The sequence below is a fragment of the Schistosoma haematobium genome, chromosome 3 (genome assembly GCF_000699445.3).
Source record: "Schistosoma haematobium chromosome 3, whole genome shotgun sequence".
Lineage (NCBI taxonomy): Eukaryota > Metazoa > Platyhelminthes > Trematoda > Strigeidida > Schistosomatidae > Schistosoma > Schistosoma haematobium.
The window spans coordinates 41,667,007-41,739,095 of record NC_067198.1 but is presented as its reverse complement, the minus strand read 5'-3'; the positions used below and the strand labels follow the sequence as shown (position 1 = coordinate 41,739,095).

Below are 72,089 nucleotides of genomic sequence, written 5' to 3'. Positions count from 1 at the left end.
AGCTAAGTGGATAACGCCATGTCGTTTGAGGCGGATTGTACTGGATTCAAGTGCCAAAGTGAAAATCAACTCTGAGATGCAGGTACATCCAACTGACGAGTCCCATATAGGACGAAACGCACTACCTGGATTCCACTGCTAGTCACTATCCATCTTTGCTTTTAATACTTGTGAATGAAAGCAATATCGAGGCAATCCTCACAGTATGCACATATGCCAATAACAAACTGATTAACTGCAGTCCTAAACATCAATGGGAAGATTCAAATAAACAATACTATATGAAAATAGAAACAAATTCTGCGAAACATTATACCAAATAAAAATGAGGTCACAGTAAATTAATAGGCTACACTAACATTTTCTGCACATAGAGATTGGATTCATTGATGATGTGTGTATCTATGTATATGGTGATGTATAAAAGACGAATTCTGGAAGTATGAAGAAAGTTCAATAGAATTCTAAGGATATCATGGGAAGTGACATTTATATCGACATATTTTAAAGCGAGAACGACAAGCATTTTAAGATGGAGTTAATTCATTTCATTTTGAAACTTTCTTATATTTGTGTCAATGTGTGTATTTTGGCATGGTGATAGATGAGATTGATCTACATTATTTGCAAATCTGTCCAATATTTACCCTTTTTTCAGATGTTAATCTAACTGTACAAAATTCAAACATATAAAAGATTACTGAATGTAGTTTAGCTTTTTTTGTTTTTGGTTGCGATACCTGACAGCTCTTTCATGATCTTAGCAATATAAATAAATCTATTTTATTGAAATGATAAGAAAAATTAATCATTTCTCTTTTACCATTTCAATATATTGTAAGCCGACAAAGGTTGATATGAATAATATGAAAAGGCTACAATTTATGTTAGATCTGATAGGATCAATTGTAGAATATATATTCAGATGATAACATCTAAGCTATGGCTACTTAGATATTATACTCTAATAATATAATTAAAATTCATTATTTGGAAATAATTAGTTAGAAGTGATCTATATTTCAGAATTCTTTAGTTTTATGGTAGATATTATGGTGAGATTCTAATTTATAGATGAACCAATCAGAATCGTTTAAGAGATTTCAAAGTCACAGCACCAACTTCAGTATTTAATGCTTACGTACGATGGGTTCACAGGGGATTTTGTACAAAATATGAATATTGAGCGGCTATAACAAATAAAACGGTGAGACTATCATTCGTGGACGAATCAATCAGGTATAAGTTAACAGATCATGGATTTTGGCGCGAAAGTCTTTCATCAATTTGGCTAAATACAGTTTTGGCAGTTCGTGATGAAAACTCGATATATAATTCCTAACTAAGACAAATTATGACAAATATTGCGAACTGGATAATAAAAGCATCAGTAACACTGGCTGCAGCCAGGTACTACAATATATACGGATGATTGGAGAGTGCACAGACTCCTACATAGGCTTGGTTTTGTGCATCATGTCATTATCCACAAGTGGCATTTTGTATACTCAACAACTGGAGTACACACAAACAATATTGAAGCTATGTGGTCGAGGCTGAAAGTGTTTCTACGATCTTATCATGGCTCGAGAGGTCGACTATTCTGTAGCCATATAAATGATTTCCTCTACTTTATGCATTCCGACTTTAGAACCTCTGATTCTCTTTCTAACCTTGGCAAGTTTTTGAACCATGTAAAAGAAGTTTGTCCACTTTAATTCTTTGGTATTGTATAATATATATTTACTCTATACTGACTGTTTGCTGATTGGCCAATATTTCTCATAGTCAGTTAAGACTCGTTCAAAGGTCGTCCATAAATTATAGTCTCGGCGATTTTATCATTACCAATTATTGTTTAAATGTACTAAATAATTGTTTACGTAAATATTTTATTCAAACTGGTCAACTTAGTTAGTAATAGAATGTTTCAGTCTCTGCGTGAGGTATCGTGGATTCGCACTGCTGAGAAATCTTATATTAGGATGAAACAGCCGTTTCCAGATTTTCATTGGTGGTTTAGCCTAAATCGACATGTGAGTTTAACTGTGAAAATACCACAATTTACCCGAATCCCCATACTTACTTGCTTACTTGCTTAGGCCTGTTATCCCTCATGGAGGAGCATAGACCAACCACCAGCACACTCCGTCCACCTTTATCCTGCATCCTCTTTTCCAGCGGTTTCCAATTGCTATTCATCCTTGTCATATTTTTTTATAATTCTCCACGTATTGTTCTTTTGCCTTCTTCTTTTTTATTTCCCTTCAAGATTCCAAGTTACAGCTTACCTCGTGATGCAGTTTGATGATTTCCTCAATATGTGACCTGTCCACTTTCAACATCTTTTTCCAATTTCCTCTTCAGATGAAAGTTAATTTGTTCTCTCCCATAACAGAATGTTACTGACGGTATCCTGCTAACGAACATTGAGTATCTTGTGTAAATACTTGTATCTTTTTGATAATGGTTGTAGTAGATCTCCACGTTTCACCTCCATATAGTGGAACTGACTGTCTTGACGTTCATATTTAATATTTTGACTTTGGTATTACTTACTTACTTAAGTACTTACGCCTGTTACTCATAATGGAGCATAGACCACCGATCAGCATTCTCCAACCCACTCAGCCATGGGCCTTCTTTTCTAGTTCCATCCAATTCTTGTTCATTTTTCTCATGTCTATCTCCATTTGTCGGCGTAATGTGTCGTTTGGTCTTCCTCTTCACCTCCTTTGGCCTTGAGGATTCCATGTGAGGACTTGTCTTGTGACGCAGTTGGGTGCATTCCTCAATGTGTATCCCATCCACTTCCAGCACTTCTTCCTGATTTCTTCCTCCGCTGGGATCTGGTTTGTTCTTCCGCACAGTTGGTTGTTGCTAATAGTGTCCGGCCAACGGATCCGAAGTATTTTGTGGTTACAGCTTTTTAGCGAGTTAGTTTTCTACGGGATGTGGTCGCTAACCCCATGCTCAACCCTCCTCCTTTATTCGGGCTTGGGACCGGCAGTAGCCTCCGGAGGGACTTTGGTATTAGTTGACAGATATTTGTTTTATGTTCCATATATTCATCAACTATAAGAATGTTATCCTATACTCATAAATTTTATTTAAATCCTACAGTAAAGTAATATAAATGACCATTATATATTGGTAAATAATAATTCACTATTACATAATTATTATCAAATATATCATCATTACACTTGACAAGAAAATTAATATGGATACAGAAATAAAATTGCAGATGTTTGTGATAAACAATGTTGTTTTCTTTTTCTAGCTTCAATTTTGATGTTTTCATTTCAATAATGATGATAAGTATTCTGTTTCATTGATTGTACTCTGAAGAATTAATAAATTGTGATGTATTATCATTATAATCCTTACATTAAATACAAGGTTTTCAAACAAATCATTATCATCATACTTACCGTCCATATGTTGACCTACTTTTAAGAATCAATTCAATCTTCCTATAAATTATCACTGATCTCTATAGTTATCTGACTATTAAAGTATTTTTTAATGGGTAAAGTACATCATCACTAAAAAAACGAATAAACAAATAATTATGTAATTTATTGGTTGAATTCATGAGTCAATTGAAGCTAAATCCTAGTATGGGACTTCTCAACAGTGCGCATCTATGATCCCATCTTACGGGATTCGAACCTAGTACATATCAGTTTCTCGCGTGAATGCTTAACCTCTAAACCATTGAGCAGGCATTCAGTGGTATTAATGTCTAACTTCAACCATTTACGTTTTTTTATATCAAGTCAATGGAAACAATATTCAGTTCAATAGTATATTTAATGATAGATATAAAGAATAAAAAATTTAAAATTATTATGTATGTGTAACATGTAGTGAAGTGTGGAGCATTTTTCTCTTCGTGACCAGAGTACAGCAGCATCTCTCACTTATCTAGCCTTTGCTTTCCAGATTAGATCCAATCGGTTTCGCTGATTTCAAGTACTACCAACTTGTATCTCCTCATTTCAACACCTATTTGATTGGTCATCCAGGTCTCACACATTCTACAGAAGTTCCATCTACCTACAAAAATTGTTGCTCTGGTTGTTAGGAGGAGAATCGATCTCGTGAATTACGAAGAAGAATTTCAGATTCCATCCTAAGGCGTCATAAGTCTTCCTTCAACTCCCACGGTAGAGTTTGAATTGTTTAATTTGTCCAATCTGGTTGGAGTTTTTTGGCAAGATTTTTTCCATGGGATGTGGTTGCCGACCTCATGCTCAACCCTCATTCTTCACCCTAGTATGTGACTGGCAGTAACTCTAGAAGAGTTACAGGCATGGAATCTTTCACATACTTGGGAAGCATGATTGATGAACGAGGAGGATCTGATGCATTTGTGAGTCGGAGGATTGGGAAAGCAATGGTCGTATTCCTACAATTGAAGAAAATATGGAACTCAAAACAACTGTCTGTCATTTAATATCGAAGTCATAATCTTCAATACTAACGTCAACACAGTGAGTTTTACTGTACGGAGCTGAAACGTGGAGAACTATTACAACCATCGTCGAGAGGGTACAAGTATTCATGAATAGTTTTTTACTCAAGATACTTAACATCCATTGATCGTATACGATCAATAACAGCCTTCTGTGGGAGACGATAAACCAACTTCCATCTGAAGAGGAAATTTAGAAACGACGTTGGAATTGGATAGGGCATATATTAGAGAATTTGCAAAACTAACGAATGAAGCTAAAATGATTGAGCAACATTATATTCACTCCTTTCTAGTAAGATTACATGTTGAAACATTTGAAAATTTCAAGTATCGAAAGATAATCAAATTGTGTCGTAGAGATTAAAAAGAAATGATGAGATTCAAACAAGCTTATGAGAGATAATTGTCTACTCGAAAGACAAAGACGAAAAAAAAGAAAACACTATGAGGTTCCAACGAAAAAAAACGTCTAAAGAGGGATAATACAAGATACTTAAGTATAGAAAAGGAAAATTTAAATCAGATTATTAACAGTCAGCTAACCGATTATATAATGGACATTTATGCATGAAACAATAAATTTCATTTTATTGTTTCATCTTTATTACTCAATTGGTACAAAATCTACTTTGGATATGCTAGGTTTGAAGCGAACGGAACAAATACTCAGTGACCAAAGACTAATAAGCCAGCTATTCGATGCGTTCCAGCCCCGCTAACTAGAGGAAGAAGTCCAAGCATGAAATAGCGAAGTATATTCCGCAAAATGCCAGAAGCACGAGAGATAACAAGAGACACAAATCAAAACGTATATATACAGCACAAAACCGTCCTTAGGGAGAGTTACAAAATAGCATACTAAAAGACACAACGGACCAATAGCATTTAAGATTCTCCTAAGTGGGAAATATGACATGAAAGTGAAAATGAGCACCTTTGGTGCAAAAGCAAAAGCATTTCTACTTTAGAATACTTATCACAAGTCATCGAATAATTTACTGAACTCCATCAAAGTCATAGACGATTATTGCGAACTCATCAATCAATAATATGATTTAAGTAATGTGTAGAAGTATAGTATCAGTTTCTTTGTCTGAGATCCTACCTACTTACTTTATACTCCTAATGTTGAAATCAAACCTTTAAGTGATAAGATTTTTTCCATCGTTTAAATGTCCCAAAATGGGGGACCAATTGCTGACCAACAAGGAATTGTCCAGGCTAGGAATAAGTTTATGTAAGTTAGGCCGTCATATCGTCTCAATTTACTTCTTGCATATTGATATCTATAGTTTTCTTCACTTTTAATAGAATAAGATAAAGGTTACAAATGTTATTTTCACATGTTTTGGTCAGAATATACATGAAATGACCTACCATGATCTTCGAAGACAACATGCGGGTAGCCGTCAGAAACTTCGTTAAAGAATATGGGCTATTTTAGTTTGAAATGTATCGAAGAAGGATTATAAATCATCCAGGGATAATGAAAAATCGAAAATACCATAGATTTCCTGTTATGATCTAATGTGTTTTTGAAAGACTTACATTTTAAATAACTGATGCTAAGCTGAATTCGGGAAATTGAATGCTGTAGTAAGACGACATATAGATGTCAAAATGTAAAACGAATGGTTAGATAAAAGGATAACTTCTAATAAGTTCTACAAAAGAGACTAGTGTGATAAGAAAAATTGGAAGTATTTTGAAGAACATTAGTCTATATGCTTTACCTTTTATGGCAAAAGAATTTCTGATATTAGTTCAAATACCCAGTAAATAGACATTAAATACAGTAGTTACTGGCTACATGAAAACTATTAATTAACATCTTAGATAAGCTTCGATGAAATTCGATCATGAATTTTGTAAAATTACACTTTTGTGTATCACTGTATTGACTTACTTAGTTAGAATAATGTTGGAGACGTTAGATCCCGAGAACTCACTTGGGAAAGGACCTAATTTTGTAATTTTATTTAGAAAATTTGAATTTCTTTGTTTTCGCGCCAAAGGCGCTCTTGTCACCTTCATGTCGTATTTCCCACTGGAAAATATCTTAAATGCTATTGGTCCGTTGCGCCTTTTAATATGCTATTTTGTAACGGTTTTGCACTGTATATAAACGTTTTGAATTGTGTTTGTTGTTATCGCCCGTTTCTGGCTGTTTTGCAGAATATACTTCCCATCCCAAACTTGGACTTCTCCCTCTAGTTAGCGGGGCTGGGACGCATCAAATAACTGGCTTAGTGGTCTTTGATCACTGAGTCTTTGTTCTCGTTCGCAGATTAAGTGAACTCATGATTGCTTCAAACCTAACAAATAATGATTACATTACGGTTTGATAATGTATTGAAAATAATATGACCATTAGAAGATCAATGTTCAAGGCTTTCACAGATGACAACATGATAGTATGTCGTTATATCTACGTAGTTCAACTATTGGTAACATTAAAGACTTTAAAGATAGAAGGACTAAACTAGTAAACAACAGCAGTATATAAAATATTAAATTTAACATAAATGACTGAAAAGGTAGACCTCTATATAAAAATAATTAAACATGAACAGTTTTTTAGCACCTATTTTACCAGTATAGTATTGTGAAGATTGTTGAGTTTAAATTGATATCATAAATAAATCAATGTTAGACAACCATTTAGTCAGCGGCCTATACTCCACTGAGAGTAACAGGTGTAAGTAAGTAAGTAAGTTAATAGACAGCCGTTTAAAACCTGGAAGTACAGGACGACCATTTCGTCCCGTTATAGGACTCCTCAGCCGTGTACATCCATAACAAACAATTTAACTAACTTTATAAATCTTGATATTTATCACAATTTGATTTTTTTTTAAAAAAGAAGTTAACAAGTCAATAATCCTGAAAAACAGAAAGAACAAAAAAAATATTGATTTTTAATGATGGTTAATTTTAATCTATCCATGTATGAAAAGTATGTTTTGTTTTCATCAAAAACCAGCTGACTATTTCTTTTTGTTTACTGTTGTTTTATTCCTTTCAACGTTGTTTGAATCCAAGTAGAATAGATCAATGTAAATAGAGTTTTATGAGCAATTACTAATAAGCTGATGAGTTTCATTCATTCATTCACTCATTCATTACGCTCAACATCCATTGGACAGATACCGTCAGCAACAGCCTTCTCTGGGAGAGAACAAACCAGATTCCAACTGAAGACGAAATTAGGAAAAGACGATGGAAATGGATATGACATACATTACGGAAATCGTCAAACTGCATCACGAAGCAAGCCCTAACTTGGCATCGTTAAGGGAAGCGGAAAAGCGGAAGGCCAAAGAACACATTACGTCGGGAAACAGAAGCAGATATGAAAAAGATGAATAGAAACTGGAAGGAGCTGGAAAGGATTGCCCAGTATACGGTTGGATGAAGAATGCTGGTGGTTGGTCTATGCTCCTTCACGAGGTGTAACAGGCCTAAGTAAGTAAGTAAGTCATTCATTATGATTGGAATGTAAGAAAACACTTTCTTTATTCCAAAAAGAAAAGATAATAATATTTCATGTTGTTTCTTTTTGTTTTGTTGTAATTAAACTATCTGAACATGATAGTAATGAAAATGAAATGGTTGACAAAATTATATTTTAAATTAAAGTGAAATTTTATATTGGGACGAAACAACCATCCAATGCTTCCAGCTTTTTCATGGTGGTGTTATATCCCGATGAGAATTATGAATGGTAACTGTTAGAATCTATTTCTGAACCAATACTGTACATATATTTTTACTGTATAATTATTGAGTAGCTAAACTATGCATATCTATGTTCCTCTTATTATAACTTTTATTTTGACCTATGAACTATTATTATACGATTTACCATTCTTCAATTATTATCAGTCTGTTAATTACAGTCTCCTACACTCACAGCTACTTTTGGTTAGATCTTGTATAAATGTTATTTTCTATTTTATGATGTGATGTGGTCTGTTTCGTTTGTATATAAACCCAGTATGTTTGAAATACATGATTCATATCATGAAGGCTGAGATTGGTGTTATAGACTTCGCAGGCAGGGCTAAGCAGGAAGAAGAACCGATAAAGACTCCAGACTGTTCGTATGGGTTTTATGTGTTATTGGTTCGGTCGATAACTTACTGTTCTCTAATTGGCGGTATCATTACATTATACATTAATAGGGCACAAGGCCAAAAGTCATAACAGATTAACTAACTTCAAATGATTCATGGTTTCAACCATTAAAATTACTATAATGTCCACAAAACCTCTCTCTGATTATAATAATCATATGCTCACTAGTGACTGACTTCAAGAGACACTCCTGGAGTTCTAGTGAGAAACAGTGACCAGTGGAGTTCAACCAGGTCTGTTATGAGATAGTAACTCACTGATAACAATCGTAGACGGTGGTGCAATTTCGTGGATTGGTTAAAGTTAGACATTAACAGCAATGGATGCCGGACGGCTTAGTGGTCTAGAGGTAAAGCGTCCGCGCGTGAGACCGGTAGGTCCTTGGTTCAAACCTCTTGAGGCGGAATCGTGGATGCGCGCTGTTGAGGAGTCCAGCAATAAGACGAAACTATCGTCCAGTGCTTCCAGGTTTTCTATGGTGATTTAGTTTCAATTATTAAAAACAAATAATCAAAGTTAGGAGATAATTTGAAAAAAATTCTTTGGACTCGAGTTGATATCATTTTAGGTACAAGTTTAATGGATTAAATAATTTGTAGGAGCATTCAGCTAATGAACATCTATCAGTATAATGTTTATCTAGTTCATTAACTTAACCCGGAGATGAAAAAATATATTCAACTAATCAGCCGGGATGACGTAGCAAAGAGCGCTACTGTTGAATATATTATGTTTGAACACAATCAAACATTTTATGCTGTAAGCAGCAAAATTACATCAATCTAATGTTTCTTTTATTTTCAAAGTCCCTATTTAAGAAGTGTTTATGTAGTAAATTTCGACTTCCTACTAGATTAAAACGTTTTATTTTTGATAGTGTTTCGTTCTTTAAGCTGAGTAGTCTGTTCATAGAGCTTTCATCGTCATTCTAAACAACGACATTAGCACAAACGTTGAATGGAAAAATGAATGTTTTAGAAATAAAATACTCAGCTTAGAAAACTAGATCAAAATCAACCATTTGAGCTGACATAAATTGTATTCTAATAATTATGTTCCAGTAAAGTGCTTCTAAACAGTAATAATGGAGATTAAACAAACTTGAACACAGATATTCTAGAGCTTGTTTAGTGTTGGAACTGTATTATTTAATTATAATTAACTGAAATATGTAATTCATAGATAAGGGACTCTCATTTCTTATATTTAGAAAACACGCTAGTTGTACATAGCAAGACGTGTTGTATTTATTATTTTGGAATCAAATAGTAAGTGAGTAATTTGTTATTATAGAAAAATTCGGCTTATTGCTAGAAACAGGCAGAACAAAATTTATGATTGAGATCATGAACCAATTGATGTTAAACCACCGATGGAAACCTGGAAGCACTGAACCGCCGTTTTGTTATATTGTGGGACTCCTCAGCAGTGCGCATCCACGATCCCGCTCGATGTTCATGATCTCAATCAAAAACTTAATAATCTTGAAAAGAGCAAGAACAAAGAATTCATTTTATTTCGTAGGTTCTCGTCAGCTGCTTACAACCTGTGATATTTAAAAATCATAATTACATAATGGGTTTAAATTACTAACTGAATATTGTAAATATATATCTAATGTGAAAGAATATTCTACAAGATTAATTGTGGGAACAGTTCAAAAGTGGGTTAGAAACAATTAATTACATAATGAATAACATTGAAGGAATGTAGTGAGTAGAGTTCAGTTGAAAGATTATTAATTTGAAAGACGGTTGAAAAAATAAAATAGAGTCAATGATGTAATAAATGCAAAAGAAAAAAGAAAGAAGAAAAAAATTTTATGGTGCAGTGAAGGAATATTTGTCACCAGGGCAAGGAAAGATTAACCACCGTCTCCTTTTGAATACATAGGTCAGGTTTTTGACGCCTGATGGCAATGGCTTCAGCAAACTTCAGAAGACTGGAGTTTGGCTGCTTACTAATCACCCTAAAGGATTGTAAGGTATCTACCTGATGTCCTGTATCAAGGAGATGTTTGGTGATTGCACTGTTCAGAGTCTTCCTTTCCCTTGTTCTAAGACTTTTTGGAACATGTTCAAAGAATCTAAGATATGCTCTCCTTTCAGTTCGACCGATGTAGCTGCTTTGGCAGGTACACGTAAATTTATAAATACAGTTGGCGGTAACCTGAAAGGGTTGCTTGTCGATCTTTGATTGAGTTATTGAACATGTTGTTTTATAGAGAATTAAAAGTTTAGCAGCCGGATAATGTTATAGAATATTCTTTCACATTAGATATATATTTACAATATTCAGTTAGTAATTTAAACCCATTATGTAATTATGATTTTTAAATATCACAGGTTGTAAGCAGCTGACGAGAACCTACGAAATAAAATGAATTCATGCTATTCTGCTAGAATCTTTGTTCTTGCTCTTTTCAAAATGATAAAGGGAACTATGTGTATGAAACTTAATAATCTCCACAACCCCTAAACTGGTAATTAACATGTGATCACTAGTGACTAGCTTCGTGAGTGAATTCACGGAGTTCTAGTGAGAAGCCGTGACCAGTGGAGCTAATCCACTGTCCGGTAGAGACAGGTATCTCCCTCAGTACAATGTAAGATGGTCGCGCAATTTCGTGGATCGGTTGAAGTTAGACATTAACACCAATGGACACCTGCTCTGTGGTCTAGTTGGTTAAGCGCCTGACGTGAGACTGATAGGTCCTGGCTTCAAATCTCGCGGGGTGCGGGATCGTGGATGCGTATTGCTGAGGAGTCCCATAATAGGACGAAACGGCCATCCAGTGCTTTCAGGTTCTAAATAGTGGTCTAACATCAATCGGTTCATGATCTCAATCAAAAACCTAATAATCTCCACAACCCCCATACTAGAACAACATTTAGTTGAACTTGTGAATGTATATTGTTGTGACGGACGATGTCCAAAATCTAATATTGATATACGGTGTGTTGCGTGTTAACCGCCTTTCTTGAGTGAGAACACAATGAAATGTACTTGTTTTTTGGGTCATTTCTGATTGTTGTCGATTGACCTTCTCATTAACGCATTTCTGATTAGCTCTCTATATCATACTATCTTTTAAAATTTAAACCTGAATTATATTTCACACCACTATAGTAGAAACCGGAATTTAAAGGATTTGTATTATCTACAAATGCCAATATAAAATTGATCAATTGTAGTACTAAATAACAATGGGGAGATAAAAGTAAAACAGCACCAAGTGAATTTAATGTTATAAGTCATTTAAAATCTGATATAACTGTTGTTTTCCTATAAATTTATATGCATATGATTATTCAGCTACCAACTTACTTATTCTATTATTCAACTCTCTTACAATCGTTTTCTTATACATACAATTTATCACATCCCTTGAACATAAATTCAGATTAAAAACACTTTGAAAAATACCTAATGTTTAAATGCTTAATACAATAAGTGGGTTTCTAGTGTCGGTTATTATGTCAAACCCATATAACTTATTATGGCTTTCGCTGAAATTTTTCGTCGAAAGTATAGAGTGCAGAAGTTTCTTCATTGATGTAGCTTGCTGCGTTGAGTTCGTCGTCTGAGCGATCGCCACGTTGTCATTTAGATTGGACGATGTCGTGGACGGGCCCTCCATTTTAGTGGCCCGAGTTCTGACTCCAAGTAGATCGTATGAATGTTTGTTATCGCCTATCATCGTATATAATCATCGACTTAAATCGCGTTAGTCAATAACGGAATTAAATAAGTCAAATAACGAGAATGGACTTTTGAAAACATGTATTTGTATATGAAGCGAATGCAATAGAGAGAAGCGAAACAACGCGCAGTAGTGGAGGATAAGCCAACTTCATTTAGTCAAGTGTTAATTATTATTTATAGGCACACACAAATAAGTTACAGACATGTGATGAGTGATGGAATAAGAAGTGTACACACTTACGCGCTCATACAAAAAGAGTCAAGATTGAGATAAGCGAATAATTAGCAAGGTCTAAACGTGAATCCAGAAGAATGGATAAATCGGCCTGTTCGAATGCGAGAATAAGACGTATGGGCTTGACATAATAACCGACACTACAGGTTTTAACTTTTATAGTAGTCAATTTCTTTTCACTGAACATGATATAAAAGTTCAGACATTATTAAACAATAAAGAACTTCAGTGGTTGAGATCATGAGTTATTTGAAGTTAGACCATCATGGAAAACCTGGAAGTATTGGACAGCCGTTTCGTCCTATTGTGGGACTCCTCAGCAATGTGCACTCGCGATCCCGCCTTGAGAGGTTCAAACCCAGGACCTATCAGTCTCGCGCGTGAGCGCTTAACCACTAGACCACTAAACTTGTAACTATATCATACTATTGGAAATACATTGAACAAAATTATTTTCATTTATATTTCATCAATATAATTACAGATGAAAGAATCAATTATCGAAGAATACTTTAATAAATAAACGTATAATCACGCCTACGATTATACAAATTCATTCAAACATTGTTATTTTCTCAGTTTGAGGTTTTGGAAATTGTTGAGTTTTTGATTCAAATTATAAACCGATGAATGTTGGACCACCATTGAAAATTTGGAAGCAATGCATGATAGTTTCGTCCTAATATGGAACTCCTCAGCAGCGCTCATCCATAGTAGGATGAAATGGTCGTTCAGTGTTTCCAGGTTTTAAATGAGGGTCTAACACTTATCGACTCATTCTCTCAATCAAAAATCCTTTTTTCTCACTAGACTAACTTACTTACTTACTTAAGCCTGTTACCCCGAAAGGAGCATAGACCGCCGACCTCATTCTCGAACCCACTCTATCCTCGGCCTTCCTTTCTAGTTCTGTCCAACTGTTGTTCATTCTTCTCATGTCTGTCTCCATTTCTCGATGTAATGCGTTTTTTGGTCTTCCTCTTCTTCTTTGACCTTGAGGACGCCGTGTGAGGGCTTGCCTTGTCACGCAGTTGGGTGCGTTCCTCAATATGTGTCCCATCCACTTCCAGTGCATCTTCCTTATTTCTTCCTCCACAAAAATGTGGTTTGTTCTCTCCCACAGTAGGTTGTTTTTGACTGTGTCTGTGTTACGGATCCGAAATATTTTGCATATATATATATATATATATATATATATATATATATATATATATATATATATCATTATTTTTCGCATATATCGATTCAATTGAATCAATTTTTTACTTAGTCTAATGATACTTTAAACTATTCTTTAGTATACTGTTGCATGGCTTCAATGCACATAAAAGATATATATATACATATATAATCTAGACAACATAGACCTTACTATAAACATGTTTTTCTTACATATTTCTTTGTTCACACATCAATAGTTTGTTATGTGTTGTCTAAACACACTTTCTTTTCTCCTATTCAATTTCGTCTTTTGCTTATTATTATTTATTATTATAAAACAGAATAGACTATTTTGTTTAAAACAGACTTTGATCTTGATAAAAACTTGCATATTCTTTTGTATATAGGCCATAGATACATTCTGTTAAAGTAGATAGTTTCCGCAAACTTTTCCACATTTGTCAATATTCGTTGATCGGCACTGAATTATTCATTTTCAGTAACTTTAGATTAAGTAAATATAAGATGGAAATGATGATAATAATAATTAAATAGTTTCATCTATTCCACTAAACTAAACTAAACTCAGTAGAAAGTAGAAAATTGTTATGCATCAAGAAAAGTAAACTTGAAATACACTTTTGTAAAGTGTAAAATTAACTCCGCCTGTAGCTCTTCTAGAGTTACTGCCGGCTCCAAGCCCGGGTAAAGGAAGACAGTTGAGCATGGGGTTAGCGACCTCATCCCGTAGAAAACTAATTTGCTAAAACAACGCTAACCAGAAAAAAAGTAAGTAAAGTGTAAAATTGGGAAAATTCAAGGTTACCTTTTGATTAGATGAAAAAGTTGAACAAGAAGAAAAAAAAACTCTTTATGTATTTTAATTGTTTTAAATGATTGTCAAAACACAAATGCGTACAAGTTATCGATTAAAAGTAGTGAGAATGAAATAAATTAGCAAATGTTTATTAGTTTAATTTCCAACGCTTGGGATTACCCTGTAATGGAATTGACTTTTTCTACCATTTGTGATTGGTCAGTTGTGTGTATTTGGATCTCACAGCTAATATCTCCATCTGCACTCATAAGAAATGCACACACATACGATCATGTAAAAAAAACAGTCAGCATTAATAAGTGAATAAATAAAAAATGTGGCTTGAGAAGAATGAATAGACTGATCTATCCAAAAGCTAGAATAACCTATATGGGCTCGACATAGTACCAGAGCCTAGAAGATCATCAAGAAAATACTTGATATCTAAGACAACGTATAGTATATGCTTTATTACAGAAATATAATAAAATCTAGTTAATGTATGTGTCGCTCAGTTTTGTGGATTGGTTGAAGTTAGACATTAATACCGTTGGATGCTAATCAGCTCAATGTTCTAATAGTTAAGTACTCTCTCGAGAGACTGATAGGTCCTATGTTCGAATCCCTCAAGGCGGAATCGTGAATACGCGCCACTGAAAAGTCCCATACTAGGACGAAACGGTCGTCCAATGCTTTGTGGTTTTCCATAGTGATCTAGCTTCAATTGATTCATAATCTCTCCACAAAAACCCTTCTGATATGAATCATATTTTTATCTTTTTAATAAGAACAACAATTTATTGTTGCTAACATAGATACTATTGATTATCATTTGTGTAACAGTAAATATTTTGTAACTGTATAAGTTTCGAGAATTAATTTTGGTCTAGAGAGAATTAAATTTTTATTGAATTAATCTAATTACTATCATTTCTTCTCTATTGTTGAATTATCAAAGTGTTTTTTTTATCCCCAAACAAAATTGGAATGAAATATAGAGTGTAGCCAAAATGAACAATTTATATATATTCACTTGGTGTTGTTTTACTTGTATCTTTCCATTGTTGTTTAGGACTGCAATTGATTAGTCTCCTATTAGCATATGTGTATACTGTGTGTATTGCCTCGATATTGCTTTAATTCACAAGCATTATAAGAATAGATGTATTCTGGCTAGCAGTGGAGTCTAGGACGCGCGTTTCGTTCTATTCGGGACTCGTAAGCTGAAAATACCTGCATCTTAGAGTTGACGTTCACTCCGTTAATGGGTTTGAGTCCCGGAGTGAATATCAACACTGAGATGCAGGTACTTCCAAATGACAAGTCCTAAACAGGATGAAACACGTGTCCTAGATTCCACCGCTAGACATTATCAATCTTTGTTTATAATGTTTGTGACTTCAATCAATATCGAAGCAGTGCGCGCAGGATGCACATACGCCAACAAGAGACTAATCAATTGCAGACCTAAATAACAAGGGGAAGGTACAAGTAAAACAACGCCAATTGAATATAACTTCACCCAGTCGCACAAGCAGGTGGCTATCAGAACTCTGTAGCTAAGAGGATAACGCGATATAGTTTGAAGCGAACGGTACTGGGTTCGAGTTTCGGAGTGGCTACCAACTTTGAGATACAGGTACATCCAGCTGACGAGTTCTAAACAGGACGAAACGCGTGTCCTGGATTGCACTGTTAACCACTATCCATCTATAATTTGTAAATACGTCATGTGTTTGGTTCTCTTCACAAGTCTAAATATAGTACGTGTGATATTGACTATAGAATACGACGAATTCATATTGTTTGATTGTGTTCTCTTCTATTTCATACAAGTTAACACGTTTGGTTATTTTAAACTATTAACATAATTTGAAATTAAAGAAGACGAGTTTTCCATTAAACATTAACACGATCTAATTATAGTTGAGAATTCATTTTTCTTAAAAAGGACATAGTAGCGATTCTAGAGTTACTTGCGTACTTAGTTATGCCTATTACCCCAAAAGGGGCATTCTCCAACTAACTCTATCCTGGGTCTTCATTTCTATCCAATTGTTATTCATTCTTCTCATGTCTGTCTCCATTTCTCGGTGTAAGGAGATGCAAAGGATTGCCCAGGACAGGGTTGGATTGAGAATGCTGGTGGTTGGCCTATGTTCCTTCACGGGGAGTAACAGGAGTAACTTACTAACTCACTCATTACACAACCATGATCCAATTTGATTAGTGCTTAATTACTTCATTTCTAACATGGTAATAATGCGATAAGATGTGAATTCTTTGCTCAATTTTTTTTATTTTCAACAGTTTTTTACTCTAACTCTCTTCCTTATTCCCTTAAATACTTATAATTAGGCTAAATAAACAATTAGAATATTTCATTAATAAATTGATCATTGTTCTATACCATACTTTTGTTCTATAAATGATCTATATTGAAATTATCCAGAAACAAAAAAATGTATTTATTGCCATAGCAACAACAACTGTAGTGAACTTAATACAAATATGACATAATACATAAGCTTACAAAAACACATAGATACAAATTATATACAATCTAATCATTAAAATCAATAGTAATAGGATAATGAAAAAGAAGTAAGGATTCAATAATTGAGATCATGAGTCAATTGAAGTTTGACCATTATGAAAAAACTGGAAGCATTGGATGGCTGTTTTTTCCTATTGTGAAACTCTTTAACAACGCGCATCCACGATCTCGCCTCGCGGGATTTGAATCCAGGATCTATCAGTCTCATGATCTCAATTATTGGAATGACTACAATCTCCACAAAACCCCGTCTGATATAAATAAGGATTCATTATATTTTTCACCTGATTGAATTGTTTTTCTTAAGCGTTTGTTTAAACGACAGATAAATTACCTTAGTCAATTAGTTTATTCAATATTTGAATACTTTTATAGTAATTTGGACTTGGATGTCTATATGCTTAAGTGACATTAGTCTTGATTATTAAATGTTACATATTTTGAAATCAAAACATTAACTGCAGTTTTCATGGAGTTGTAATAATCAGATAGGGGTTTTGTAGAGATTGTAGTAATTTAATAATTGAATTCATGAGTCAATTGAAGCTAGGACCACCAAGGAAAACCTAGAAGTACTGGATGGACGTTTCATCCTAGTATGGGATTCCTCAGCAGTACGTTGCCATGATCCCGCCCCATGGGATTCGAGCCCATAACCTATTAGTTTCGCGCGCAAACGCTTAACCCCCAGACCACTGAGCTGTTCGGCATCCAACTGTGTTGTCTAATTTCAATAATAACTTCAGTAATAAATTGAATAATGTTCAAAAGTCTGTAATTCTAGAAGAAATTGCGACCTTATAAATATTCAAATAACTTGGATAATTTTCACATTTGAAATCACAAAGTGATATTAACTGCAACCTTTGTTAAAAACTCGATAGTACTAGAAGGCTGTTTCATACTATAATGGGGTTCATTAACTGTGAACATCCACAACCTCGCAAGCGGGAATGAAACTTAAGACCTTCTCTCTCTCTCTCTCTCGCCTAAACGCTTAATCTATAAACCGTTGAGCTGGAATTCAACGGTGTTAATATATTTATATAGGGTAAGTGGTCCAACTTTCCAAGTTTTCAGTGGTTGTTTAACTAAGATCAGTTCGTGATTTCAACTGTTAAAATACTATAATCTGCACAAGTCCTCTATAAATTGAATCAATTTAAGAATATTTTGATTCATATTTCAGGATGCATACATTAACTAATAAACTAGTAACAACAATTTCATCTTAGAGTTTAACGAATTCTGCCAACCAAGTTACAATATAACTCTTAGTTTAAGTGATATGTAATGGCGATTAATTTAATTTCATGATTGGTGGTTCCAAATATTGGTTGTCTGATGAATTCAAAAGAGCATAAACACTAGTCCATGGTTTTCGTCAAATCATCCCTAACTATCTAACGTGGAACATTCACATTTTAAACGAGCATATTGATAGATTCATTCAAGAGAATGATTGGCTAAACCCTAAAATAGATATAAAGTTCAGTTACATTCATGGATAAGACAATTCTGAAATTGATGAAATTAGTTATTATCTTGCCAATTTCAACCTTCATTATTTAATTTCATAGTTTTTCAATGTTCTATATTATCCAATAACTTATATGATCAATATTAAAACTGAAATAGTTCAACAGACACCGATTAGTACCTTATTATATTCAGAATGAATCGACTCTTGCAGGGCGGACTATTAACAAATACAATTAATAAATAAATGATGCTAGTAAAGTTTTAAATAACTTGATCCTATTGTTTTTGACTACAATCAATTTTGTATAGGTTGTTGTGCGGTGAATTCCAGTTTGTGACAGAGGTTTACATCAAATCATTTATAATCCTAATATATTATCTAATTTTACTGAAGGTGCGTCTCAGGAAATTCTTTGTAGAAAGCTGTGATCTATGGAGTCAGCTTTGTCACAACTAAACTTAATAATGTTTGAATAGTGACTACACTATAAAACAATATGGATCATTGAATTTCAACTCAGTGTCATCAAGTTTTACCACTGATATTTAGCTTTAGAATTATGTTCTGTTTTCCATTATGTTTGATTATTCACTTATTTGGTCATATCATTAATTAGTCTGAAATGCAACTAGTCATTATATAACTGGGTGGAGATACGTACGAGCTAATAAGTTATCCAACAGTATATAGTTTGCTTATAAATCAAGGTTTTTAGAAGTATACTGAAATTTGCTGATTAGTTTATTTCTGTCATCAGTATAGTTTGCTTGGACATTGTTTATTAAATAGGCTTTACTTTGATAGTATTTATTTGGTCTTCATACATCATTATCAGACTAATAACCACGTATTACTTACTTACTTACTTATGACTGTTATCTCCTCTTGGTGGAGCATAGGTCGCCCACCAACAATTTTCAGCCAACTCTGTCCTGACATCTTTACAGTTACAATTCATTCTATGGGTATCTACTTCCAATTCCCAACTCTATTTGTTATTTGGTCTTTCATTTTTTCTTTTCTCTTCAGGATTCCAAGTTCCCCAAAATGCCCTGATACGGTGGAAGGTGGGGAGAGTCCACTGTCCTTCTCGAAATGCTCTTACAAGGCCACGCGTTTACAGGCACTATCAGGGAAGCCCTACTGACTGCTTGTGGCAAGGGTGTTGTTTACGAAACTGAGAGGACGAAAATCGAATGTCCAGTGCTTTAAACTGTTGATGCATCCAATGGAGTTGGAAAACGCTGATTCCAATGGTGTACGCGGGCTCCAGTATCCTGAAGGAACAAATGGCGCATGAACCAACTTTTGGTCCACTGCTACCATGGGACGGCATCTTTTAACGTTGCTCTACTGCATTGTGGACTATACCTCTATGCCAAAAGCTCGGTGTGCGGCCCCTCAAGAAAACCACGTGCCTCGGTTTGGGTGCACGGACAGTATTCCAGCACCCATGTAAATCGGATGATTTGTTTGGCGCATATATATTTGGTTCTTCCTTGTACTAATGTTTATGTGTTAAATAAATTCCAGTTTGATTTATTCGACAATGTATGCCCTATTTACTTCTAACGACTTTTCCTAATTTCCTCTTCCTTTGGAAGCTGATATGTTCTCTCACACAGCAGGTTGTTGATGATGGTATCCATCCAACGGACATTCAGTACGTTACGTACACAATTGTTTACAAATACTCTCTTGATGATGGTTGTGATATTCCTCCAAGTTTCAGTTCCATATAGTAGAACTATCTTCACTTTCTTATTGAAGATTCTGAATTGATGTTGGTTGACAGTTGTTTTGAGTTTCGTATGTTCTTCAATTATAGGAATATGGTGGCCATTTCTTTGGCATTCCTTGTGTGTTCATCTGCACCAGATCCCCCTTGTTCATCGATGCTGCTGTTCAGATATGTGAAAATTTCCACGTGTTCTAGAGCATCTGCATCAAGTGTGATTAGGTTAGTGTGTTCCGTGTTGTATTCAGGGATTTTACATATTGCCCTGTGTATGTAGAGACGTACTGCTGTAAAGGCTGCTGCTACATTGTTTGTTTTCACCTGCATTTATTGGTGTATGTGTGCTAGTGGAGGTAGGTGGTGATCTGTGAAGTCTGAATCGTCTAGTTGCATGCAAGCTGTCCATTGTATTCTGTGCTTCTTCTTAGATGTGAAGGTCTTCATAATGAGATCGACCATGAGAAGAAGAAGAAAGGGAGGGAGTAAACGGTCTTATCTGACTTCGGCTCTCACCTAGAATGCGTTTGTCAACTGCTCTCCATGCATGACTTTGCAGTGTGGTCCGTAGTATGAATTCCGTATGATGTTGACGACCTTCAGAGGTACACCATTTTGTCCAAGGAGGTTCCATAAGGTTCACCTATCTATGCTGTCAAATGCTTTCTAACAGTCAAGGAAGTTGATGTATAGTGACGAATTGTATTCAATCAATTGTTCAACAAGGATCTATAACGTTGCTATTTGGTCTATGCACAACCGATCTTTAAAAATCACCTAATCACTCTAATCGCACATTAGCACTGAATTAAAAAGTATTTCTTCTTTACAACTAACAGATTCTCCACCTAACTTTATCAAACTGCATTATTCATAGTTTATCATTAATTACATATATTGAGTGGATCTTGTCTAAAATTGTTATACATCCCTACTCAGTTACACTGAAAACGTAATAGTACACTATGATCATCAATCATAAAATCGTTTTATAAATGAAAAGTATGATTATACAAAATGGTGAAAATTTTCATATATATATATATCATAGTAGAATTATTCAAAACACATTACAATTGAACAATTAATCACATGGTTTTACACAAAAGCATATACTGTCCCTAAACATTTGAAGTGTAACTACTGTAAATTTGTTTTTGTATCTCCAATTGGTTAGTACGGAGAACAGCAATCCAACCACTCTTGATGACGAAACTCTGGGAGATGTAGAATGCTTCACATACCTGGGAAGCATCATCGATGAACAGGGAGGTTCAGATGCAGACGTAAAGGCGAGGATTGGCAAAGCAAGGGCAACATTCCTACAATTGAAGAACACATAGAACTCAAAACAACTTTCAACCAATATCAAAGTGAGAATCTTCAATACCAAAGTCAAGGCAGTTCTACTGTATGGAGCTGAAACTTGGAGAACTATTACAACTATCATCAAGAAGGTACAAGTATTTATAAATAGTTGTCTACGCAAGATACTCAACATCCACTAACCGGATACTATCAGCAACAGCCTTCTGTGGGAGAGAACAAACCAGCTTTCATCTGAAGAGGAAATTAGGAAAAGTCGATGGAAATGGATAGGACATACATTACGGAAATCACTAAACTACATCACGAGGCAAGCTATAACTGGGAATCGTGAAGGGAAGCTGAAAAGCGGAAGGCCAAAGAACACGTTATGTCGGGAAATATAAGCAGATATGAAAAGGATGAATAACAACTGGAAGGAGCTGGAAAGGATTGTCCAGGATGGGGTTGGATGGAGAATGCTGGTGGTTGGTCTATGCTCCTTCACGAGGAGTAACAGGTCTAAGTAAGTAAGTAAGTAAGTAAGTAAGTAAGTAATTGGTTTGTACAAACAAGTTATATCTGTTTAGAACATACTTCACTCATGTGATCATATAAAAATCTAATAACATTCAACTATTTTCAACATTGTAAGACTCATAAGGAACTTCTATAGTGGTTAATGTATTTTCCTTTTGTCAACCTGCTAGCAGAGAGAGATGAGTATACATTAGATTTTATCTTAGTACAGTCCAATAGTCCTACAAAACTATGTATATTCTTCCTTATCCTCATTTTATATCTTCATAATAAATCATCAATGTATGTTTTACTGTTCAAATTAAATCTTGTTCAGCTACATTTCATATTTTACATATCCAACTGTGTGCTAGAAAAACATATTAGTTTACATGTTTTTCTACATGAGTGCATGATTTTGATTATTATCAGTTCGGAAGATGTGAAGATCATTCAATGTTATTAAGATCACGAGATCTCAGTTGGACAACATTCGAAAACCTAGAAACAAAAAAATATCTTTCTTGTTCTTATGTGGAACTCTTCAGTAGTGACCATCTATAATTCAGAACCTTAAATCTCGGACTCGAAAACTCAAACTCTATACTACTGTGGAAGAATTTGATAATGTTGTAGTCTAACCTCAATCAGTGCACAACATTGAAAGATTGTCTTTCATTATGTTCAGTGGGTACCTTCCTCCCAGCTAATAGCATTAAACTCTACGAGTCCCAACTTGTCATTATAATTCTAAAAAATTTCCTCTCTAAGCAAGTCATTAGTGAGTAAACTTAGATAGTTCTAGTTGAGAATGATGTTAATATTTATTTAAAGCAATTAGTTCCTTTTATAAATTTCAGTAGAACAATTAGAAGATCAAGTTGATCTGATCAACTTCGTCATCTAATTGTTCTATTGAAACTAATCTTTATTCTTTGACCTTAAAATTCTGTCATACAATTAAAATTGTTCTAGTTTTAATCTTTATCTTCATAAAAAGCCTTTAGTTCTGTTACTATTCATGCCTTTTTCTTTTCAAATTTTAATCTTTATAAATAGTATACTCGTATTTTCAATATTAAAAGTGTGTGAGCATGCACAAAAAGTATTCTTGACCTAAATATAAATCAACTTTCTTTTAATTGTTCCCTTTTTTTCACGAACAAAAAAATTAAGGTGAATGTATCTATTTTTACAGTGTTTGGGAGATCCAGAATACTCCTTGAACAAAGCCTAGAGAAGTATTGAAAACGCTAAGAGACATTTCACCCAATCAATCTTGAAAAGAATGTTTTTCAGAAACATCTAGATCGCGAAAAGTTATGGGTCATATTCTTGATTGAATGATTACATATCCTGCTACTATAATTGGTAACGTTCCAGAATCTTCCAGAAGCCCAAGGCCATCTTAAAGGTTATAAATACCCTAACTTTTCTGCACATTCTATTCCATGTTTCTTGCCTTTTCTCTCGTGTTCAAGTAGTGTCGTATAGATTTAACCTGGAGTTATCAGAAGAGCTTAGGAAGTCGATTCAAATGTTCAGTCCGAATATTTATCACACAGTAATTTAATCCCGTGTTGTTTTAATACAGTTCAATATGTTTTATTGTTCATTGCTCAATGATAGGATAAGTTTCTTTATTAAAAAATGGGTATATTTGAGCATCCACGATCCCGCCTCCCGAGATTCGAACCCAAGACCTATCAGTGTCGTGCGCAAACACTTAACCTCCAGATCACGGAGTTGGCCGATATCCAACGGTGTTAATGTCTAACTTCAAACAATCCACGAAATTGAGTGACACATCCATCATTGTCATCAGCGACTTACTATCTCATAACAGACCTGGTTGAACTCCAATGGTCACTTTTTCCACGTTTTCCATGGTGGTCTACGTTCATTTGACTCATGAATTCAGCTATTAAAAATTACTATGACATACACAAAAACCACTTCTAATATTAATCAACATATGCTCACTAGTGACTGGCTTCAAGAGGTATTTCCTGGAGTTCTAGTGAGAAACATTGACCAGCGGAGTTCAACCGGGTCTGTTGGGAGATAGTAATTCACTTAAGATAATGGTGGATGTGTCTATCAATTTTGTGGATTAGTTAAAAATTAACACTGACGGATGCCGGCCGGCTTAGTGGTCTAGAGGTTAGGTATTCACGCGCGAGACTGATAGTTCTTGGGTTCGAATCTCACAAGGCGGGATCATGGTTGCTCACTTTTGAGGAGTCCCACTATAGGACAAAACGGCCGTCGGTGTGACTAACATTTGAGCGATTCTAAAGTGACCTTGAGAGTGTCCACCCTCATAACTAGAACCAAATAAGGGTTCTAAACCTGTATGAGGACTTCGAATTATGATTTACAGTTGACGTTTAAGGTTAGGAATAATATTGAGTGTTTTCATCACGAACTAACATCAGTTCTAATGCCATAACCCTATTTAGTCAAATGGATGAGTGAATTTTATGCCAAAATTCGCGACCTGTTACCTTACACCTGATTGGTTCGTTCGTAAATTATAATCTCGCCCAGCCATCCAATGCTTTCAGGTTTTCCATAATAGTCTAGCTTCAATTGATTCATGATCTCAACTATTGAAATGTGCATATTTTATCAAAAATTTTTTAAATAATGTATCCACTCATTACTTCACATTTAGGAATATTGAAGTATATTACTGAAAGGTATAATAGTAGTAATAAAGATAACAATATTATTTCTATCAATAAATTCATTAGGTCATTCAATCATTAGTCATTAACAATGTGATGTTATCCTTATTATTATTATTATTATTATTAATCTGTAAGCCAGTTCCTTTGTTTTTTGATAAAAAGCGCTGATATAAATATGCTTTTTAACAGAAATAATGGTCTCTTATTTTATATATTGAAAATGTCAATTATAGTTATTTCATTTGATAATAATTGAACTTTTAGCCTACATATATAAATTATTACAGGATGATTTAAGAGTTTATTCACTTTACAAAAGAACAAACAAACAAAGATTTTTTTTTTCAAAAAGATAGTAAACAACACTGAGAAATTTATGATAGTTTTTCATAAATATAACTGATATAATGATGGATAGTGGCTAGGAGTGGAATCCAGTTTGCAGCGCATTTCGTCCTATTTGAAACTCGTCAGCTAGATGTACTAGAGTTGATGTTCACTCTAAGACTCGAATCCCGTATCATTCACTTCAAATGCCATCGTGTTATCTACTCAGCTACTGAGTCCTGATAGCCATTTGCTTGTGCAATGGGGTGAATTTAAATTCACTTGACATTGTTTACTTGAATCTTTCCATTGATGTTTAAGACTGCAATTGATCAGTCTGTTATTGGCATATGCATATTGTGCGTATTACCTCGGTATTGCCCTAATTCATAAGCTTTCTAAGCAAAGATGGTGGTTTAAAAGAGTTTTTCTCTCCTTCAGGTACATCACGATAATACGTTATTACGATATTTATTTATTTAGACACATAAATATAGGTACAAGAAAGCACCAAATAGATATGCGCTACATAAATCATTCGATTTGCGGAGAGCTAGGATACTGCCTTTGTGTCCAAACCGAAGTAGTAGGTTTTCTTAAGGGGCCACACACCGAGCTTTGACCTAAAGATCTAAACCACAATGCAGTAGAGTAACGTCAGGAGATGCAGTCCCATGGTAGCCGGCGACCGACAATAGGTTCATACGCCATTTGTTGCCTTAGGATCCTGGAGCCCATGTGCATCTTTGGTTTGGAATCAGGGTTTTCAAACTCTCCTAGGTGAATCCTCTATATCCACCAACCCGGTTAAAGCTCTGGACATTGTCATTTCAATTTCGTAAAAAATATCTTCTCCGCAAGAAGGTAGTGAATAGGACTTCCCTGGCAATGGTTGTATGCACATGACCATGTAAGAGCATTTCAGGAGGGAGAGTTGTCTCTCTTCACTCTCGGTCGTATCAAGGTATTTAAGGGCTCGATAATGTGACTAGTCATGTTATTTCAGATCCATGATTCATGACTCAGAATAGAGAACTAGGTTAACAGTAGATAATACCTTATTTTATACAATTAAAAGCAATCACAATCAGTAAATCCTGAGTAGAAATCATTGAGAAGAAAGGAAATCACATTTATTAGCTGATAGATTAAGTGCCTGTTTGTACACACTCAGTACTTAATTTGTTTAATCTGCTTAACGTCTTGTTAGCAAAGTATTTTTTCTACGGGATAGGGTTACTGACTCCATACCTAACCCTCCTCCTTTACTCGAGCTTGAAACTGGCGGTAAATCTAAAGGAGCTACAGGTGGAGTTACACGCTCAATGACTAATTACATTTTACTCTCACTACTACATATCAATAACTCACCACGAAGAAATTTATGTGTTCCTCTTTGAGCTATATATATTGATATATAAACCCTGTAATCAGTTTCATTATCACCATTGATCGTTGAAGGTCTTTTTATCTCTAAAAGATTTAGGAAATAATTTTGATCAATGATTGATTAGTTACATAGAAACCTATAATAAAGTTGATTTTAGATTTACTGATTATTATGTCAAAGGAAATAGGGAGGGTAAATTGAAATTAAAATGGGTTCAAGAGATAATGGATTATATGTTCTTGTAAGAATTATGCAAAAATAAATCGTTATTTCGATTTGATTGTTAAATAAACTTTGTTAAGATGATAATGTATCATGAAGATAATTTATAGAATTGTTTGAATTTACTTACACAACGATCGTGTGTTCGAGCACAGAGACGATAATGCAATTGGTGTCACCATCTTGAAACATCGACTTCGATAGCTTGGACATGTTCTACGAATGTCGTCCCAGAGAATTCCAAGTCGTGTGTTATTTGCTGTCGCTGGGACTGGTTGCAAAAAGCGGAAAGGTGGTCAGTGTATGATATGGTGTTGTGGTATGAAAGAAAGCTATGCAGGACTGGCTTCTGTCGGTCTTTCACGACTCCCTGGTTGAGGTCCTAGAGATGGTGCAACCCAGTGGCTAAAGACGTTATCAGATATGGCAAAGAATAGAAGCCAGTGGCGATCCTGTTGTAAATGTCTTCATAAAAAGAAAGACGGAACTTCTTTAAGTGGAAGAATTCTCTGTGGATGTACTTTTGCTAATTGAACTGTCTCTGCCATTATTATTATTTCAGTACCATACACTCATTTCTGTTAATCGTCATACTTGTTTTTTTCTTACACGCACATTACATTCTTTATCTCTTCACATTCTCATTATTATTGTGTATCGTATATCTATCTGGTGCCCCTTTGTACTAATATTTATGTATTGAAATAAATTAATTAATAACACCATCGAAAACTGACCATCACTGGATATCAGTTTTGAGTCAAAGACAACTACTATTAATGAAAATCTATAATCAATTATTAAGATTATTCCAGAACTTTTAATAGTTGTAATAATCTCTTTATATTGGGATACATATAATCGGTAATCAATCATTCACAACTTAACTTTGAATTATTTCATAAAGCTATGTGAGTATTTTCCAGTAACATTGGTCAAAATAGCCTCATTTCTGTTTAGTAATAGGATAAAACAATAGTACATTACTTCGTGATTTTTAATAATTGTTTAAATAAAACCAGTAGATGATATAAATTAACTTCACAAATCTCCGATCGTAATCCTAATGAGTGTTGTATAATATATAGTCCTACAAATAGCCTGAATAGATTTGGGAGTGATATACACGGTTCAACATTATGATTTTATCGGTTTAGGAGTTGTGGAGATTGTTAAGTTTTTGATTGTGATCATGATTAGATTGGTTGAGGTCAGACATTAACACTATTGGACGATGGCTCAGTGGTCCAGTAGGTTAAGCGTTCGCGCGCGAGACTGAAGGCCCCAGGTTCGAGTCCCGCGGATGCGCACTGCTGAGGAGTTCCACGATTGGACGAAACGGCCACCCAGTGCTCCCAGGTTTTCAATGGCGGTCTAACATAAATCGGTTCATGGTCTCAATTATGGTTTTAATTCATCAATACATAAGTAAGTTTCAAAGATAGAAACCATTTATTCTGTTCATGATCATTCACATTATCTTCGACTGCTTGAAGACGTATTTCAATGAAATTACAGAGTGGAAATTCTCAAGTCTATTAACTTCAGCGCTATCAATAATATATTTAACAAATGTGGAAAATCCTTATTGTAAGTAGCCATTATGAATAATTAAAGTTTATAAACTAGCGCAGTTTGGCACCAAATTTATTAGGGAACAAAAAAGATAAGGTGAAAACGATTGCGAAGAAATAGAAGTGGAAACGAACGAGACTGGAAAGACCAGTCAGAAAGCTGTGGAAATCAGGAGATACGACCTGTTAGGAGGAGACAGGAACAAGAATAGTGAGAGATTTGCAAATTTATGTGCCCACAACAAAATGGCTAGTTTCCCATACAAACATATACACACCGCATTGCATCACGGAGAACCAGATAGATCATATTTGCATCATTAAAAAGTCCAAAAAATCAATGAAAGACATGAGAACTAGGAGAGGAGCTGATATAGCCTGGTGGTTGCCAAAATGAAACTGAAGCTAAGAAACACTAGACTACTGGACAAACAACAATACAAAGGTTCAAAACAGACTTCCTTCGACATGCTAACAAACTCAACGAATTCACCATAACTCTCAACAACAGGTCCCATATCTTACTAGATCTACCGAAAGAAGAGGAAACCATTATGGAGGACAACTGGAAAGGGATCAAAGAACCACTAGCTTCAACGTGTCATGAGGTTCTGGGTCGCAAGAAGCATCACCATAAGAAATACATCCCTGTCGAAACTCTAGTCAGGATTCAAGAAAGGAAGAACAAGAAGACAACAATTAACAACAGCCGAACAAGAACAGAGAAAGCCAAAATAAACGCCGAATACACAGGAGCAAACAAGCGAGTGAACAGGAGCATCAAAGCCGACAAGCAGAAATACCTAGCAGATCTAGCAATGACAGCAGACATAGCTGCAAGAAAAGGGAATATGAAACAATTACATGATATAACGAAGAAACTGGTAAGGAAACAGTAAACCAGAGCGACCAGTCGAGAACAACGAAGACAAGCCAAGCACCATAATTCAAGAACAGGGGGAAAAGTGAGTAGAACACTTTGCAAAGCTCTTGAATAGACCAGCTCCATTGAATCCAGCGGACATGCAAGCAACACCCACACACACCCTCCCATAGATGTCACTTCACAACGACCGAAGAAGTCAGCATAGCCATCAGACAAATCAAGTGTGGGAAGGAACAAGGACCAGGCAACACACGATGATGCAATGAAGTCACATAGAAGTAACTGCAAACATGCTCCAATTTCTATTCAGGTAGATTTGAGAGGAAGAAAAAGTGACAACAAAATGGAAAGAAAGACACATCATCAAGAGTCTAAAGAAAAGGTCTCAGCATGCACGAGCACTACAGACGCATCACACTACTATTACTACCAGCAAACCTTTTCAACAGTGATGTGAACCGGATCAAAAATTAAGTAGACGACAAGATTCGAGTTCAACAGATCAGACTCCGTGAGGATTGGTCGAGCACAGACCAAATCGCTACACTCCTGATCAATATTGTGCAATCAATTGAATGGAATTACTCACTACACAACAACTCCCTTGATTATGAAAAAGCATTTAACAGCGTGAATAGGAGAATCCTTCGAAACCTTCCTCAACAATATGGTGAATCTCAGATTTTCAACATCATCCGGAATTCATACTACGGACCACACTGCAACGTCACGCATGGAGAGCAGCTGACAAACGCATTCTAGGTGAGGGCCGAAGTCAGATAAGACCGTTTACTCCCTCCCTTTCTTCTTCTTCTCATGGTCGATCTCATTATGAAGACCTTCACATCTAAGAAGAAGCACAGAATACAATGGACAGCTTGCATGCAACTAGACGATTCAGACTTCACAGATCACCACCTACCTCTTCTATCCAACACACACACACACACACACACACCAATTAATGCAGGTGAAAACAAACAATGTGGCAGCAGCCTTTACAGATGTAGGTCTCTAAATACACAGGGCAATATGTTGAATCCCCGAATACAACACGCAACACACTAACCTAATCACACTTGATGCAGATGCTCTAGAACACGTGGAAATTCTCACATATCTGAACAGCAGCATCGATGAACAAGGAGGATCTGGTGTAGATAAAGACACAAGGAATGCCAAAGAAATGGCCACCACATTCCTATAATTGAAGAACATACGAAACTCAAAACAACTGTCAACTAACATCAATTCAGAATCTTCAATACGAACGGGAAGACAATTCTAGTGTATGGAGCTGAAACTTGTACCAATATCACAACCATCATCAAAAGAGTACAAGTATTTATGAACAGTTTTCTTAACATGATATTTAATGTCCGTCAGTTGGACACCACCAGCAACAACCTACTGTGGGGGAGAGCAAGCCAGCCTCTAAATTAAGAGGATATTAGGAAAAGACGTTGGAAGTGGGTAGGACATACATTGTGGAAATCATCAAACTGGATTATGAGGCAAACTGTAACTCGGAATGCTGAAGAGAAACGGAAAAGAGGATGGCCAAAGAACGCAGTGCGACGGGAATCGGAAACAACTATCAGTAGAATGAACAACATCTGAAAACAACTGAAAGGAAGTTTCCAGAACGAAATTGGTTGGAGTGTTCCTTCACGGGGGGCAACAGACACAGGTAAGTAAGTACCCACGAGTCAGTGTTTCGACTGGTCAGTACATGTGTATAGAAATCACCTTCAGATCACTGTCTCTATATGATAGCCAGTGACAAAACTCGACTACCTCTACCTAAGTAGATGAGGTGAGGTTAAAATATGAACACAAACCTTTCTGATAGGAATTACATTTCACTGACGCTTTTCCAAACTGATAACGAGAAACTTTACTTCGTTGACTAAGTGATTTACAGGCAACATGTTCAATATGAGCCTACTCAACGGATGAACGCAATCAGCCGCACATTAGCAATATTACCTGGAATATCCTAAACTATCCCATACTGATTCCTGATGCTTCACATGTTTTAAAATTTAATAATCTCTGCTATTGCCTTTTATTCTGAATAATACATATTGTGCAATATACTAGCGTTCGTGTAATAATTGACTAACGTTTCACTATTCACCGTTATATGAATTATCATCTAAGATAAGTTATAGTTCTGATCGAACGCTCGTAATGATCATTGAGCTATCAATACATCATCATGGGAAATCATTTTCCGCAGTAAAGATACGATGAAAAACCTCAGTAAAATTAGCCATGATAGGTGAAGTTTAACTTTGTCGGGTATGAGATAGGTACTCAGCTAATATATTAGAAAATCGTTGCTTAATATCACTAATTATTTGAAGCTAGAAATGTACACCTTTAGATTTCAGCTCAATGGTCTATAGAGTAACAGGTTGGATTCAATACCGAAGGACTTGAGATCGATCCTCCGCGTCAAGATCATGGATGGATATTGCCGAAGAGTCCCACACTAGGACTAAAAACATAGCTGTCCAATGCTTCCAGGTTTTCAGTGGCTGTTTAATGGAAACCTTATTTTTTTTAAATAAAATCATTTTTACTAATGTATTTGGATTTATGCCAACCAAGATAATACGTGTATAATTTATTAGACATCATGGACTTGATGTTTATTGCTTATAATGCAAAAATTAACAATGAATTATTCATTAAGTAAACATAAAAAACCACTTAATGAAATTGTAGCAATTAATGTACATAAAACATGAAAAGTTAGTCTAAACAAGGTTATATAGTATAGGATAAAGGTAATAATCATAGTTGAGTTCTTAATTTCCGGTTATTAATTAAACAATCCCTTTTAGTGTGTGTATCATGAACGCATTATCTGTATAGTGTCAACTAGTCACGTTTAGAGCCGAAGGTAACGGGTTCGATCCTTAACATGAATCCAAACACTGTGACACCAGTATATCTAGCTGACAGTCTAAAATAGGAAGTGTACATCCTGGAACCAACCGCCAACCATCATGCAACTTCAATCAATGGAATGGTTGTGCATACTAATCGATCATTAATTTGTAAATAATTTCATCTAATCTAGACCCGAAGGCTACGAAAACTCTGTAACTGCAAGTTGCAATATGTTTACAATTTTGAATGTTAGTATGAGAGAAAACTTATTTGGTACAGTCAGATACAATTATATAAAGCATAAAATCTAGGTTTTGTGCTTGTGGGTACTCATTAGTGAAGCGCAGGTCTGTTTATGAGATATCTAGTATTTCATCAAATACCTAAACTCTTACTGCACGATGTCACTATTTAGAACGTTGGCTCTCAGCTCTTGGATTCACAATCAACAACTTACGGGGTTGGGAACGATGATATTCACGTTTATTAAACAGTTCAGATGCCATGAAATCTCTTTGACACTGCAAGTAACTTGGTGATAATATATTGGGTGATGTGAATTCATATTAAATTAAAATTTGCCTGGAGGATTTGGATGTATCTTATCAAGAAGTGGTAAAAAAACTTGAGATGCAATTCAAAAACATTACTATCGATTGCTTACGTTCATTTAAATGAAAAATTGTCCAATCTTTGAACTCTGAAATTCGGTCTTGAACATCTCATCAGACAAGGTAAATTTATGGATACTGGCGTCATAATAAATAAAATTCCTCACGGTGATGTTCATATCAAACTTAGTTCGAATCACTATACCTTCAGACAGATACATACCACACAGTTCAGTGGTTGTACCTTTTTATTTATTCAAGGTGTGGTGTGCTACTTATATTGACATAAGCAGTCGATGATGTTAGTCGTGAACAGAAGGTCTGGCAGCACAGAGACAAGAGGATCGAACAGTAAAGAATGGAAACAGAATGCAATTTGTATGAAAATGCAAGAACAATGAAGTCTGAGTCATTATGAGACAATTGATAGACATTTTGTAAATCACGTATTTACTATTTGATTGTTAGATTTTATTAACAAGTCCTGTAATTTTGTGTCAAATACATTCGATTATCCCCACTGGTGTTCTTGTTCACTACAAGGGGATATACGAGTCAGGGTTGCGACAGCACCAAAGTCAAAGCAGATCGTATGGGTACATAGTATATCTGACCAAGGTATTGTGAATTTATAAATTACTTGTCTAACCAAAATTACCGATCGTATGCTCTTATCTGAATTAGATCGGACACCAGTACGATTAAATAGTTGAGGTTATCTGTGTAACTTGGATATTAATCTTTGATTCAGCAAATCGAAAAGCTGTTTCGTAACAACAGTTATACAGTTTATTAAACTGAATTACGCACTTCCTGAATCTAAGTTTTTATGTTATCCGATTAATTTTTCAGACAATACTTGGTAATATAGACACTTTTTCACACGATCTGAATTGCGTGATTGCATTTAGATTTAGAATCTCCGATATGTGAAGCTTCTTATGTGATCAGATGGCATTTGGACAAAGTAATTTCCAACATATGGTTCATAGAGTGCCCTAGGAGTTATCCGAAAATTGTTAGCATTAGTTGAAATGTGAAAAACGATTAATTAAAGGAATAAAAGTTAAGTAGAAAAAAGGATAGATGACGAATGAGATAAACTGACTAGTCAAAAGGTAGAGGTAATTTCTTTTTCAGATAACTTGGGCAGAAGCTTTTAATTACGTATTGACCTCCCATTAAAGAATCGTATCGCCACCTTGCAGATGATATAGTCCTGGTTGGTGGAGTGATTGGCGAAATTGAAGGATCTGGAAATTTTAATTGACGATTTCATCAGTTCATATTAGCGTGGCTACAAGGATTAAGTAATTAATTTGTGTCGTAGTCAGTTACCGTCCTATTTAGACCTGGATAAGCCTTGGTAATTAACTGTTCTTAATAGGCTTTACTCTAATATACAGTAATATCTGTATGCATATACAAAATTATTGAACCAATCAATATTTATTTATTGACTTTAACACATCGATATTGGTACAAGGAGGCACCAAATACATATGCGCCACATACATCTCATTTGATATGTGTGAAGGCTGTGATACTCCCCGGGTGCCCAAACCGGAGCAGGTGGTTATCTTAGGGGGCCGAACACGGAGCTTTCGACCTGAAGGTTTGATCCACAAGGCAGTGGAGCAACGTAAGGAGATGCAGTCCCATGGCAGCAGGTGACCAACGATTGGTTCATATGCCATTTGTTCCTTCAGTATACTGGAGCCCATGTGCACCATTGGTTTGGAATCAGGGTTTTCCAACTCCCCTAGGTGGACTCTCCACGTCCACCAACCCGATCAAAGCGAGGGGCAGTGAATAGGACTTCCCTGGCAGACGCTATATACGTGTGGCCATGTGAGAGCATTTCGACAGGGAGAGCGGACTCTCCCCACTCTCGTTCATACCAGTGTATTTGGGGGCTTAATGTTTACTTTAGCATTCGAACCCAGTACCAATCAAGGCAGTTTATGAGTCAGAGATAACAGTGGAATAGATCACATAAATAAGTGAAAAGTACAAATTGGTAGTGTGATGATAAGTGTACTAGTTGTGATAAGAATAACAAAGGCTTGAATCGACATTTCATAACAAAATGAAAAAATATAGATACTGAAATAACATTCACTAAAAATTGTAAGATTATGTAACAAGAAGTGGTCAGATAATTGAACAATGAGGCGTATATTTAAAAAAGGGAGGGTGAAGAAAAATAAACGAAGATTATGGAAAATAATAAGAAACAGAATCTTTTATCAAGATGAACTCGGCCAAAGAAGAGATAAAGATGTTACAAATTTCTTATTGATACAAAGACTCGGGTTAATGGCTCGAATCCCTACAGCTTCTGATAAAAGTAAAGGAAGAAACCGGACTAAATCAGGAAAACTAATAGGAATACAATCAATCACTTCAAATGAACTATTTCTACCTAGTACATGACCGCTACCGATCAAGTGTGATAAAACAAAGCTGCGTATTGTTTTGACGATATCCTTTCCTAACTACGAAGGTAAGTGTTTACAAACCCATTGGCTTAGTTGTCTGATTATGCGTTCGATATAGCTTTCCCCACAGGAGCAGCTGAATTCGTAAATAAACTTGGATGTCAAAACCAGGTAAATTATCATTTAGTTGAAGAATCACCATCGGTCGGCTGGATAGACACAGAGGCTAGTTGCATTAATTCAGCTATATTTGAGTAAAGCATGATGAGGATCTAATTGAAAACAGTATTGTTTACTTATGTACGTTGTTCTAATTCACAACATAGGAATTCTTAAAATCAACTGTCTATATTCTTATTATTCTAGACAAAATGGAATTTAGTTATAATTGTTAAGGAAAATTTTCGGATGTTTTAAGTGTTTAACATGATTTAACCAACATACGGAGTATGGTAGTTTTTCCAGCTGAAAGTTCAGTAAAAGACTTATTTGATAGTATCATTACCAGTATAAAATAGGAAACCTGAGACAGTGGTAAGTTGATTCATTTTTAAAACTTTGTAACAACTTGAACAGAATAAATACACAACATCTTTAAGCACTATATACAACACTTAGTGAATGATTTCCCCGTTTGTTACTTAATTTTTGAAATCTGTGACAAAATTAACGACACCTTTATTTCATCAAGTATTAATCAGTGTTGTGCTTGATATCATCGAATCAAGTAAACATTATATATTCAAATAAAGTACATTACTTCGCAAAGATTCTATCTAATGGTTATCTATGAGTTACAATCAGGAATCTTATATTGATGAAACAACGTTTTAGCAAAAGCTAAACTGTCATAATAGACTAGAAATGAACAAATACGATTATTTGATCAGGTCTACAGATAATAAACTTCCTGTAAGTAATCGATTTTAAATGAAAATCTAGGACTAGTAGAGTTTGCGAACAAATTTTCTTCACACCAAAACTACTTAAACAACCGAAAATTTTGCAATGAAAAACATCATTTCAAAAAGTTGGCTACCCGGAATGCTGATACACAATTTTCTATGTACTCCTTGTTATTATGAATAGGCCGGCTCCAATGAATCCACCGGACATCGAAGCAGCACACACAGATCTTCCCACAGACGTCAACCCACCAACGAAGGAAGAAATCAGAATGGCCATCAGACAAATCAAGAGCGGGAAAGCAGCAGGACTCGAAAATATACCAACTGAAGTGAAGCACTGAAGTCAGACATCGAAGTAACTACAAACATGCTTTACCTTCTATTCAAAAAGATTTGGGAGGAGGAACAAGTTCCGATGGACTGGAAAGAAGGGTACCTCATCAAGATTCCAAAGAAAGGAGATCTGAGCAAATGTGAAAACTACAGAGGCATTACACTACTGTCAATACCAGGGAAAGTCTTCAACAGAGTGTTGCTGAACCGGATGAAGGATGCAGTAGATGCCCAACTTTGAGATCAACAAGCTGGATTCCGAAAGGATCGGTCGTGCACAGACCAAATTGCAACACTACGGATCATCGTCGAACAATCAGTTGAGTGGAACTCGTCACTATACATCAACTTCATTGGTTATGAAAAGGCATTCGACAGTGTAGATAGGAGGACATTATGGGAACTTCTTCGACACTACGGAGTTCCTGAGAAGATTGTCAATATTATCCGGAACTCATACGACGGACTACAGTGCAAAGTAGTGCATGGAGGACAGCTGACAGATGCATTCCAAGTAAGGACCGGAGTCAGACAAGGCTGTTTACTCTCTCCCTTCCTCTTTCTTCTGGTGGTCGACTGGATTATGAAGACCTCGACATCTGAAGGAAAACACGGAATACAATGGACAGCTCAGAACCAATTAGACGATCTGGACTTCGCAGATGACCTAGCCCTCCTATCACGTACACGTGAACAGATTCAGATAAAGACAGCCAATGTAGCAGCAGTCTCTTCATCAGTAGGCCTCAGTATACACAAAGGGAAAACCAAGGTCCTCAAATTCAAAGCGGAGAACAGCAATCCAATCACACTTGATGGCGAAACTCTGGGAGATGTAGAGTCCTTCACATACCTGGGAAGCATCATCGAAAAACAAGGAGGTTCAGATGCAGACGTTAAGGCGTGGACTGGCAAAGCAAGGGCCGCATTCCTACAATTGAAGAACATATGGAACTCAAAACAACTTTCAACCAATATCAAAGTGAGAATCTTCAATACGAACGTCAAGGCAATTCTACTGTATGGAGCTGAAACTTGGAGAACTACAACAACCACAATCAAGAAAGTACAAGTATTTATAAATAGCTGTCTACGCAAGATACTCAACATCCATTGGCCGGATACCATCAGCAATAGCCTTCTGTGGGAGAGAACAAACCAACTTCCAGCTGAAGAAGAAATTAGTAAAAGACGATGGAAATGGATAGAACATACATTATGCAAATCATCAAACTGCATCACGAGGCAAGTCCTAACTTGGAATCGTGAACGGAAGTGGAAAAGAGGAAGGCCTAAGAACACATTACTTCGGATAATAGAAGCAGATATGAAAAAGATGAATAACAACTGGAAGGAGCTGGAAAGGGTTGCCCAGGACAGGGTTGGATGGAGAATGCTGGTGAGCGGCCTATGCTCCTTCACGAGGAGTAACAAGCGTAAGTAAGTAAGTAAATCCTTGTTATTAACTCAGACTAGTATACTTGGTTCCGTCGCAAACATTTTGAATGTATAATGGTTAGTGATACTAGTCAGTTGATCATACAAACAGAGATTCAATCCTGAGAGTTAGTGGTTGAAAGCAAAACGCCTTAGAAATTAAGACAACTGTTCAACTACGAGCAGTACGGTACAACAATCCAAGAACGTGATAATGAAAACAAACCATTGAACTTTTAAAAAATCCATTTAAGATAGTTTGATTAAAGGTTTAAACGATGTAATACATGAGTACTAAAATTTAAAAAGGCCATAAGTAATAATTATTATAAGGTACATTGTTACATCAGCTGTGAATCAAAATTATTACCCGACTTAACAACAAATTACTACTAAATGATGTAATACATGAGTACCAAAATTTTAAAAGGCTATAAGAAACAATTATTATAAAGTACATTGTTACATCAGCTGTGAATCAAAACTATTACCCGACTTGACAACAAGTTCTTACTATCTTGAAAATCGTTCATATCAACATTTAACTTAATAAAAATGTCGACAATTCGATCATTTTTACACCTTTCTATTAGGCCATTTCATCTGTTCTGGAAGAATATAACGCGATGCTAGTGTTAAAATAGGCGTACCAGTTGGAATGCCAGGACAAGGACCATTACTTGAAGCGATATCCATATGTGTGTACGCCAAAGGCTTTTCAGTATTTTTCAAATGCTAGGGAAGTTATAAAGAAATAAATATTTTGATTAAAAAGATTGTCGTTGTGTCATTCAATGACGAAATCATTTATACGACTAGTAATACATGTTAATGTAATGTCCAGTTAACTAAACGAATAATAAAAGTGTCACAATTTGATCACAGTGGTTATCGAATGACGTGTACAAACCCCCTTACATATTAGATATACTTACAAATTAGATGAATTAAATTCTCTAAAAAGTGGGCGGAAGACGAAAATAGAGATAAAACTACACAAAAATCCTTACTGGGACATTAGGCACGACTGGCTAAAACTGAAAATTATCTGAGATGATAAGAGTGGTATTAGTGTATACAAAGTGTAAGACGAGACGAAATAATCAAGGCGAATTCCCAGAGTAGTAGAAAAACAAAAGAAAAAAACATAAGGATACCTTGAGAATCAAGTTCTAAAGGAAGTTAAAAGGTAAATGTATATGCGCCAATGTGAACGAAGTCTGTGACCACCGATTATTATGACTCAGTTCAATCAGAATTGACCTCATAGACTGACTGTAGAAGATCGGATCTACAACGCGTCCCTGAGAGTAGTTTTCCTCTATGCTTGTGAAACCTGGCCTCTCCGAGTTGAGGATGGATGTTAGATGACTCTGTGTTTGATTATCGTTGTCTACGACGAACTGCTGACATACAGTGGCAACACCATGTTAGTAATGCAGAGGTTCGAAATCGTGTGTTCGGGCACAGCGACGATAATTTAATTGGTATCACCACCTTGGAAAGTTGAATTGTTTTTCTGACATCTTCTACAAGTGCCAACCCAGAAAATGACAACGTTGCGACTGGTTGGGAGATGTTGAGAGGTGTTCAGTGTATGACATACCATCGTGATATGAATGAAAGCTGTACAGGACTGACTTCTGTTGATTCTTCACTAGTCACTGGTTGAAGTCCTAGAGATGTTGCAACACAGTGACTTGAGACTTTATCAGACATGGTAAAGAACAGAAGCCGGTGCCGATCCTGCTGTATTTATTTTGGTAAAAAATGAACGTAACTGAAAGAATTCTTTCTGGCTGTATTTTTGTTAACTGAACTGCCTCTCTCATTATTATTATTATTGCACGCTCATACACTAAGTTCTGTTTGTTCTACCTTTTATTACACGCACTTTATATTCTCTATATCTTCACAACCTCATTTTTATCGTGTGGCGCACATGTATTTGGGGCCCGATTGTACCAAAGTTGATGTGTTCGAATTAATTAATTAATTAACAGAATTTTATTACTATTATCTTTTAATTATTATCATTTTGGAAAAAACAATTATATATTGAGGATTGTACAGCTTTGAAAATGAATTTATTGAGAAAAGAACGGGTACTAAGTAAGGATGGCAAATCAATTGATGAAGTAGTGAAACTTCATCAGTTGAGATGGCACGAACATGTGTTACGTATGCCCAACAACCGACTGCCTCGACGTGCGATGTTCAGTGGTATAGGAGTAGGTTGGAAGAAAGCTAAGGGCGGCCAGACCAAAACATGGCACAAATCCATGAAGTCACTGACAAGTGGTTTGAGTCATGTTGGCAGGTGTAGACTACCTGGTTTGGGACCGCGAGATGATAGCGACCGATGGTTAGAGACCCTGAATGACATAGCTCAAAATCGTTTGCAATGGTGCAAGTGCATACACTCTTTGTGTTCTCCCAAATTCTAATCTTCTGGATTCTTCATGTCCCTTTCTTTTTTCTCTTTCCAAATTTATTTCAGTCGATTATACTCCTTGAATAACATCTTCAAACCCTAATTTTTCTGATTACAGCTTATTGTTTTACTACATCTAGCACTACGGGATTTGAATCGACCACTGCATCTCTGTGCTAATGTGGTGTGGCAACTCAAACTGATGTACGTACGTACGAAGTCCTACGTTGTTACTGACTGACTGAAATTTACTTTTCGAACTATCTGATCACACATAAATTTGTTAAGAACATTTATGTAGGAAAAGTCGAAAGGTAAACTTGACAAATGGAAGGTAGGAGAAAACAATGATAATCAAGAAAATAATGTTTAAGAAAATAGAGTAAAACTTAACAAACTGTTTTTGAACACATTAAAGTGGGTTTCAGTTTCGGTAAGGTCAAAGCTTCAATATAACTTAGTATTTACCATTGAACACTTTTGTAGAAAACCACGTAAGTCTAGTTACTATCAATCTTATGACTTGTTTCAATCATGAGTTTAGAAAGAGATAACGATAGATGCTTACCACCTACTCTTATTTGGTTATTTGATTCCATTTGTGATGGTGCATGTTAAAACACCCTCATTTGCAAATCACAATTGCTGCTTCCTATATATGTGTGATCACAAACACATGTAAAGTGATAAACACAGTGGGATGTGACTCAATCGTTTATATTCCGTTTATGTTCTCAGAGAAGCATGGACCTCGCTTTACCTTTACCACATAGTACATTTTACTGGAAAATGATATGTTTCAACAAAAGACTATTAGACTAATCTCTCAATGGTAGGGTGATGTAGACAAACTTTTTCGGTGTCAAAAGTGTAGTAAGTCTCAATATACTGTGACCGATCCATAGATTTATGAATTCATAGCATAAACATTCTTTAATGTTTTTCTCCGTAACACCACATCGTTTCCTTATTACAATATCGAAAGATATCAAAAAGACAAATTGTTTTAAATAATAAAAAAATAAATAGGACGTACGGAGTCCAAACCAGATGCAATAATCATAAATGCGACTGGAGACTGATGCCCTCTGCTACGTTTCCCACCAATCAAGCGAGCAGAATTCAATAAATCAGAATATTCTTCATCAGTTTTATGCGCATCATAATCTTCACGTCGGAGAGTTGATATCTAGAAAGTTAATAATTATTTAACAATAATAGTAACATATCAGCAAATTAACGTAGTTGAATAGTAAATTGCAAAAAGCATGCTTTCAAATCAAACATTTAAAACTAGATAATCGAACTACTAATATTATAATGCAGCTCATTTATTAAATACAGGTTTATCGAAGATAAACTACTTAAACTCCGATAATTACTAAGAAAGAATGGTTATCCTACCAAATTTATTGACAGAAAGCCGAAGCAAAAAAGCCAACTTCAGAGAGTACTTACAGTATCAAAGAAGAGTTCTCCCATAAATATAGAATTTAAAAGAGATGCTGCTGAGGAAATTCTGGAGAGATCAATTTCAAAATATCTGAGAAGATTATCAATTCTGCAATGTTTTGTATCGTCTTCTACAACAGGTTTGTCATTTATGAATGTTTTAAAAATAAACCTCTGTTTAGGGTCAAGTGTATGTGTAACTTTTTAAGTTTACTTGCTCTTATGAGACACCTTACACTGGGGACATGAAACGAATGCTATCTAGATACATTATAAAACACTACCTGGTGTAGATTTTCAATGAAGAACACAAAATTGTCACCAGCTCAATATAGGAACATCTCATCAACTATGAGCACATCGTTCATAAAATAATAATTTACACAGTCTAATGAGTGGGATCATAAGGAGTACATATTAAAAATAGGCTCAATTACATAGCATAGGGCTACCCTATACATAAGAGGCTTTCCGATAATATCCAGGAAGTTCTGGACAGGTGTACCAATCTACTACGGGACTTCTGAAAAGAGAACATTCGCCACCCAGCAAGAGATCAAACTCATGACCTCTGGATCTCGCAACGAGGACAGTCCAGTTCCTACTGACTTTTAGCGGTTATCTATGGTTAGTCCATGATGTGTATAGTACAATATTATAGAGTACTGATTCAACAAGAGCGAAGAATCAATAATACATCACCACACATACAAATTCAGAATCTTTTACTACAAATCGTTTTCATAATAAGTTATATTTCACTACTTCGTTAAGCGATTTGTACGTATGACCAGAATAGCATAAGAGAATTAGAGAAAAAAACAAAAACACGTAATCTAACTACTACTTAGCTTAACGCACTTCATGCATTTCACCTAACAGTGATCCAGCAAACTGATAGTCATAATCTTCTCTAAGTTCTTTAGCCGGACCATTACAAACGATACCCTATAAAGAAAACAAAAAGCATAAGAATATACAAAAAAAAAAGAAATACGTGAAAGTAGACCTAGATGACTACAACATAAGTATATTGAAGTATCAGAAATCATTGTAAAGAATTATTTACGCGACACAACATAAATTTAATTAGATTTTTGATTTTCCTCTTGTATGAACGAAGAATATTCTTTTCAATAATTTCTCATCAGGTCCTACAATTATAAATCCAGATTAATAATCCATAAAATTGGCCAGATTTAAGGCAAAATACATCATTTGGAAATCGTAATATGTGAATCAGGAATTGTTTGTTATATAAATAAAATCGTTAATGTTGGAATGACTAATATGAAGATGAAACAAAGACATTGTTTACAACTCTGAAAGAAAATGGATATCCAGAGAAATTTATAAATAAAAACTTAGCCAATAAAAGACAGCGTAGAGAATGCCCAACGGTAAATAAAAAGCCTTTATATATACGCTTACAATTCAGAGGCGACGCGCCGAGTGAAATGTTAAGACTTAAGTTAAGCAGATCAATTCAAAGGACTTTTAACGCAGCTAAACTACAACTAGTATTCTCCACAGGACCAATAATCACTCTGAGGTTGAAAGATAAATTACCTAGACTAGCCACCTCCTTCTGTATCTATCAATTCAACTGCTCCTGTGGAGCAAGTTATATTGGCAGATGTTCTAGGAATTTGTACATTCGGGCTCGTGAGCACCTACCCGTGTGGTTAAGCCAAGGTGTTGTCAAAACTGTTAACAGCTCCATCTTAGACTATTTAGTCCAAACAGAACATACAGCCAATATGGAGCAATCTTTTGCAATAATCTATCGTGTCAACAGCAGTCTACCTAATTCCGTCAGACTGCGAATCCTACAGACGGCTGAAGCAATTGCTATACGGATCAAAAAGCCAGAGCTTTGTATCCAAAAGAAGTATGTTCAACCACTCCTTTTACCCTGGCCAACTAGCTAATAATCAATCTTATAATGTGGTGACGTAATCTGACTAATGTTCATTTTATGTCCCAAACTTATTATTATTATTATTATTACTATTATTGTCTTTACACTTGATAACCTTTTTTGAGGAATTTATTCAATATCCACCCCTGAATCTACTATATTTGATCCAATTATTTTACATATTACGCAATTTCCGATTTGTAATCAAAATATTCTCTCTCTCTCTCTCTCTCTTACCCCATGTTGACCATATTTATTCTGATAATTTATCTCACAACTTCATTTCGTTTATAAACTGATTCAAGTTAACACTTCATATTAGTCAGCTCCAACATTAACGATTTTATTTTATATAACAAACAATTCCTGATTCACATATTACGATTTCCAAATGATGATGTATTTTGCCTTAAATCTGACCAATTTTATGGATTATTATTCTGGATTTATAATTGTAGAACCTGATGAGAAATTATTGAAAAGAATATTCTTCGTTCATACAATTGTGTTTTTAATATAATGGGAATTTTTCAGCAGTATTATAAGAAACAGGAAATTGAGATGTATAAAACCCCATACAAAAACTAAGACTTATTAAGATACATAAAATAAGAAAGTATTTATATGCGTGACTTAGTGAATAGATGTAATAAAAAAAATCCATGGCAAATATATCCGGTAAATAATATATGTCCATTATTATAAACAATGATTAATATGAATACACATTAAAAATGGGACGAAACGACTTATTTAAGCAATTTAAACAGAATTTTTGTAGAACGTGGAAAAGCCATAGCTAATGAATCTTATGAGAACTATATACATATGTAGGAATAACTAGAATAAAAGATTGTGCAATATGATAAGATTTGAAAGTGAAGTAGAAAATGGAATAAACTAGTCGGCAGTGAAGAGAGTTGGGTTGCTGAGCTACAGATTATGATAATTAGTAGATAGTTTGTTTAGAGCAAACAGTTCAAGATTCGTCAGTAGTACAACAGCAGCAAAAATGCACTGATTTACATAAGTTACTATCGATGAAAAAGAAAATCCCAAGAAACTCTCGACAGTAACTTTGATGCTTCGGCGAATGCCATAATACAATTTCGGCAACAATCATTTGCTCACTAGTGACTAGTTTTAAGAAAAAAATCCCAGTGAGTTATGACGGGTGTTCAGCCATGTTGGGTGAGACAGGATGGTTGTGAAATATTGCGAGTTGGTTGAAGCTAGACTTGTACATCATTGAGTCTAAGCTAACGGTCTAGAGATTAATCGTTCGCGCGCGTGAACGAAGGCTTTGGACACGATTCATGCGTACACAGTCGTGGATGCGCACTGTTGAAGTGCTCCATTCAAGGGAGAAACAGCCTTCTAGTTCTACCAGGTTGTTAATGCTGGTATAACTTGGATCGATTTTTTGATTTCAATGAAATAACCATTTAATCATATGTTTGTAGTTAATTAGTAAACAGGATGAAATTGAGTAATAACAGAGGGAAAGATCAATTACTGTAACTGATATAATTGGTACACAGACTTTGATTATGAATCAGTCAACAACTCACTTCTAGACATGTGGAAAATTGTAAATATAAGTCAAGCTTGGAAACTATACGATTACTTTGAATAATAATGCAGTTAATTTCGCTATATGTTTATAAACCTCCAGAAACAACCTATTATCATGAACTGAATCGATTAAAACTATTTATCTGCATATTGACACTTATAAACAAATGACTGTACTATATATGTCACACAACGATTATTTAGTAACACTAGATAAGGTAAAATTAAACAAATTATCTACAAATAAACTATTATATTCCACATTTTATTTGCATACATGTTATCGGTGTATTATAAGATTGGTTCAGGTTGATTTTCACATGTTCAATAATACTTTATTCGATCGTCCATTTGTAATCCTAATTATTTTAGTCAGACTTTTGAAGGAACACTAAATCTAGGTCATTTATACGGTGTGTTCTGTGCATAATTTAGTCTGTCATTTATAATAAAATTATAAACTCACTTATAATACATAGTAATATTCAATGGAAAGGATTCCACAAAGCGATTCAATAAATAAGCTTAAACATTACCGTATATCCTAGTCCATAGCATAACCCAACATGACCAGTCAAAGTAGCGATTGTCAGTAGTCGTGGATTTGATACTTTCAATGCCTACAAAATAGATGTAAATGCATATTTCGAACAACCGTTGTGATATTAAAAGAAAACTCTTGAGACCACCGCTGTAGTTGTCATTATTTTAGACTGTTGCCTTTGTATTCCCAAGTAGCATCTTGATGTAAGGCCGCAAAAAGCTTTGCTTCGTTTTGGTGACCTACCTGAATTAATTGTGTTATTATTGCTTAATCAAGGTCATGTGAATATTATTGAAGCCCCCAAATGCCATGGTATGGCCGAGAGACGGGTGGGCCCGCCCTCCCTCTTGAAATGCTCTCACACGGCCACGCGTATACAGCCTCTGCCAGAGAAGTCCCACTCACTGCCTCCTCATGGCGCCATTCAAACTGGCTGCCTTCAACGTTCGCACACTTATGCAGGTCGGACAACAGATAGGGCTGGCTATGTCTTTGGAAAGCTTGCGTAAGGACTGAGAAGCCTGATGGTCGATGCGTGCTAATGAGTTGGAAGCAGCAGCTGCATCTGGTAACTACCAGAAGCTCTTCCAACTCATCCAAGCCACTGGCAGCAAGAAGTCTGGCGTGAGAGAAACAATCTGCGAGGATGATGGGATGCCAATCACTAACATCCATCGACCTTTTGGACGATGGGCAGAATTTTTCGAAGGGCAGTTCAACTGGCCTGCTGCTCCGGCAACATCGGTCAGACTACCCTGCCCTCCATGGCCGGTGACGACTGATCCACCAAATAAGGAGGAAGTCCGCAAGGAACTCCAACTCTTGAAGCGTTACAAATCACCTGGCCCAGATGACTTACCTCCGGCTCTTTTTGAAGATGGTGGTGACTTTTTGACTAAGGAATTGACGACGTTGTTTACAAAGGTTTGGGAACTAGAGAGTGTACCAACGTCATGGAATGAGTCGATAGTTGTCCCTATCTTTAAAAATGGTTCACGTCGTTCCTGTAACAACTATCGGGGGATAAGTTTACTTCCGATTGCATCCATCCTATTGGCTTCCGTCATACTCCGTAAGCTGTTCAAAACCCGAGAAAGATTGACTCGCGAGGAGCAGGCTGGTTTCCGCTCTGGTCGAGGATGTATTGATCATATCTTCACCCTCCGCCAAATGTTAGAACACCGCCATACTTATCAAAGGCCAACAATCGTAGTGTTTCTTGACATTAGGGCTGCCTTCGATTCGTTGGATAGGACTGTTCCCTGGGATTGTCTATTGAAGAAGGGTGTGCCTGAGAAGTTTATTAACATCCTAAAAGCCCTATATAAAAACACCTCAGGCAGAGTGAGGGCATACAACCACCTTTCTCCATTGTTCCATTCGAGCAGTGGGGTTAGGCAGGGTTGCCCAATCTCACCATTCCTCTTCAACTTTGCCATCGATGACATTCTGGAAATATCTCTGATGAATGTAAGTAATGGTGGTGTGGATCTGTTGCCTGGAGAAAGACTTCTCGACCTTGAGTATGCGGACGACATTGTCTTACTGTGCGATAATGCCCAAGGCATGCAATCCGCACTTAATCAGTTGGCAATCAGTGTCCGTAGGTATGGTATGTGCTTTGCACCTTCGAAGTGCAAAGTACTTCTACAAGACTGGCAGGATTCTAATCCTGTACTCACCCTGGATGGTGAGCAGATAGACGTAGTTGAGAAGTTCGTGTATCTGGGTAGCTGCATAAGTGCTGGTGGGGGTGTGAGTGATGAGATCAATGCACGAATAGTGAAAGCCAGAGCGGTTTATGCCAATCTGGACCACCTTTGGCGCCTTCGTGATGTTAGTCTGGCTGTAAAAGGCCGGATTTACAACGCGTCGGTGAGAGCAGTTTTGCTCTATGCTTGTGAAACCTGGTCTCTCCGAGTTGAGGACGTTAGACGACTCTCTGTGTTCGATCATCGCTGTCTCCGAAGGATTGCTGACATTCAGTGGCAACACCATGTCAGTAATGCAGAGGTTCGGCATCGTGTGTTCGGGCACAGAGATGATAATTCAATTGGTGTCACCATCTTGAAACACCGACTTCGGTGGCTTGGACATGTTCTACGAATGTCGTCCCAGAGAATTCCACGTCGTGCATTATTTGCCGACTCTGGGACTGGTTGGAAGAAGCGGAGAGGTGGTCAGTGCATGACATGGTGTCGTGGTATGAAAGAAAGCTGCAAAAAGCTGGCTTATGTTGGTCCTTCACGACTCCCTGGCTGGGGTCCGAGAGATTGTGCGACAGTGTGGTTAGAGACGTTATCAGATATGGCTCAGAATAGAAGCCAGTGGCGATCCTGCTGTAACCTTCTTTCGCTTTCTTCATAAAGTGGTTGTGTCTCCTTTACCTGAAAGATTTCTTCCGATTGTACCTTTCCGTTTCCCCCATTATTAATATTATTATTATTACACTACCTTACACTAATCTATTTGTTATTGTTTTTTTCTCTTAGAATTCTCATTTTGTGTGGCGCATATATATTCGGTGCCCTCTTGTACCAATATTTATGTGTTCAAATAAATAAAGAATATTACTGAAATAAAAACATCAGTTCGTAGGCTTGCCTTAACTTCAGTTATGAGTTTGTTCTACACATTTGTATGTAGTTGCGGTGTCGTTCGATTGCCTTTGTTATATTAGAGGTTCAATCTATCTAATCAAGTTCGATTCATTGTGCTCCACCTGACTGGGGCAATCGATAACACCTAGCAGCGTGTGTTTTCAGGCTTAAAAAAACTAATAACCTCCCTGGGATTTGTATCCGTATTACAAGAATTTCTCCTAAACGCCTTCATATACACAGCATAGCAAAAAAGTTCAAGCGGTTGAGTAACCTACACAAGTAACCATGTTTTAAATTGATCGGCCGAATGCAATCAACGTTAAGAATTACATAAACATGGGAGTCGTTGCTACTCAGTGACTAACCGTTTCAAATATATCAGTCGTATGGGATAGCTGCCTCGACAGAACAATTATAATCTCACTGCAAGATTACATCTATACTTGCGTACATAAACTATTCCAAGTGCAGATCATAATAAAATAATCGAAAGTGTCGTTGTGGGACAAAATGGACGATTGTTCAGTTAACCAGACAAAAATAAAATATTGTGAAAATTTAGTTCTACACGCTTCATTTTGAAACAAAAAAGTAACAAGTAGATAGATAAGGCAAATATACATTTATTCACTTACCTTCTCTTTAGCTTCACATAATAAATCAGTCATAACCATTCGACCTTCAGCATCAGTATTGTTCACGCGAACCCGTACTCCAGCACGTGAAGTTACTATTTCATCACTTACATAAGCATTTTCACCAATGCTGTTACGAACTAAACCTAAAGTACCATGCACCTAAGAAAAACAGAAGAGAAACAATTGTTTGATGAATATCACCTTCAGGTAAACAAGTTACAAATCATTGACCACATTCTTATAATTGATACTGACAAAAGGAACTCTGTAAACATGCTGAAGGTTATTAGATTTAACATTTAATCTGACTGAACAGATAATTGATCAGGGAAGTAAAACGTAACATGCTATAGATGCATAAAGTGAATAACTGGGTCGAATCATTTAGAAGGACAAATATTGATCAGAATAAGTTAGTTATTAAAAGGAATATGCCAAGGAAAGCCACTAAATGCATTATACCATAATACCAACCAGGCACTATTTGTTTTATTCTACATACAATCCAACGGTGAAAAACTCCGCCGAAAGCCCTTCTATGATTACTGGGGGTCTCAAGCCTGAGTAAAGGAGGGTCGAGCATGGGCTCAACAACCACATCTCGTAAAAAACAGTCAGTGAGGGAGGAAGAACAAGTGACAACAAAATGGAAAGACACATCATCAAGAGTCTAAAGAAAAGGTTTCAGCATGCACGAGCACTACAGACGCATCACACTACTATCACTACCAGCAAACCTTTTCAACAGTGATGTGAACCGGATCAAAAATTAAGTAGACGACCAGCTTCAAGTTCAACAGATCAGATTCCGTGAGGATTGGTCGAGCACAGACCAAATCGCTACACTCCTGATCAATATTGTGCAATCAATTGAATGGAATTACTCACTACACAACAACTCCCTTGATTATGAAAAAGCATTTAACAGCGTGAATAGGAGAATCCTTCGAAACCTTCCTCAACAATATGGTGAATCTCAGATTTTCAACATCATCCGGAATTCATACTACGGACCACACTGCAACGTCACGCATGGAGAGCAGCTGACAAACGCATTCTAGGTGAGGGCCGAAGTCAGATAAGACCGTTTACTCCCTCCCTTTCTTCTTCTTCTCATGGTCGATCTCATTATGAAGACCTTCACATCTAAGAAGAAGCACAGAATACAATGGACAGCTTGCATGCAACTAGACGATTCAGACTTCACAGATCACCACCTACCTCTTCTATCCAACACACACACACACACACACACACACACACCAATTAATGCAGGTGAAAACAAACAATGTGGCAGCAGCCTTTACAGATGTAGGTCTCTAAATACACAGGGCAATATGTTGAATCCCCGAATACAACACGCAACACACTAACCTAATCACACTTGATGCAGATGCTCTAGAACACGTGGAAATTCTCACATATCTGAACAGCAGCATCGATGAACAAGGAGGATCTGGTGTAGATAAAGACACAAGGAATGCCAAAGAAATGGCCACCACATTCCTATAATTGAAGAACATACGAAACTCAAAACAACTGTCAACTAACATCAATTCAGAATCTTCAATACGAACGGGAAGACAATTCTAGTGTATGGAGCTGAAACTTGTACCAATATCACAACCATCATCAAAAGAGTACAAGTATTTATGAACAGTTTTCTTAACATGATATTTAATGTCCGTCAGTTGGACACCACCAGCAACAACCTACTGTGGGGGAGAGCAAGCCAGCCTCTAAATTAAGAGGATATTAGGAAAAGACGTTGAAAGTGGGTAGGACATACATTGTGGAAATCATCAAACTGGATCATGAGGCAAACTGTAACTCGGAACGCTGAAGAGAAACGGAAAAGAGGAAGACCAAAGAACACACTGCGTTGAAAATTATAAGCAGACATCAATAGAATGAATAACAACTGGAAAGAACTGTCCAGAACATAGTTGGATGGAGAATTTTGGTGAGCGGCCTATGCTCTTCCACGAGGGGCAACAGGTGTAAATAAGTATCTAATGAACTAGTGTTCCATATTCTTTAGTAAGCAAGCGTGAAAACTCTAAACGTTTATATTAGTAATTTTTAAAACAACTTGAAGTTTAATTAAAGAACACTATAATATAATGTAAACACTGCTGTAACTAACTGTTCAATAAGCCCTATTAAATCAACTGCATAAAAACCAAATTCACAATTATAACCTTTAGGTTTTTCGGTTTCAGTAAGTTTAAAATTTTGAAAAATCCGGCCACAGCAGCTGCACCACACTTATCCCGATGCATCGTAGCCATAATACCTCCAACTTTAAGATCTGAGCCACCTGTATCATAGGTAACACCTTTACCAACTAAAAATAAATTGACTATTTGCTGAGGATCGATTTGTGATTCTGTAGATCCATTGTATTCTAAATGTACAACGTGACCACGATGTCTTTCATTATCTATGAGTAATTAAAAAACACAAAACATTACAATTATATTTCAATAGATAAATGGGACAATTAAAAAAACATGGAGCACTAGTCTATCAGCACGCTTAATGCTGATTGACTATTGCTCAATTCGCATCGCTTAGCATTCATAATTGGAAACTAAGGAACCACTACAATACGATGTAAAATATAATAATTATTATAACAGTTTAAGGTCATGGTAAAGATAAAGACAAGACGTAATTCTTTTGTACGCGCAGTTCTGGCTTTATCTCATTAATGGCGGCAGCTTCTGTTGTTTTGGGGAGTCGAATACAAAGAAATCTATGTAGATTTTGATAAATTCTATAAAATCAACCTATGGATAAGTGAAGTGATTGGAATCGATTAAATGTTCGAAAATAGAACTCCTATGCTTCTTGCTCTGACCTTTGGAGAATCGTCATGGTTACGACCAACGTACCTTACACCAAAAGAGCATAAAAACTGACAAACGGACGGTCCGTTACAGATAAACGTGGCAAGCCTCTACTAGTGAACGTTAGTTGCAGCTTTTCAGCACAGAACATTTTATAGCTGTCGTTGACTGATTTTAAATAGAACAAAAGTTTGACCACCTTTAAATCCTAAGTTCACAAAACGATATTTCCTAAAGAAAGAATTTTCGAACACTATGTTCCGAAAGCATTTCACGTTTTTCTCTACAAATTGGCCTGAAAAGCCATCGTCCTAAGAAACAAGATTTCGCGCACTAGAGTCGTTAGCCATGGTGATACTTGGGGAGGAAGTTTAGAGTTGAAAGTCCAGGTGGAAGGAATAATAGGAATTGAAGAGAAAAACTGTTATAAACACAGTGATTTTGAGTGCTGTTAGAGATATGAGGGCGGTTATTACTTCCCGGTTGCCCACACCGTGGAAGGGTTCTTCTGGAGGTACTTTTGAAAAGGAAATTGGGTTAGAGGTGGTCTTAGTGACCTGAGAACGTGCTGCAGTGCCCAACGAACAAATGCTTGAGGTCGGTCACACTCGACCTTTTTATGAGTATTTTCGTGTGAGCTCCGTACTTGTTCCGACCTCACCGCTAGAGACGGATATCCGTGGAATAAGGCGGTGTGCATTTTTAGGGTCGACCTTTAATAACTTCATCCCTCCTTGTGGGAAGGCAGTTTCGCTGTTATGTTGGTTGTCTGAAGGAAACACCTTACTGCCATCACACTTCCGTACATTCAGCAGTACGACTTCGCCCTCGAATCTTGGGTTTGCTGCTTTCAATCTTACCGCTCTTCGGCCAACCTGTCTGGAATGGTAGGACCTTGAGGAACGGTTGTTCCAGCCAGTATACATCGATTGGTTCATCACGATAAGCAAGCCTGACCTCTACGTCAAGGTGGCGGCAACAGTTGGGACCTCCCTGTCAGAAGCTTATTGAGCAATGAAATAGTACGGCCTACTACATTTTCCAACTTGGAATCACGGGAAGGAAGGCATGTACTGAGAGAATGAAAATTTTCAATTAATTGAACATTCGTCGCAAAAGGCAGAAGTGTCGTTCATATAACAGTTCAGCAAGAAGTAGTATCCATTTATAGTCGAGTAAACAAACTTCACTTCACTTTTGTCTCACAACTAATATCAGTTAGTCAGTCAGTAACAACGTAGAACTTCGTACGTACGTACATCAGTTCGAGTTGCCACACCACATTAGCACAGAGATGCAGTGGTCGATTCAAATCCCGTAGTGCTGGATGTAATAAAATTATAAGCTGTAATCAGAAAAATTAGGGTTTGAAGATGTTATTCAAGGAGTATAATCGACTGAAATAAATTTGGAAAGAGAAAAAAGAAAGGGACATGAAGAATCCAGAAGATTAGAATTTGGGAGAACACAAAGAGTGGATGCACCTGCGCAATTGCAAACGATTTTGAGCCATGTCATTCAGGGTCTCTAACCATCGGTTGCCATCATCTCGCGGTCCTCAACCAGGTAGTCTACACCTACCAATATGACTCAGTCTACTTGTCAGGGACTTCATGGACTTGTGCCATGTTTTGGTCACAACTAATATCGAATTTCTATTTTCCTTGACGATCCTAAATTCACATGCTTTAATGGCGAATTTCCGCTTGGTTGGGTTCGTCCAAATGCTGGTAAACTAGTGTACCAAATTAACACAGGTTACGTGGCTTTGTGCCCCTAAATGCCCTGGTACGGCCGAGAGTCGGGTGGGCCCGCCCTCCCTCTTGAAATGCTCTCACACGGCCACGCGTATACAGCCTCTGCCACGGAAGTCCTACTCACTACCTCCTCGTGGCGAGGGTGTTATTTATAAAAATGAGAGAACGAAAAGCGAATGTCCGGTGCTTTAACCGGATCCCAAACCAATGGTGCACGTGGGCTCCAGTATCCTGAGGGAACAAATGAAGTATGAACCAATCGTTGGTCACCGGCTACCATGGGACTGCATCTCCTCACGATGCTCCACTGCCTTGTGGGTTAGACCTTTAGGTCAAAGGCTCGGGGTGTGGCCCCCTAAGATAACCACCTGCTTCGGTCTGGGCACCCGGGCAGTATCACAGCCCACACACAAATATAATGATAATGAAAATGTGTGGTGCATATATATTTGGTGCCCACTTGTACCAATATTTATGTGTTCAAATAATAAATAATAATAACGTGGCTTTGTAAGAATAGCTGTTTGAAGTAGGATGCAAATCGTGATAATTAACAAGAAGAGAAAAAGTTGAAGAGCCTTTTCCCAGGTACTGGGAAATACTTACGTCAGACCTGTTTCCAGAATATCATCGATTCCAAAGTTGAAGTGTGGTGAAATTGGGCAACTGTGCAAAATCTCATTGCATGAATAAAATAATGGAGAGAGGTAGTTGTATACCTTCACTCTGTCTGTGTGTACGAACTTCAAAATATCAGTAAACACTGCTACAAAAGACAATCCCAAAGCGCAATCATATCCCACGAAACAAAGGTAACACTCATATCAAGGAACATAGATTTTTAGCTTTTACGAAGTGTGGAAAAGCAAAAACATTCGCCGGAAGGTGATATGTTGTGTTTGTTTGGTTTGAACACATGAATATTGGTACAAGAGAGCGCCAATATATATGCGCCACACAAAACAATGAGAATTCGAAGAGAAGTAGAAAAAAAAACTAAGGAGCGCAAAAGAAAAAGGGAACAATGACGAAGAGATTGGAGTAAGGTAGTGTGGTAGTAAAGACGGAACGAAAAGGTACAATCAGAAGAAATCTTTCAGGTAAAGGAGACACAACCACTTTTTTATGAAGAAAGTAAAAGAAGGTTACAGCAGGATCGCCACTGGCTTCTATTCTGAGCCATATCTGATAACGTCTCTAACCACACTGTCGCACAATCTCTCGGACCCCAGCCAGGGAGTCGTGAAGGACCAACATAAGCCAGCTTTTTGCAGCTTTCTTTCATACCACGACACCATGTCATGCACTGACCACCTCTCCGCTTCTTCCAACCAGTCCCAGAGTCGGCAAATAATGCACGACGTGGAATTCTCTGGGACGACATTCGTAGAACATGTCCAAGCCACCGAAGTCGGTGTTTCAAGATGGTGACACCAATTGAATTATCATCTCTGTGCCCGAACACACGATGCCGAACCTCTGCATTACTGACATGGTGTTGCCACTGAATGTCAGCAATCCTTCGGAGACAGCGATGATCGAACACAGAGAGTCGTCTAACGTCCTCAACTCGGAGAGACCAGGTTTCACAAGCATAGAGCAAAACTGCTCTCACCGACGCGTTGTAAATCCGGCCTTTTACAGCCAGACTAACATCACGAAGGCGCCAAAGGTGGTCCAGATTGGCATAAACCGCTCTGGCTTTCACTATTCGTGCATTGATCTCATCACTCACACCCCCACCAGCACTTATGCAGCTACCCAGATACACAAACTTCTCAACTACGTCTATCTGCTCACCATCCAGGGTGAGTACAGGATTAGAATCCTGCCAGTCTTGTAGAAGTACTTTGCACTTCGAAGGTGCAAAGCACATACCATACCTACGGACACTGATTGCCAACTGATTAAGTGCGGATTGCATGCCTTGGGCATTATCGCACAGTAAGACAATATCGTCCGCATACTCAAGGTCGAGAAGTCTTTCTCCAGGCAACAGATCCACACCACCATTACTTACATTCATCAGAGATATTTCCAGAATGTCATCGATGGCAAAGTTGAAGAGGAATGGTGAGATTGGGCAACCCTGCCTAACCCCACTGCTCGAATGGAACAATGGAGAAAGGTGGTTGTATGCCCTCACTCTGCCTGAGGTGTTTTTATATAGGGCTTTTAGGATGTTAATAAACTTCTCAGGCACACCCTTCTTCAATAGACAATCCCAGGGAACAGTCCTATCCAACGAATCGAAGGCAGCCCTAATGTCAAGAAACACTACGATTGTTGGCCTTTGATAAGTATGGCGGTGTTCTAACATTTGGCGGAGGGTGAAGATATGATCAATACATCCTCGACCAGAGCGGAAACCAGCCTGCTCCTCGCGAGTCAATCTTTCTCGGGTTTTGAACAGCTTACGGAGTATGACGGAAGCCAATAGGATGGATGCAATCGGAAGTAAACTTATCCCCCGATAGTTGTTACAGGAACGACGTGAACCATTTTTAAAGATAGGGACAACTATCGACTCATTCCATGACGTTGGTACACTCTCTAGTTCCCAAACCTTTGTAAACAACGTCGTCAATTCCTTAGTCAAAAAGTCACCACCATCTTCAAAAAGAGCCGGAGGTAAGTCATCTGGGCCAGGTGATTTGTAACGCTTCAAGAGTTGGAGTTCCTTGCGGACTTCCTCCTTATTTGGTGGATCAGTCGTCACCGGCCATGGAGGGCAGGGTAGTCTGACCGATGTTGCCGGAGCAGCAGGCCAGTTGAACTGCCCTTCGAAAAATTCTGCCCATCGTCCAAGAGGTCGATGGATGTTAGTGATTGGCATCCCATCATCCTCGCAGATTGTTTCACTCACGCCAGACTTCTTGCTGCCAGTGGCTTGGATGAGTTGGAAGAGCTTCTGGTAGTTACCAGATGCAGCTGCTGCTTTCAGCTCATTAGCACGCATCGACCACCAGGCTTCTCGGTCCTTACGCAAGCTTTGCCCAATTTCCTTACGTAACATCCTTCGTTTATGGTCAAACTCACGGTCACCCGGAGTAGACCGACGGGCTTCAATGAGTTGTAAGGAACCTGGAGAAACCCAGTGCTTAAAAGCGGGACGTTTCGCAAACCCACAACTGACTGTTCCCGCCATTTTCATGGCGTCATGCAATTGCAACCAATGCTCATCTATACTTTTCGGTGGAGTGGTAGCTAGCCTAGAGGCTAGCTCGGTTCGATACTTACTTGCAACAGAAGTTGCAACCAGCTTGCTGATATCAATCCGTTGATGGCGGTCACTTCGTTGTCCACTGAAAAGTAAGGTAAGATTGGCGCAAACCAAGGCATGGTCAGAGTCCAGATAGGTACTCCAAAAGGAGCGGCAGTCTTGTACACAACCACGCCAGCGGTAGCTGATCGCGATGTGATCAATCTGAGTCCAGGCTTGAGATGCAGAGGGAGGACGCCAGGTGGCACATCGGCGATGACTGTGCTGAAAGTTAGTGCTAGCCAGAAACAGGTTGTGGTCTGTGCACAGTTGCAGTAGACGGTCCCCGTTATCTGACCTGCGACCAACGAGTCCCCATCGGCCACTTAAACGACTCTCTTCTGTGCCTAGACGCCCGAACTGAGCATTCAAGTCTCCGGCTAGTACTACAATATCTGTCGAACGCACTTTCTGGAGAAGAACAGATAACTGGTGGTAAAACTCATCATTGATTACATCCGGGCTGCAATCTGTCGGGGCATAGGCGGAGATGACGAAAAGACATCGTTTCTCACGCCGATTTCTTCTCACTTTGATGGAACTTTCCAATCTAACAGCACATAACCGACTGTTAATGGGGATCCAATCGATTAGTGCTGCCTCAGCTCTAGCGCTTAGTGCGACACCAACGCCAGCAAGACCAGACGAAGATGCCACAGGGTCCCCGGATAAGCGCACGTAAAACAAGCTTTTCGAAGCGAGAGATGGAGAGCGAATTTGTAGTACTTCACCAGAGTCTTGAATACGGGTCTCGGATAGACAACAAACATCAATATTAAGACTTTCCAAAGACATGGCCAGCCCTATCTGTTGTCCGACCTGCATAAATGTGCGAACGTTGAAGGCAGCCAGTTTGAATGATGCACGTGGTTTCAGAAAAACTGCTTCAGTTCTCGTATTCGGTGGTAACATACAATTTTCAACCGGACAGTGACTCGAGAACGTTTAGATACAGTCGAATTTCCACCAAAGACGAGCCGCTGTATAAGTATAAAGAGGGTGAATAATGTGGAAAATAATAATAATAATAATAATAATAATAATAATAATAATAATAATAATAATGACAATAATAGTAGTAATAATAATAATAGTATTAATAATGACAATAATTGTAATGATAATAATCTGAATCAATTGTTTGTTTTTCAAAGCGAGAAAGGTAATTTCCATAGGCATAAAGAGTTCATCAATTTGTGTGTGGGCTGTGATACTGCCCGGGTGCCCAGACCGAAGCAGGTGGTTATCTTAGGGGGCCACACCCCGAGCCTTTGACCTAAAGGTCTAACCCACAAGGCAGTGGAGCATCGTGAGGAGATGCAGTCCCATGGTAGCCGGTGACCAACGATTGGTTCATACTTCATTTGTTCCCTCAGGATACTGGAGCCCACGTGCACCATTGGTTTGGGATCCGGTTAAAGCACTGGACATTCGCTTTTCGTTCTCTCATTTTTATAAATAACACCCTCGCCACGAGGAGGTAGTGAGTAGGACTTCCTGGCAGAGGCTGTATACGCGTGGCCGTGTGAGAGCATTTCAAGAGGGAGGGCGGGCCCACCCGACTCTCGACCATACCAGGGCATTTAGGGGCATCATTGTTTCTTTACTTATTCAGTGAAACGGGAACGAAATTGTATTTTGGTTCAAAGCACATTCCGGGGTGCGTGACCTATCGCTGTATTTATTTATTTGAACACATGAATATTGGTACAAGTGGGCACCAAATATATATGCACCACACATTTTCATTATCATTATATTTGTGTGTGGGCTGTGATACTGCCCGGGTGCTCAGACCGAAGCAGGTGGTTATCTTAGGGGCCACACCCCGAGCCTTTGACCTAAAGGTCTAACCCACAAGGCAGTGGAGCATCGTGAGGAGATGCAGTCCCATGGTAGCCGGTGACCAACGATTGGTTCATACTTCATTTGTTCCCTCAGGATACTGGAGCCCACGTGCACCATTGGTTTGGGATCCGGTTAAAGCACCGGACATTCGCTTTTCGTTCTCTCATTTTTATAAATAACACCCTCGCCACGAGGAGGTAGTGAGTAGGACTTCCCTGGCAGAGGCTGTATACGCGTGGCCGTGTGAGAGCATTTCAAGAGGGAGGGCGGGCCCACCCGACTCTCGACCATACCAGGGCATTTAGGGGCATCATTGTTTCTTTACTTATTCAGTGAAACGGGAACGAAATTGTATTTTGGTTCAAAGCACATTCCGGGGTGCGTGACCTATCGCTGTATTTATTTATTTGAACACATGAATATTGGTACAAGTGGGCACCAAATATATATGCACCACACATTTTCATTATCATTATATTTGTGTGTGGGCTGTGATACTGCCCGGGTGCTCAGACCGAAGCAGGTGGTTATCTTAGGGGGCCACACCCCGAGCCTTTGACCTAAAGGTCTAACCCACAAGGCAGTGGAGCATCGTGAGGAGATGCAGTCCCATGGTAGCCGGTGACCAACGATTGGTTCATACTTCATTTGTTCCCTCAGGATACTGGAGCCCACGTGCACCATTGGTTTGGGATCCGGTTAAAGCACCGGACATTCGCTTTTCGTCCTCTCATTTTCGTAAACAACACCCCCGCCACGAGAAGGCAATGAGTAGGACTTCTCTGGCAGAGGCTGTATACGCGTGGCCGTGTGAGAGTATTTCGAGAGGGAGAGCGGACTCTCCCCACTCTCGGTCGTACCAGGGCATTCAGGGGGTGATATGATTAAAACTTGATCTAAAATCAGTCAATCTCATTGGTTTTGTACAATTTACGAAGCACAACGAACGTTAACAGTTTGGGTACGATCGAAAGTAGACGTATCCCACAATAATCACTGTATTAACAAGACAGGTCAATTTCAAACATAGAGATGATGACTGCTTCATTCCATAATGTTAGGGCAGTGTTTTCCTAACATTTCCTAACAAACACGTTAGTTTTCTGACCAGGTGTTCGCTATCATCTTTAAAATGAGTCAGAGTCACATCGTTAAGGTCTGGTGAATTTCGGAGCTTCAACAGTTCCTCGTGAACCTTCACTTCGTAAGGTGGACCGGTTGCCACCGGCCACTACAGACAAGACAGTCTGCAAGAATAATACTCAGCTTATTAATCTTGTGTTAAAGCTTACCCATGCCATCTAAGTTTAACACCATGAACATTAACAACATACCTAGGAGATTTTAAGTGAATTTCGGATGTGGCATAGATAGATCAAGTGAACGGATCTACAAAGCTCCGTTTAATTTAATTGATATATTGTCATAACTCCTCGAAAGTATAGAATGCGAAACACGCTAAGTTCGATAGTCCTAATGACACATAAATGGTATCATTTGCACATGGAAAACTACTAGATATTTTCAATATATGTAAACATGTAGTACACAAATGAGTTGAGCTGTTTTTTTCATTATTTTGCTGTCAAGCTAAAGAAAATAACTTACTTCCACGATCTACTATAGCTGCCAGAGGGTAAAGCCCTCGATCAACAGGACAATCAGTCATCTGAACAGGTTCTGTCAATTCTTTTTGAAGGTACGTCACTATATTCTTTGCACTCATACGTTCTGGGTCAGATCCACCTATATCACGTGCTACTCGTAGACCCTCTTCCAAACACCACGCCAATCCAGTCTATATAGTTTAGATAAGGAAAAACTAAGTCAAAATCATGGTTTATGAATAAATAATTATGAATATATATAAATACATTAGTTTCGGAAAGCAGAAATGGCTATGGATGAAGAAAACCACATAGTATAGACAGTAATGAAATAACAACAGTTATTAACTGGTTAACTCAAACACTATTGTACAATCTAACATATCCGATGACTAACCGGACCACTAAGTAGACTGTTATACATTTCCAGAGCGAGTGATTTTACTGATAGCTGGAATCTCTAGATAAATCGAGGTGCCCATTACAGAGCTTCAGTATATAGCATTAACAATCACAGCGTTATTAGGAACGAAGTAGAACTAGTGAATAGAAAACAAGTGATCCATATGAACTAGTTTTGTAAACTGACAGATTAACAAAAAGTCCAATTAAGCTAACGAAGTAAATCACAACCTAATATAAATAATTTAACAATTCTTTCAGCGTAATGTATGAGATACAAACCCGATTGATGGATTTGGGAAATAGTAGAGAGACATATGTCCAAGAACCACTTGTATATTTTTCAATTATCTTCGTTTTTTCCATTATTTGTGTGTAACACAACTTTTAAATATACTGGTTAATTGTTGCTAATCGTACACGACCAGCATCATAAGCGTCGTATTATTGTTTCCATACATGGTTTGAATAGTGATACAAGAATATGGTTATGATGCGTTAAACATGACAGAAAATAAGTTGGGTTCGAAGAGCAACTTTCAATCACTTAAACTACATTGAGTGAAGTTATGGGACAGCCGATATCCTGTTGCTGTCCAAATTAAAGAATGAAGTAACTGAGATATGACTGAATTGTAGTTTAGGAACTCAAACCAAACCAGGTGAAAACTACACTATAAAAAGATATGACAAACATTAAACCTAAACAAAGATCATTACTTACGACAATATTTTATAAATAGCCAATTTGTTCCAGATATTAAAGCACTAACAACAAAATATAACAAAATCTTACAATTTTCTCGTGGTCTACTGCGTAATGTGTCCCAGAAAACCAACCCAGGACTTCAGCTTTTTGTGACTGAATAGGTTTTGTGCATGTAGAACCTTCCGGACGGTCAAACTCACGAACTTCGAGAGGCTGATTAAATAGAGAAAATTTAAAATTAGTGCATTTATTTTACTGGTACTGCATACATTTTGAAAGTTTAATTTTGTAATATAAGAAATGGAAGTTAAAAATGTGCTTAAACCCCCCGCCATATAGTTTACCACTTGAAATCATCATCAAGAGGAAAACGATAACAGGATAAATAAAGTGACTATGGGCAACAAATCGCTTAAGAGAGTAATAGATGGATAAAGAAAAGACAGAAATACAAAAGTATTGGATAATATATACAGTTAGAATGAACGTTTTTATACAGTTTCTATTGGTTTTGAGCTTTATTGCTAATTACACAGACACTAATCAACAACCCTTTCACTATTCAGATTTCAAAGACGAATGTAACGTCCTCGCTTAATTTAAACCCTGAATTAACGATAAACGGACGAGACGTTAAGTGATATGAACCATTATCGCTAGCAATGCCACAGGAGTATTCACCTTCCGTAGAACATAAACTTCTAAATTTCTTGTACTTGTGAATAGCAACTTTACTTTCAATGAACTATAAAATACCACTCGATTGAATATAGTACGTGTAGAAAAATTTAAATCAGTGAATTATTATTTATTATTTGAACACATAAATATTGGTACAAGTGGGCACCAAATATATATGCACCACACATTTTCATTATCATTATATTTGTGTGTGGGCTGTGATACTGCCCGGGTGCTCAGACCGAAGCAGGTGGTTATCTTAGGGGGCCACACCCCGAGCCTTTGACCTAAAGGTCTAACCCACAAGGCAGTGGAGCATCGTGAGGAGATGCAGTCCCATGGTAGCCGGTGACCAACGATTGGTTCATACTTCATTTGTTCCCTCAGGATACTGGAGCCCACGTGCACCATTGGTTTGGGATCCGGTTAAAGCACCGGACATTCGCTTTTCGTTCTCTCATTTTTATAAATAACACCCTCGCCACGAGGAGGTAGTGAGTAGGACTTCCCTGGCAGAGGCTGTATACGCGTGGCCGTGTGAGAGCATTTCAAGAGGGAGGGCGGGCCCACCCGACTCTCGACCATACCAGGGCATTTAGGGGCATCATTGTTTCTTTACTTATTCAGTGAAACGGGAACGAAATTGTATTTTGGTTCAAAGCACATTCCGGGGTGCGTGACCTATCGCTGTATTTATTTATTTGAACACATGAATATTGGTACAAGAGAGCGCCAATATATATGCGCCACACAAAACAATGAGAATTCGAAGAGAAGTAGAAAAAAAAACTAAGGAGCGCAAAAGAAAAAGGGAACAATGACGAAGAGATTGGAGTAAGGTAGTGTGGTAGTAAAGACGGAACGAAAAGGTACAATCAGAAGAAATCTTTCAGGTAAAGGAGACACAACCACTTTTTATGAAGAAAGTAAAAGAAGGTTACAGCAGGATCGCCACTGGCTTCTATTCTGAGCCATATCTGATAACGTCTCTAACCACACTGTCGCACAATCTCTCGGACCCCAGCCAGGGAGTCGTGAAGGACCAACATAAGCCAGCTTTTTGCAGCTTTCTTTCATACCACGACACCATGTCATGCACTGACCACCTCTCCGCTTCTTCCAACCAGTCCCAGAGTCGGCAAATAATGCACGACGTGGAATTCTCTGGGACGACATTCGTAGAACATGTCCAAGCCACCGAAGTCGGTGTTTCAAGATGGTGACACCAATTGAATTATCATCTCTGTGCCCGAACACACGATGCCGAACCTCTGCATTACTGACATGGTGTTGCCACTGAATGTCAGCAATCCTTCGGAGACAGCGATGATCGAACACAGAGAGTCGTCTAACGTCCTCAACTCGGAGAGACCAGGTTTCACAAGCATAGAGCAAAACTGCTCTCACCGACGCGTTGTAGATCCGGCCTTTTACAGCCAGACTAACATCACGAAGGCGCCAAAGGTGGCCCAGATTGGCATAAGCCGCTCTGGCTTTCACTATACGTGCATTGATCTCATCACTCACACCCCCACCAGCACTTATGCAGCTACCCAGATACACGAACTTCTCAACTACGTCTATCTGCTCACCATCCAGGGTGAGTACAGGATTAGAATCCTGCCAGTCTTGTAGAAGTACTTTGCACTTCGAAGGTGCAAAGCACATACCATACCTACGGACACTGATTGCCAACTGATTAAGTGCGGATTGCATGCCTTGGGCATTATCGCACAGTAAGACAATATCGTCCGCATACTCAAGGTCGAGAAGTCTTTCTCCAGGCAACAGACCCACACCACCATTACTTACATTCATCAGAGATGTTTCCAGAATGTCATCGATGGCAAAGTTGAAGAGGAATGGTGAGATTGGGCAACCTTGCCTAACCCCACTGCTCGAATGGAACAATGGAGAGAGGTGGTTGTATGCCCTCACTCTGCCTGAGGTGTTTTATATAGGGCTTTTAGGATGCCCCTCTATATGCAAGTTATTACTCAAAGAATGGCCTGCGTCAACACCCGGACTAAGGATAAGCAGTGAAGTAGTCAAACGCATTGACAACTTCACTTATCTTGGAAGCCTGGTCAGCCCTAATGGGTTGGTGTATGACGAAATCTCTGCACAGATTCGAAAAGCTCGCTTGGCTTATGCCAACTTATGTCACCTATGGCGAAGGCGAGATATCTGTTTATCAATTAAGGGACGAGTATACTGCACAGAAGTTCGTTCTGTTCTACTTTACGACTGCGAAACATGGCCATTGAGATTAAAAGATAGTCGTAAGCAACTAGTATTTGACCACAGATGTCCTAGAAATATAGCTTGTATCTGCTGGGATCACCGGGTAATGAATAGTGAGGTTAGACGCAGGGTATTAGGGAATGATGGTAAATCAGTTGATGAGGTTGCAAATCTACATCGACTGAGATGGTTGGGCCACGTGTTACGTATGCTTGAACACCGATTACCACGGCGCGCAATGCTGACTAGTGTAGGGGATGGTTGGAAAAAAGTTAGGGGCGAACAAACCAAAACGTGGTATCAGTGCTTGAAGTCACTAACTTCTAGCCATGTTAGTAGATGCAGACTACTTGGTTGGGGTCCGCGTGGCTATCGTAACCAGAAGTTGAGGACTGGGTGACATGGCTCAGAATCGATCATAATGGCGTAGGTGTAAACACTGTCTTCTTTTAGGCTGAGATTAAAATTACTTTATACCTTCATTTCTACCAACTAATTCTTTTTTCCAATGTTATATCCTTATGCACAACCTTTCTTTTATATATTACTACAAGTGAATTCGGTGTTCATCATGTTGTGATAATGAAGTGTGGTAAGTTGGACCGATGCATATATGTGCCTGGTCCTACGTTAGAGCTGAATGACTGACTGACTGACTTTCCTCTAACTTAGTCATCAGGAACCAGAATTGTCTCAAGCGTTCGGTAACTAATGCATTAATCAAACCGTAAAAGTAATTTTTTTTAAAATACCGGAGACTTACCACATACAAAGCATGGAAGGCACCGAGCAAAGACGCCAAACAGGAAACGGATGGTTCAAGCCAAGAGTGTTCCAACTTTTTAGCCGTTTTCAATGGACCCAACAGAAGGAGAGGTCTTTTAGATCCGATTTTGATAGCCCTAGAAAAAACATACAGCCCATTTGGAATAATGTAGGATTTTAATGAAGTATAAGTGCGCTCCGACCAGCTAATACCTCGTAGAAACATGTAAGACGTTTATTGGGTTTAGCCATAAATTATATAACATGAAGCGATTTTGATGAATGGTAGAATAAGGTTATACCGTGTTTGCATGTTAGCCTCACATCTGTGAAAGAAGTTTCATACCATGCTGAAAGATGTGTAGTTTTCGGGTGATAGTATGTTCAAAGTACAAATCACATTAAACTTAGTTAAGCAGAAATAGAGAAATAAACTCCTTATGAGCTTGTGGCTGAACTATGAACGCTTGAGAAATACTACTGATCTTGGTGAAATATACAGTTCTATGAGGCTCGACGGTTTAACTCCAGAGGTTTTTAAGAATTGTGGAACATTTTTAACAGTCAGGTTGACTGAAATACTATCTGGATGTTTGGAGCTGGGGAAAATCTTACCCGACAGGCCTCGACGGTTGGATATCTCAGTTCAGAAATAACTAAGGCTTTCTTTTGATAACCAAAAAGAAAACGGTTTGACTAATAAAATATCTAAAGTATTAACCTTAATAATCATTAAATGATCGCCTGGAACTGACAAATAGCAAACTCCGTAAAACCGGGGTGGGTTTTGATCTCGATAAGCGTATATAGGTCAGTCATTTATCATTCATCAGGCTTTAAAACATTGGCATACTTACTGCCAACAGTTGTGATTCTAGACCTCAAGGCGTACCAAAGAAGTACACAAAAATTGTGAGATCTCTACTTGAACACTATTGGCTGAAGTAATCGTTATAGTTAATGTCCATTGAAACTGCCAACTTCAAGTAGTCTCTTAAAGTTGCTCATTATTCCTCTTGTTTTAATCAACTTTGTCATACTTTTAGTAATATCCCTTCTTTTGTCTGACTTCAGGGATTGATATTCTAAGAAACCCACTTATGGACTACAAATATACAGTATATAATCTCAGGTGAAGAAGCTAATAGAATGCAGGGATTTATGATCGTTTTGAGTAATGCACTAATGTTAGTATATTTGGGATGCCTTTTTCTACTTCTAAAGAAATATACTGCTCTAAGGCTGATTTTTCAATGAGAAACTAATAGAGGGCAAAGTTTTTGAATGCGTTTCCCACCTTATTAAGTTTCATCAGAACTGGTGGATTGATGGCTGATTTAATATTAGCACTAATTCAAAACGCTTATCTGGTTTGAGATATCCGTCTGCCAACGAAGGGACGAGTAAACCCCAAGCTGCCAATTTTGGGGAAAACTTGACCCATTTTGGGGAAGGCTATTTCACTTTGGGGATTTCCAAAAAATTTCCCCAAAGTTGGGAGCTTGGGATATTACGTACGCCCAACCAACACCTAACCAACGTGTAATATTGGCTATCAGAAGTAAGGAGAAAGGTAGGTGTGCCAAAGGCCAAACATGGTATCAGTTGGTGGAGTTATTTACTGTTTGTTACTTTTACATAATTATAAACTTGCTCATCGTACTTTGGTTGTTTATTTTGAACCCCACGTTTGTCTCCTTTATTTTAATTTTACACCTAACCACCAGATGTTTGCTGAGTAATGTGAGATCTAGATGAAACCACTTATCAATGATCTACATGTGCTTATCATAGAGACATTGGAGATAGTGAGATCAGCCCGAGCTGCCAATTTTGGGGAAACTTCCGAAGTCAAATGACCTTGCTCATGTTTGGGGAAACCCCCTGAGTCGAATGACCATGACCAAGGTCAAAGAGGAATTTTGGGGAAATATTGGAGAATTTCCTTAAGTCTGGGGGAATTTTAGAGTTTGGGTCTCATTTCCCCAAAATTTACCATAGCGGCTTCCCCAAAATTGGCAGCTTGGGAGACTTCAGCAAACAACCTGATCTGACATATGACTGAATTAAGCGATTGGAGTTGTCTATCCTCATATAAGTCTTATCATATTGTAACCACCTGCCTTTTATACCTCACATTTACTTACTGAGATATACCTTTCGTTGATGCTTCAGTTATTCGACGAGCATCATCAATGTCTTGATCAAGGTGACCAGTAAATGAAACGACCTAGGAGACTTTATAAATGAACATCAACATACCAAACGTTTAGATGGTAAAGAACGACAAGTCAAGGTGTGGACATCTGAAGAGAATTTCTGGTTCACCTAAAAAAATTATAACCCTGCTTCACACAGACCTGTGATGCTTCTTGTAACGTTTCAAAAAGAGGCGTAAACGAGAATGCATCTGACACGTCTTCAACTACAAGTACAACAGAATCGAAGTCCTGAGAACATAGATCTGACGTAACGACAGGCCGTATTGACTCGCGATGTGTCATAGCAGCGACAATTGACCTTGAAGTGTTTGAACAGACAATCCGAGATATACAGAAAAACCGGGAACTAAAAAGTGATTTCGGGTAGACCTTTAAAGTTGATTTGTTATGCTTACCTTGACCTAAACAAACTGTGAAATAGCATTACATGGAAAGTGAATATTAAAAGCACGGAGGTGACCTTGGGAGAGTATTCAATAGTGTTCGTTCAAAAATTACCTTTCCCTCATATATCCAGCCTCTCTACATAACACCCTGAACATATGAACTTCCCCATTTGTCTTGTTTCTCCAACGGTTTAATTTGGTGAACTAACATAGTTCGTAGCAAATGTTTAAATGGTTCAAATGGTTCAAATGGTTGTGGACGGAATAGAAGAAGCTTTCGCTTAACAGGCTTCCGTGTCTAGTAGCAGGGGATCACCAAATCCTCCAGGCAGGAACCTAGGTATGTTAACAATAAAAGAGGAAAAGAAATTGGTAAATCATAGTGCGATGCTGTCCTTGGTCCTTAAGAATAGGTCAAGTTGCCTCTTGAAGGACTCCTGAGAAGTCGCTTGGACTAGCTCGGCCGGCAGCGAATTCCAGCTTTTGACAACTCTTAAGGAGTAGAAGTTGTGTCTACATTCCGTCTTGCTATGTTGTGTTTCCAGTTTCTGGGTGTTACCCCTTAGGTTATTGTTCGAACTAAGCTTAAGTAGGTGTTTAAGAGGATGTCCAGAAGTGTTAAGAATACTATAAGCCATTAATAAATCACCTCTAAGACGCCTATATTCTAGTGGGTAAAGGTCTAGTGAACGGAGGCGTTCTTCGTAAGGCTTAGATTTGAGTCCTCGAACTGATTTCGTGGCTCGCCGTTGGATACGCTCCAAAGTGACCTTATCCTTTTGGAGTGAGGGGGGAGTACTATGTTTCCGTACTCTAAATGGGGACGGATGAAACTATTGAAGATTGTGTGGAAAGTTCTTCCGTCAAACTGACCAAAAATGCGCCTCAACGTTACCAGTGCAAGGTTTGCTCGGAAGGCATTTTTGTCACAGTTAGCGTAAGACTTTAAGTCATGGGGCACCAGGACTCCTAAATCTTTTCGACTTGGGATACTACTAGAGAGGAGTTTCCTAAGTTGTAACTGTAGTTTGCGACATGTCGCAGATGGACTACTTTACACTTAGAAGTGTTAAAGGTAAGTCCGTTATCGTCTGCCCAACTATGAAGTCGAGTCAGATCCTCTTGAAGAGCCTGTATATCGTCTTGGTTGCGTATCTCTCTCCAAAGTTTCACGTCGTCGGCAAAAAGCAATAAGTCTGACGTTACCTGTTGAGGAAGATCATTTATGTAAATCAAGAAGAGAAGAGGCCCTAGTACTGAGCCCTGGGGGACCCCACTAGGACATTCCATAGCTTGAGATAAAGTGAAATTAACCCTAACCTTAAAGTGTCGATTTTTTAGGTATGAAGTAAGCCAGTCGATTAGAGGTGGTTTGATACCTAGTCGTTTGAGCTTGTTGATAAGACACAAGTGGTTAACCTTATCAAAAGCTTTTGAGAAATCAAGGTAAATGACATCAACCTTTCCCTTGCGATCGAGGATGCTTGTCCATCTGTCCACCGCAGTCAGCAGGTTGGTTATACAAGAGTAACCCTTCCTGAAACCATGCTGTTGGGGTGAGAAGAAATTTAAGGACAGTAGGTAGTCATTTAAACCGTCGCATATCAGGGACTCCATGAGTTTTGAAGGTAACGACAGAAGAGCTACCGGCCGGTAACTTGAAGGTTCATTGCGTCGACCACCTTTGAAAATTGGTGTGATGTGAGCCAACTTCCAATTTTCCGGTAGTTTGCCTCGGCTAAGCGAGTGTGAAAACATCACGCTAAGCGGCGTTGCCAGGATTGAGGCTGCCTCCCTCAGTATGGCAGGATGAACCATATCCGGGCCAGGAGAAGTGTCAAGTCGTAAGTGCTGCAGTTTCCGGAACACCAAGTCAGCGCTTAGGTCCACTTCAGAAAGTCCTGTGGAATTGCAGATGAAACTGTCGTCAATAAAGTTGATATCAGCCGGTTGAAATGTTTGAGAGTAATGGGCCGCCAGAAGGTTAGCGGCGTCGCCATCGTTGTTGGTCGGGCCGTTAGGACCTAGCAGTTGAGAAACTCCTGTTTTGGCTTGACGAAGAGAGGCTGCATAACGGAATAGGCTTCTAGGGTTAGAGGCGAATTTGTCCATAAGCTTTGTTTGGTACTGAAGCCTGTCTTCTCTTATAGCCTTCGTGCATGTGTTCCTGATATGTTTGTATTGCCTATACGCTCCATCGTTATTAGTTCGTTTGTATTCCGCCCAACAGTGCCGTTTGCGGCTTAGGAGGCGGAGGGTACGGTTCTTGATTACTGTAGGTGGCTTGAAGCTTTTGGGAACCGTTTGAGGAACTGAATGGTTTGTAGCACGTAAGAGCGTGTGCAGCAAGAAGTCCCAATGACCATCCACATCGATTTGAGGGTGAACATCCCAAGCCACCTGTTGTAGATGGTCATGTAGAGCTCGCACATTCAGCCGTTTAAAATTCCATCGCAAATTATTGTTGGGATACCTTAGCTTAGTTTTGATGACAAAACTGAAGGCTATGACGGCATGATCGCTTTTTCCCAGAGGAGCCAGGATTGAGAGGTTGTCGACTAGGAATTCTTCGTTAGTGAATACACAGTCTAAGCGCGATGGTGTCTGACTGTTTCTCCAACGAGTTGCCGACCTCACATTTTCATATAAGCCCAAGTTATCGATGAGGTTGAAGAACCGAGCTTCAGTTGAGTTGTCGCCTCCAGTGTACGTGTGTTCCGCGAAGTTGACTCTAGGGAGATTAAAGTCCCCTAGAATCAGGATGTGTGTGAAACCGAGACGGATAGAGCGGGATAGTCCTTCCAGCATACGACTATCGTACTCGGTGTCGGCAGTTGGCTTCCTGTAAATGACTCCGACTAGACACCTGGAAGTACTAGACAACCTTACAGAGCACCATATGGATTCCTCAAGATTGTTAAACTCGAGGTTGTGAACCTGGTGCACCTCCAAGCAAGAGCTTATGTATATGGCTACTCCGCCCCCAATTCCTATTTTTCTGTCGTTGCGGAACAAAGTCATCCCAGGCAATGCTAACTCTTGATCCGAGAACTGAGAAGATGTCCAGGTTTCAGATATTCCTATCAGATGGGCCTTGTTAGCGTCGCTAAGTTCACGTAGTTCATCCAGTTTGTTTGGTAAACTCGCGGCGTTCGTATATAAGCAGTTTATGCTTTCAATTTGGAACGCATGAGCTTCGTCCTGTTTTTCTGTATGAACCTTATGTGAATGGACAGGTAGCCCACCTATATGAGGTTTGCCGAGGTGGTAGGCCCTGTCCTTTACACGTTTTTTTTATCGTTTAGACAGTCCACAAGTGGAATGGTCAGCTCCAGCTTGCCTTTGTTCTTGGTCCTGACTTCGTATGGCCTATCCGGGTGCATGTGGATTCCAGGTGGCAATCGACGTCTGTTGGCACGAAATGCTTCCAGAACTGCAGCCGCCATGTGAGAAGATGGGAAGGTTATCTTCATCAGACGAGGTCTAGGATCACCGTCCTTCTTGGCTAGTCTCGTCACATGCTGAGTCAGTATGTGTTTGAGCCTCAAGGACTGTTTGATGAATTTCCATTCCCTGATGTCAGAATTTGATTGAGTAGGGTCTGCATTTTCCGGTATACCTTGGACAATTATGTTTCTTCCGCGGAAGAACTTCTCGCGAGATTCTTTAGGGACGTTTCGTATGATATTGCGCTCAGAGTACGGTATGTCTGGCAATATTCTTACGTTACCATCTGATTTCAGTAAGTGACTTGCTAGCAAGACGTCCTCTACGTCGGTAGCATTCTTAAGTGTTACTCGGAGAAGCCTCGGGTGATTTAGATGCTTAGAATCCTTTCCTCGAGTGAGCCGGGTGACCGTCAAAGGCTCTATTCTAGGAAGTTCGAGCTTTTGTTCAATTCACCCCACAGCATCCTGTCGTTTTTATCCTGCAGACTGAGAGGAAGGTCAGGATTGTCGACGAGGTTCATGATAATGAGAGAATCGTCACGAACTGTTGTTAATTTACCAGGTTTCACGATGGGTTCAGGTTTAATAACTTGTTTTTGGAGGTCAGTGTGCGTTTATGAATCTTGGGCTCTTTATTGACCGGACGAACAGTCTTGGGGGTAGACTGTGCGACTAAATCACCAGTTATTTTCCGTGCAGCAACACTTGGGTTGCTCGGCTTAGGCGGTGATGCCTGGTTCTTTTGGGCTCTCTTAACGCGGGTCGAATCGCCTGCAGGGTTTTTGGGAACCACTGTTGTGTTCAGCGACCCTGAGCTGGGAGACCCGAGTTTGCCTAGGGAGTCTAGTACCGTCGACGTAATGATGGTACTGAGCCTC

At 38.0% G+C, this 72,089-nt stretch overlaps 1 protein-coding gene across 2 annotated transcripts; it reads right to left on the bottom strand.

Moving 5' to 3' along the window:
* Positions 1 to 37,714: 37,714 nt before the first annotated feature.
* Positions 37,715 to 67,980, bottom strand: NPEPL1_1 (putative aminopeptidase npepl1). Of its 2 annotated transcripts, XM_051213892.1 has the most exons (14): positions 67,875 to 67,980; positions 67,772 to 67,836; positions 67,515 to 67,722; positions 67,417 to 67,482; positions 67,302 to 67,384; positions 65,153 to 65,291; positions 61,552 to 61,677; positions 60,355 to 60,544; positions 51,229 to 51,470; positions 49,025 to 49,186; positions 45,779 to 45,862; positions 42,608 to 42,694; positions 41,331 to 41,483; positions 37,715 to 38,595 (listed from the first exon to the last, which is right to left on the bottom strand). In XM_051213892.1, exons 2-14 carry the CDS (start codon positions 67,798 to 67,800, stop codon positions 38,437 to 38,439), a joined length of 1,728 nt encoding a protein of 575 aa, XP_051069911.1. In that variant the 5' UTR covers positions 67,801 to 67,836; positions 67,875 to 67,980; the 3' UTR covers positions 37,715 to 38,436. The 2 variants fall into 2 exon arrangements, with proteins under 2 accessions (XP_051069911.1, XP_051069912.1); XM_051213893.1 differs by lacking the exon at positions 67,875 to 67,980 and having other exon boundaries at positions 67,417 to 67,722; positions 67,772 to 67,825.
* Between the last annotated feature and the right edge of the window lie 4,109 nt (positions 67,981 to 72,089).

Excerpts from the sequence above, each read along its gene's own strand:
- NPEPL1_1 (XM_051213892.1), bottom strand. The coding sequence starts at position 67,800 with ATGCTATTTCACAGTTTGTTTAGGTCAAG. Across the intron at positions 60,545-61,551 it reads CAGTAGACCACGAGAAAATT|ACTGGATTGGCGTGGTGTTT; the intron begins GTAAGATTTTGT and ends TAAACTATATAG. Across the intron at positions 41,484-42,607 it reads TGTTAGGTGAAATGCATGAA|ATATCAACTCTCCGACGTGA; the intron begins GTGCGTTAAGCT and ends TTAACTTTCTAG.